General features: G+C 38.3%; 4 protein-coding genes across 9 annotated transcripts; 3 read left to right on the top strand and 1 right to left on the bottom strand.

The window, feature by feature from the left end:
• The first annotated feature begins 13,312 nt into the window (after nucleotides 1-13,312).
• LOC113598041 (olfactory receptor 151) lies at nucleotides 13,313-14,574 on the top strand. Its single transcript, XM_027055197.2, has one exon. The coding sequence runs from the start codon at nucleotides 13,503-13,505 to the stop codon at nucleotides 14,517-14,519; it is 1,017 nt and encodes a 338-aa protein (XP_026910998.2). The 5' UTR covers nucleotides 13,313-13,502; the 3' UTR covers nucleotides 14,520-14,574.
• A 5,734-nt stretch (nucleotides 14,575-20,308) lies between these two features.
• On the bottom strand, nucleotides 20,309-65,062 carry LOC106976583 (olfactory receptor 8B12-like). 6 transcript variants are annotated; one of them, XR_008290589.1, is made up of 4 exons: nucleotides 47,206-47,313; nucleotides 46,055-46,088; nucleotides 40,719-40,775; nucleotides 20,309-21,287 (listed from the first exon to the last, which is right to left on the bottom strand). XR_008290589.1 is itself a non-coding variant. In XM_053203939.1 (4 exons), the coding sequence occupies exon 4, from the start codon at nucleotides 39,988-39,990 to the stop codon at nucleotides 39,058-39,060; it is 933 nt and encodes a 310-aa protein (XP_053059914.1). In that variant the 5' UTR covers nucleotides 39,991-40,023; nucleotides 40,719-40,775; nucleotides 56,371-56,437; nucleotides 64,696-65,062; the 3' UTR covers nucleotides 38,942-39,057. The 6 variants fall into 6 exon arrangements, 5 of the variants coding, with proteins under 5 accessions (XP_053059914.1, XP_053059916.1, XP_053059915.1 ...); XM_053203939.1 differs by lacking the exons at nucleotides 20,309-21,287; nucleotides 46,055-46,088; nucleotides 47,206-47,313 and adding exons at nucleotides 38,942-40,023; nucleotides 56,371-56,437; nucleotides 64,696-65,062; XM_053203941.1 differs by lacking the exon at nucleotides 20,309-21,287 and adding an exon at nucleotides 38,942-40,023.
• LOC128311908 (olfactory receptor 151-like) lies at nucleotides 53,874-55,053 on the top strand. The gene has a single exon (XM_053203938.1). The coding sequence runs from the start codon at nucleotides 53,905-53,907 to the stop codon at nucleotides 55,051-55,053; it is 1,149 nt and encodes a 382-aa protein (XP_053059913.1). The 5' UTR covers nucleotides 53,874-53,904.
• LOC106976610 (acireductone dioxygenase) lies at nucleotides 59,875-65,309 on the top strand. Its single transcript, XM_053202547.1, is given in 5 exon segments — nucleotides 59,875-59,909; nucleotides 63,910-64,271; nucleotides 64,274-64,291; nucleotides 64,294-64,368; nucleotides 64,371-65,309. Coding segments are annotated over 5 exon segments (687 nt in total). The 3' UTR covers nucleotides 64,568-65,309.
• Nucleotides 65,310-72,089: the final 6,780 nt, after the last annotated feature.

Below are 72,089 nucleotides of genomic sequence, written 5' to 3'. Positions count from 1 at the left end.
AGCAGGAGGGGCAGAGAGAGGGGGAGAGAGAATCCCAAGCAGGCTCCACACTGCCAGGACAGAGCCCAACAAGGGGTTCAAACTCACAAATAGTGAGATCATGACCTGAGCCAAAACCAAGAGTCTGACGCTTAACCAACTGAGCCACCCAGGCAACCCCTACTTCCTTAAATTCTTGATGAACTCATTTGTTTCATGGCTTCCACTATCCCACCATATATATGGCTCTCAAATTTGTGTCTTTATTTTTCAATGCTCTGTTAAGGTCCTTTCCTGGGTACCCAATAGGATTTTTTTTTTCTGGATATTTCAAGAGACTGTCCTGTGGTCATCTCTGAGCTCATCGACTACATAAGCATATGTCCCTTCCTCCAAAAGTAGATGTTCTCTCAACCTCTTCATTACTTATCTGAGTATAACCAATGGTGAGAAAGTAGAGAATAGAATTGATAAAGTTATTCTAAGTCCTGGTTGCTCTAAGACAGTCCCAGTTTATGTCTCTTATCCCCCCCCCAAATTATTAGTAATGTTCTCTGTCACTCTGAAATATATACCAGTTAAATGAGAAGTTTTCAGAGCATAAACTTTGGAATCTGGTGGGCTTCAGCATAAATCGTAGTTCTGCATCCAAGTAGCTGTGTGAGCTTGGAAATTCAACCTTCCTTAAGTTTCTAATTTTTAATCTTAAAATGAGGAAAAGAACCACAACTCAAAGTGTTATTTTCATGAGTAAAAGATGTACCTTCTGGCACAAAGAAGATACAAAAAGCTGCTTATTATTATTTAAATGATACATATGTATATTATTTTTAGAGTTTCATTACATAAATAAAATTTGTTATTTACTATGGTAATAGTAATAACTATATCCTTGGATGAAGGTAATTTCAGAATGGGCTAGAACAGAAAGAAACCAGAGGCAGGGAATCAACTTTAAAACTTTTACATAAGCTGTATAAACAGCAAAAGATAAACAGTGCCACATATTATGATATTATGGTGAAGTACCAAACAGGATTTCACATCTCAATGGTTTGAGAAAGAACAACAGAGAAGAGGCACACATCAAATGTGGTTAAATTTCCAATCCCTGCCCATGATAGAAATGGGAAAATAAGGAGGTGGAAGAGTAAAGAGCTGGATTTTAGACAAGATCATCAAATGCTGGCAGGACTTCCAAACAACGACCAGAAAGAAGAAGAAAATTGAAAATCAGAGATTTAACATAAGAGATTAAGATAAAAATTGAATAGAGGAAACATAGGAACACTGCTTCAGGGAGTACTGTTTAAAGACAGAATAGTTAAGGGCAAAGTGTGAACCTGGTGAAAATGCCAATAAATAAGGGGAGAAGGACACTGACCAACAGAAATGTCAAAAAAACAGCAAGCATAGCAATTAAGAGCAAGAACTGGAGAAAACAAACCTAGAATTAAACCCCAAGTGTATTCCTTATTTCCTGGATGAACTTGAGTACTTACCTAACCTAATTAATACTCAGTGTCTTGATCTAAAAATCATAATGATAATACCAAACTTGCAGATATTTGTGAAGATTGAATTATACTCCCATGAATATTCATTTAGTAAACATTAGTTGCCTTTATAAAATGTCACAGAGGTCAAGGTAGAGAAAATTTTAAGAGTAAGGGGTAAATAATGTTACCAAGGGTGCAAGGAAAAAAGAAGTGAAAAACAATCTCGAATTAAGTCATTGTCTTGCAAGTCTCCTCATTATTTTTCCATGTTACTCTGACTGTGCTTAGTCTAATACAGCCTTACACTATTCATTATTTCAAGATTATATTCCCAAAACCCCAACTAGATTAAAAGCTTCTTCAAGGAAAATCCTTAATCCTGTAGCTTTTGGGTACACTAACACACTCATGATCTATCAGAGTGATGAATACATTACAGATGCTTTTCAAAAACTTGCTGGATGTAATGGGCTTGCATGTTAAGATAGTGCAATGAAAATCCAAATAGCAAACCCATAATTTCAGGGATAGTTTTTTACTATCTGAAATAATTGGTCAGAGATTCTGATAAGGAGACATTTTATCCCTACCAAAAAAAAGTCATTTAAACCACACGTAGTTAGGTTTACTAAAAATAAGCTTGAAGCCTTTAATATGTTGATAATGCTGTCTACACAACAATGCCAGAAGATTTCTGCGTGACAAGGCCGTGGTGTTTGTAGAAGAAACTTCCCCCTTTCCTACAGACACTGGGAAAGGAAAGTTTGCTAAGGGGCCGAAGTTGCTGCAAAGACTAGTCTTGAGAGGTACCAAGCAACTTAAAACTCTCCAAAACAGAGTTCTTTTTCTTAAGGGGCTTAAATCCAGGAAATGTTGTGCCACTTAATAAAGTTGTGTTAAATAATACACAAATACTGTAAAATCTATCATTTACAAGGAGTGTAAAGGGTACAAAACAAATCAACGTGCTAGAAAGTACAATATAGGCAGAGTTAATAAGGATAAATCCAAAATAACCTTCAAGTGTAATTTTGTGGAAAGGAGAAATGTAATTTGATGGGTAGAAACAGATTATTCTAAGGTAACAGAGCCTTCCTAATTTACTAATACTTATTAAATTACATTAAATTAAATGTCTTACATGTGCAAAGAAATCAAGCAATGTAAAGTAAGTAATATACCAAAGTTCTTGGGGCACTGGGTTGGCTCAGTCGGTTAAGCATCTGACTTCAGCTCAGGTCATGATCTCATGGTTTTGTCAGTGCAGAGCCTGCTTCAGATCCTCTGTCCTCCTCTCTCTGCACCCCCTTCTCAAAAATAAACATTTAAAATATATATATACCAAAGTTCTCTTGTTGCATGGACTCCTCTGTAATCTTGCAACATTAACAAGACTGTCTGCATTTTTGTTTTTATTTGAGAGAGAGAGAGAGAAAGAGAGAGAGCGAGAGCGCTGGAGTTGGGGAGAGGGGATGAGGGAGAGAGAGGCAGATTCCTAAGCAGGCTCACATGGGGCTCGAGCCCACAACCTGTCATGACCTGAGCCGAAATCAAGAGTCGGATGCTCCACTTACTGAGCCTCCCAGGCACCCCAAGACTGTCTGCAATTTCTAAAGGCCTCTCTGGAAAGGAAAGCCACATACTCATTCAGTGATGTGCCCCAATATTTTACAAACTTTTCTTTCAGGAATTTCATTCTGCTAGCTAGCTGAAATCAAGAGGCAATGTGGTATCCTGGGAGAAAGCCCTAGCTAGGCTTAGAAGTCTAAAGATCTGGCTCTGGTCATACACTCTTGGACAAGTCACTAAATTATCTTTTCCTGGAAATGTCTCCTCTATAAAAGGACTAGATGAAACCAAATGTTGTTAAATTCAGTGAATACTTTTTGAATCTTATTTTACTTAGCACAATGGCAGCTAATGTCTTGAAATATTCATTTTCCTTTCTGTAATGGAAAAACTCAGTGTTTTTCTTCCCATGCAGAGAAAAACCCAGTTCTTCCCTACTGTGTGTTTTTCTCCTATGAGTCTCCTTTACTATTCACACAGAACACTTCACTTCTGACATTTCTGGTCACCAAATGTGTGTGGGGGGTGGTGGTGGTTTCCCCATAAGAACAGGCAAGTCTCCACCACACCAGCTGGGTGCCCCACAATTTTAACTCAATTCTGACACTATCTACCGGGAGATAGTGTCAAATCCCACAGGTTAGCGGCTCTGTCCCACAAGAACTGCTCCAGACCCTGCCCCCACCCCCCCCAACACACATTCTTCAGATGCCAGTCCCAAGCCCAGGTTATCACCTATACTTCTGAGCAACTGAATATAGATCAGAGGATCCAAAGATCCTCTTTGATTAATTTGCCACAGTGGCTCACAGAGCTCAGGGAAACACTGACTTAGTTTACCTGTTTATTAAAGGATACAGATGAACATCCAGATGGAAGAGATTCAGGGCAAGGTGTGTGGGAAGGGCCCCCAAGCTTCCATGCTCTGTTCAGGCACAGCGCTCTTTTACTACCTCGTGTTTACTACCCTAAAAGCTCTCCAAACCCTGTACTTTGGGGGGACTTCCTGGAGGTTCCATCACATGTTTGATCATTATATCCATTTTCAGCCCTTTTCCCTTCTCAAGAGAATGGAGGACAGGGCTGAAGATTCCAAGTTTCTAATCATAGCTTAGTCTTTCCGGTGACCAGCCCACGTCCAGGAACTATTCAGGAGCCCACCCAGAGATACCTCATTGGGACAAAGGACACTCCTATCACAGAGGAAATTACAAGGGTGTCAGGAGTTCTGTGCCAGGAACTGGGGGCAGAGAGCAGTATATATATTTTCTATTATATCACACTTCCCTTTTGAAATACATCACCTGTCTAATTTTCCTTCAACTTCTGGCCACTTCTCAGTTTTCCTTCAAGAGCTAAATACTGATATTCCACACAGTTCTATCCTCAATCTCCTCTTGGCATTCTATTTATGCTCTCCAAAAGACCTTGTCCACTCCCATGACTGAAATCACCCTCTGCTGTTGACTTCCAAATTTGTATTTCTATTCATATCTGAACACCCAACAGACACCAAAAATTCAACACATTCAAAAGTTATATCACTACCTTTCCTCAAAAACTTTCTCTTCCTATATTCCCTATCTTAATAAATGACACTTTTGGGCTTTTGGGCACCCAGTTAAAAAAAAAAATGACTCAACTAACTCATAAAGGAAAAAGAAATCATACTGTCGTCAAACATTGCTTTACAGAAGAAAATAGAGTAATAGATTTCAGATATTCAAAAAATTAAAATGTGAACCATGGATGGTTTAATGTATAGCCAAACTAACTTCAAATATAAAAGCTGTAGACACATTGCCATTAACTGATAAAAACTTAGGGATCTTGTTGCCATGAGCTCTTCCTAAGAAATCTGATAGACAAAAAGGTCTAAATAACCAAAATATTGGACAGACATCAGTAGCATTTAATATTTATTTGCTTGTACATCTAAGAATAGTGGTTTCCAGGAGCTGAGGGGTGAGGGAAATGAGGAGACATTGGTCAAAGAGCCAATTATAAGATAAATAAGTTCTGGGGATCTAATGTACAGCATGGTGGCTATTGTTAATAATAATATATTGCATATGTGAAATCCACTAAGAGAATAAATCTTAACTGTTATCACCACTAAAACAAAAGTGGTAACTATGTGAGGTAATAGATATGTGAATCAGCTTGATTGTAGTGATCTTTTCACAATATGAACATATATCAACTTATATTGTACACCTAAAATATATTGTACAACATAAATATGTATAATTACTTGTCAATCATACTTCAGTAAATTTGGGGAAAAAATAAAATATAATAATCAAAATAAGTTTAATTATTTTTAAAAAATGAAACCTTCTGTTTCAATTTATAAAAAAAAGTTAACTAAAATTAAAGAGGTTTCTTTTTTAGCATATTCAGTGAATTTGGTTTTGGAGAAATGTTCAGTGTAGAAAGATGTGAAATAAAGGCTTTTTATAATAAAAATGTAAATATAGTTCATGGTACACAACGACAAAAAATTAGTGATAAATACTGACCATGTTGGTGGTGACAGGGACAAAAGTGATGATGTTAGTGAAGATGAGGATAATATTGATGGTAATGATCAGTGTGGTCATGGTAATAACGATGATGATGAGGATGAAACTAAAAATGTTCCAGTGCTGACAGTTGGCACCAAGCTTCCCAGGCTGCAGGATAAGTCCCTCAACAGAAGAAAAATTAACACACGTGGGAGATGTCAGTCATAGTACAAAGCGTAAACCCAAAGACTAATTGCCTTCAATGAGGACCAAGTCTCTGGAGCGGCCATATCCCAGGAGAGGTTCTGCCTATATAAAAATATACCCAACACTCCCCAACTCAGTGACCCATTTTTATGAATATGTTGGCCCCTTTGACTGGAAATAGATGTAAATCTGGTGCCTTTCTGTTTTCTGATACTTCTTAATTGCTGAAAACAAAGTGCCACCTAAGATTTCCACCCAACAGTGTTGCCGTTTTCATCAAGCCAGGTATTCAATTATTTTTTTTTAATTTTTTTTTACATGTATTTATTTCTGAGAGACAGAGACAGAACACAAGTGAGGGAGGGCAGAGAGAGAATGAGACACATAATCCAAAGCAGGCTCCACGCTCTGAGCTGTCAGCACCAAGCCCGATGTGGAGCTCATACTCACAAACTGTGAGATCATGACCTGAGCCGAAGTCAGACACTTAACCGACTCAGCCACCCAGGCACCCCAAGGCATTCAATTATAATTTTAAAGCAATTATGTAAGATGTGAACAAAATATCTTCCATTAATTTGCATTTGTAATGCAGAGCTTTTTATATATATATATACTATTTCCAATCATATATCCCCCTTCTCAAAGTGCTTTTTCCCCACTTGTAAAGGAAATAGAGTTGTCTAGGTAATTCTGAGTGTTGTCATTAGCAACAAGTCTGCGCTTCTGATAAAACTGGTCACCTGATAAAACTACTGGTAAGATTTTAACGTCAAGAAATTCGTGGATCATGTATATGTTAGCTAGAAGATAACGGGAATAAAACTTAGATTTCTGTTGCCCACAGTTTTCTATATAATTGGAAGGTGTTCTCATCAAGAGGCAAAAACAAACACTGCCTCATAGCAACATTCTGTTTTATACCCAACTTTGATTCCTGGTATTGATATATTTAAAGTGGATTTTCTGTTTCTTATCATTTTAGGAGAGTCATATTCGATGGATGGGGATATGTTAGATAGCTTAGCTATGTTAGCTATATTGTCATTATCTAAGTGAAATTTATCTCTTTTTAAAAAATTAAAACACAGTTCAAAATTCTTGCTGTTATTAGTGACAAAGAAGTTATCTCACTGCCAGTAATTTAAAATATAAAGTTTATGATAATGCAGACTTCCTTATCTTCAATATCACAACAAGCACAATATTATTACTATTGCTGATCAAGTGGGTTAAAGTCTTTTAATGTTCTATGAGAAAACAGGTTATAAAACAACATATACTCTACTTGCTAGAAGGGATGCTACCTGATTCATGAATCATTTAATAAAGCCAATTAGATCTTTTAAAAAATGTATGGTATGCTAACTTTGAGTTTAAAAATGCATGTATATTTATACCTATGTATATAAATGCATACATGCATAACAAAGATCTGGTAGAATACACATTACAATTTTAGATTCTTGGTAGTTGGAATATAATTATTTTTGCCTGTCTGTATGTTTACTTTCTTATAATGCAAGTATATTTTGTAATTTAAAAAGAGATTCTGGTAATATAGCAATAATATCCCTTCTTGGCCTTAATGTATTAAATTAAGTTTACTTAAATATAAAAGTAAAGTGAAGTGCCACAGAAAGACAGCATGGCATGGTGGAGGACAACAGACGGATGGTCACAAATCCTGGGTTCTAGACCAGTTCTACTTTCTACCATTGTATATAACCTTGGGTAAATTGTGCAACTTCTTGAGTATCAGTTTCCTAGAGCAGGGATTGGCAAACGTTTCCAGAAAGGACCAGATAGTATAGATATTAGGCTGTGCAGTGCATAGGATCTCTGTTGCCACTACTCTGCTGTGCCACTTAAACAGGAAGACAGCATCAACAAGGCATAGAGGAATGGGCGTGGCTTTGTTCCAATGAAACTTTCCAACAAATACAGTCAGTGGGCTGGATCTGGCTGAACTTGCAGACCCCTGTCCTGGCGAACAGATAATATAATGTAGCATCCCTCTTTTCTTTTCCTGTGTTCTCCTCATACTAAGAAATGAAGAGTGAACCCCAATACTGTGAGGCCAAAATATTGCCTAGAGCCATAGCTTCACAGACTTATAAGACGACAAAGCAGAGGAGAAGGAAAAGCACAGATATAGAGACAGCAGAATGCATTTTTAATTTCAAGTCGCCACTAGTAAGTTCTGTGAACTTTGAGGAAGTCTTAAAATCTCAGCCCTTCGGTTCCCTATTACTAAAGTGGGAATAATAATTCCTGTTCTAAATACATTCCCAATCCTCCTAAGGATTTTTAGGAATAGTATGAGACTAATCTCTGAAAGAAATGTGTACACAATAAAAGGTTTACAAAAATGTCAGTAACTATTTGAGGAGGAAATTAAATTAGCAAGGATATAATTTTTTTTCAGCTTAGAAATGCATGTCAGAGATAAAATGTCTATAAATATCATACCCTATATACATTCTGGGTCATGCCTCTTGGATAGCACTTTCATTATTTGTGTATTTCATCTTTATGAAGACAATAGGACCATGGTTTGATATTATAATCTGATGCTTTAATGAATACTAAGAGATATTAACCACCTATTATAGGCAATGCTACAATGCTAGGGACTGTGCACTGTGAGGCACATATTGTTATTATTCCCAGTCTACAGACAAGAATGCTTACAAGTAACACGGTTACATAACTTGCTTAAGATCACATGGTCAAAGTCAGAGTTGGGATTTAACCCAGTCCTGTCTGACTTCTGAGTCTACACCTTTAACTACCACATTAAATGTCAAATATAACATTTTAACATTCAGGGCACCTGGGTGGCTCAGTCTGTTGAGCTTAAGACTCTTGATTTCGGGCTCTGGTCATGATCCCAGGGTCGTGGGATGGAGCCCCACATCAGGCTCTGTGCAGAGCATGGAGCCTGCTTGAGATTCTCTCTCTCTCTCTCTCTCTCTCTCTCTCTCTCTCTCTCTCTCTCTCTCCCTCCCCCATCTCTCTTCCCCCCCCCAACATGCTCTCTCTCTTTCTCTCCCTCTCTACCCCTCTCCACCATTCACGCTTTCTCTTTCTCTCAAAATAATATATATATGAACACAGTTGTGCTTCTTGACATAAAAATATGATCTGTTTTAAGACCACCAATAAAAAATATGTAAGAGAACACAGTACCTTAATCAGTTTTTATCTTTAAAAATAATGCACGCATATAGTTTAAAATTCAAAAGCTACTCAAAGGTCAATAATAAAAACTAACACTTATTGCCCCAAGCATCCCTGAGCCCAGCTCTGCTGTCCAGAGGAAACAGCTTTCAAATCTTGTATCTGTTTCCTTGGGTATTTACCTGTGTGTTTGTTTATTATGCTTGCAGTGCTCTTTGAGGATTTCATGATATTTTAGACATTATTAATAGTCTATAATAGGACCTAACTCAATAGTTATTGATAAGTATTTGTTGAATGCATAACTTCTATTTAGATGCAGATTTGTCTTATGCTCCCCCACCCCAATTCCTTTCCATATTCTCCCAGTTATAATACAATTATTTATTCTCAGTGCTTAATGTCAACAGTATTAGAACTCTGGCAGTGCAGACTTTATTATCATGCAGAATGAACCATCACTGCAGAACCAAATATTGTACTTTTCATTGTTCCTTTATTTGTACTACTTGTAATTTTTCCAGGAATTGTAATCATTGATCAATTCTAGGTATCTCTCCTTTGTATTTTCAGATGCTCCAGGGGCACCTGGGTGGCTCAGTCGGTTAAGTGTCTGACTTCAGCTCAGGTCATGATCTCAAGGTTCATGAGTTCAAGCCCTATATCGGGCTGTGTGCTGACAGCTCAGAGGCTGGAGCCTGCTTCAGCTTCTGTGTCTCCCTCTCTCTCTGCCCCTCCCCCACTCATGCTCTGTCTTGCTCTCTTCAAAAATAAATAAACATTTAAAAAAATGTATATTTTCAGATGCTCCATAGTATCTGTCAAGTACTCCCTAATATAATATTCCAAATGTCCAAATATTTGAGACAGTCTACCAATTTCATTTCTCTCCTGGAGGCCTCTATCCTCTGTCCTTTCTGGACTCACTCCCCAGACCTGACGTATGGCTGTCAACCTAGAGTTTCCTTTGCTTCTCTCCTGTGTCTGGTCCCCTCTATCTTAGAGACAGTACGATCTTATCTTCTAGTATTTTCACTGAGAGTCCAATAATAGTATCCTCATCTCATTTCTGCTCCTTTATAGGCTGTGTGATTCCATCTCTCTGTCTCTTGCCTATTTTCAAAGACCAGCTTTAGTTTCACTGATTTCTTTTTACTGTTTATCTGTTTCCTTATTGCATTGAATTCCATGCTTATCTACATGATTTTCTTCATTCTGAATCATTTTAGTTGTTTATTAAGGTGGGAGCATAGATTACTGATGTTAGAATTCCCTTTTGTTCTAAAATAATCATTTAATGCCAAGTTTCCTTATTAACATTTTTTTTTTGGCAGAATTTAAAAATTTTGATTACTGTGCCTTCATGTTCATTCAGTTCACATGTAACTTAGTGTGTGACTTCTTTTTGGCCTGTGTGTTATTTAGAAGCAGGCTTTTTAATTTTTGAATATTCAAAGATTTTCCAGATATCTTACTGTAGATTATTTATAGTTTGTATTTGTTGTGGTGAAGGGTACATACTCATTACGATTTCAACCTTTTAAAGGTATGATGGTTTGTTTTATTCCCCGGAATAGTTTTTATCTCAAAATATGTTCCATGTGCACCTAAAAGATTAGATATTCTGCTACTTCTTGGTGAAGTGTTCTAAAAATGTCAATTTGTGGATATTTCCTATGTCCTTATTAATTTTTCTACTACTTTTATCAATTAATGAAAGAGGAATATTGCAGTCTCCAACTAATAGTGGACTTGTCTATTTTTCCTTTCAGTTCTGTCAGTTTTGGCTCATGTATTTTGAAACTATTAATACATGAATTTATTTAGGAGTATTATGAATTGATTCCTTTATCATTGTGAAATGTTCCTCCTTATTTTTAGTAACAATCCTTCCTTTGAAGTCTACTTTGCTTAATGCTGATATAGTCACTCCAACTTCCTTTTGATCGATGTTTTCACAGTACATCTTTTCCCATCCTTCTAGTTTTAGCTGTTTTTGTCTTTATATTTTAAGTCGATTTCTTGGGAAAGCATACAATTGAGTAATGCCCTTTATCCAATCTCTGCACTTTAATTGGTATATTTAAACCATTAACATTTATTTCAATTATCAATCACTAGGTTGAGTTTTTTTTTATGTTTTATTTATTTTTGAGACAGAGAGAGACAGAGCATGAGCAGGGGAGGGGCAGAGAGAGAGCAAGACACAGAATCTGAAGCAGGCTTCAGACTCTGAGCTGTCAGCACAGAGCCCAGTGCGGGGCTCGAACTCACGAACCGTGAGATCATGACCTGAGCCGAAGTCGGATGCTCAACCGACTGAGCCACCCAGGCGCCCCTCACTAGGTTGAGTTTAAATCTTTCATCCTTGCTATAGGTTTTCTACTTCTTTCAGTTGTCATTTATTCCATTTGTTTTTCTTCTTGCCTTCTTTTGGATAATTGAAGTTTTGTTGATGATTTGATTTTATCTCCACTATTGGCTTGTTAGCTATAGCTCTTTTTTTATTATTTAGTTTCTGTCCTAGATTTTACAATATTTGGGCACTCTGGTGGCTCAGTTGGTTAAGCGTCCAACTCTTAATTTTGACTCAGGTCATGATCTCACAGTTGTGAGATCAAGCCCCATATCAGACTCTGTGCTGAGCATGGAGCCTGATGGAGATTCTCCCTCTCCCTTTGCCCCCCCCCCCACATTCACTGTCTTACTATCTCACTCTTACTAAATAAATAAATAAATAAATAAATAAATAAATAAATAAATAAATATTTTTAAAAGACAATATTTATCCTTTCTGGATTTTCCCCACCTGGAGTATAGAATGGAAAATTCCTACAGGAGATAAGCTGGTACAATCATTGGCTCATGCTGTTTATTTCCCTCCTTTCAGGAATCAGTTTAGTGCTCCCTATTGTCAGCTATCTGGAAAATATGGTTTCATATCCCTTGTCTGGTTTTCTAATTGTTTATGGTGAAACACAAAGTAGAAGTTCTTCCTTCATGTATGGAAATTCAAGTCCACTTGCTAACTTTTAACTATTCGTTATGACCATGTTGTGAAATTCTTCAGATTTAAAACATAGATAAATAGACAGATATACAAATAGATATCTTCTTCAATCACATAGAACTTTTTTTTTACTCACCCATAAGTTGAAATCATAAAAACTAAGGATTAGAGTTGTTTTAAGATCATTTCATCTATTGATCAATCTTGTTTAGAACTTGGGAAATTTTAGCCAGTGTGAGGCAAGTGATTTTCCAGGGGCTTACACTTACCACTTGATAATTACTCAACAGAGCCAACCAAATTACTTCTGGCAAACAAGTTATCAGAAGAAGAATACTATCTTCTCTTTTAAATTATGTTTTCCTCTGCTTTCTCTTATTGGATATAAAGGAGAAATGAAGAAAACTCATCACAAGATGATGCAACACCCCATGACAGGAGTTGCTTCTCCAGACCAGCTTTAAACTGCCATTTTGACTTGGAAGGAATACCAAGATTCCTTCCAAGAAAACTCCTGGGCATCTACATGTAATTACCATCAGCTAAAAATTTTCTCAGCATTAATCATAGGTTGACTCTAAAAACAAACAATAAGTAGTAATTTGGAAATCAACAACATAGAAATAGAAACATGGTGAAGCAATAAGACACATTATTTTAGAGGATACACGAGGTGGCCAAGGATGGGCTGACCACCAAGGATAAAGGATTTAGGGCTATGCAAAACAGGGGAGAAGGGAAAGTGTCCATCTTACACACAAATTGTTTTGCTCTCTACCGTTAAGAGTCCCAAATTATTATAGTTTCAATAAACACAAAACTTTAAAAAAAACTTTTTTTTTTTACTTTCTTTAGTTGAACTTTGCTGCCTTCCCAAAAAGGTAGAGCTCAATGATAAAAAAATGCATTCTGATCAATAAATCAGAACTAGTATAGGTAGGAACCTGACATCATTATTTTTTAAAGCTCCCAAGGTGATTATTGTGTGTAACCAGAACTAAGTACCCTAAGACCTCAAGTTCAATGACAAATTAGGACAAATTCCAGCTGCTTAACAAAAATCTACACTTATACAGCAACTAAATATTTGGAAAATATTTCCACATGTATTCTATTATTTTTTAAACTACAGGAATTGGTAAAATAACTCCATTTATTTCTCAAATGTGGAGATTGAATTTCATCACTCAGTAATTGGTAGAGCTTTACCATCTCATATTACCTGGATTTGAGATAAATTAGCAATATGTTTTCATTTTATGGGTAATATTTTGTGATCTCATCAATGACAAGCGAAATTCTCTTTCTGGGGCAAAACTCACCTCAAAACCCATAAATAAAACATACTTGTAATTATTACCACGGTACCTGAGGAACATAAAAGTGGTAAAAACTCTAGGGGTACCCCCTTTTTTGCCATTTTCGTGTCTTCTAAACCATGGCAAAATTGTTTGAATCCTAGAAGACATTGAGTAAGGAGACAACCCAGAAAGCATTAAGACCATTACTCAGGATGGATGCTGGTGACTAGCCTCATCAGAAAAACTCATGTATAGCCTTTCATGGGCTCTTCTCTCCCATCCCCACAGGGCTCCCAATCACAGGGGAATGGCTGCCGAAAATCACTCTACAGTGACCGAGTTTATTCTCAGGGGATTGACAAATCGGCCAGAGCTCCAGCTCCCTCTCTTCCTCCTCTTCCTTGGGATCTACTTGGTCACCATCATAGGGAACCTGGGCATGTTCATGCTGATTTGTCTCAATGCTCAGCTTCACACCCCCATGTACTACTTCCTCAGCAATCTGTCCCTTGTGGATCTCTGCTACTCCTCTGTCATTACCCCGAAAATGCTGGTGAACTTTGTGTCAGAGAAGAACATCATCTCCTATGCGGGGTGCATGTCACAGCTCTACTTCTTCCTTGTGTTTGTCATTGGTGAGTGTTACATGTTGACCGTGATGGCCTATGACCGCTATGTCGCCATCTGCAGCCCGTTGCTCTACCATGTCATCATGTCTCCTCAAGTGTGTTCCCTGCTGGTGTCTGTGGTCTATGCCATGGGATTTATTGGTGCAACAATAGAGACTGGCCTGATGTTAAAACTGTCCTACTGTGAGCTCCTCATCAGCCATTACTTCTGTGACATCCTCCCTCTCATAAAGCTCTCCTGCTCTAGCACCTATCATATTGAGATGACAGTGTTCTTTTTGGCTGGATTCAACATCACAGTCACCAGCTTAACAGTCCTTGTTTCCTACATCTTCATCCTCTCCAGCATCCTCCACATCAGCACTACACAGGGAAGGTCCAAAGCCTTCAGCACCTGCAGCTCTCACCTTGCAGCTGTGGGAATGTTCTATGGATCTACAGCGTTCATGTACTTAAAACCCTCCACGGCCAGTTCTGTGGCCAAGGAGAATGTGGCCTCCGTGTTCTACACCACGGTGATCCCCATGCTGAACCCCCTGATCTACAGCTTGAGGAATAAGGAGGTAAAGACTACCGTGCAGAAAACACTGAGAATACTCTTCAGATGCAAATGTCATCATTCTTCCTCGGGTTGAAAATTGGGAGAAATGTAGGGGAGAAAACCTCCAAAAATGTAAACATATGTGAATGGAGAACCACCACTTCTCAACATGATTCATTGGATTTATTCACTGATTTTTTTTCCTCCTTCCTTTCTCCCTCTCACATCTCTCATGTCCTACTCTGCTTGAATATGATTTCAAGTTCATATTTTCTTCCATTTGGGATCATTTAAAAAAATTTTGTTTATCCTTCACCCTCTGGTAAACCTGTTCTTTATCTTGATTACAATATAACATAAATTTAAAACTTTCAGCAATGAATTTAAGAGAGAGCTGTTCATTGATTTATCACCTTCTATAGAAAAAAATATTACCCAAAGTAATAGTAATTTGCACTTGGAAGTGCATAAGACAAATGGAGATGAATTTGAAAGTCATCAAGAAATAGCAAATAACCTCTTTTTGACCAGATTGTTCCCTCTATTCTCTCTCTCATTATGTGGGTTACCACTTACTTATTCCTGCCAAGATTGCTTACGTGGCCCCTTCACTCAGTTACCGCCATCATCATATCGTCATCACATCTAACATTTATGGAATGCTAGCCAATCTACTGTGTTTTACTTAATTATCTCATGTTCTCAGATGAAGAAACTGATGTAAAGACATTAAGTAACTCTCTCCAGATCACAGAACTGATACAATTAACACTGAGATTCAAACCCACAACTCATTATCCCCTCTCTCTTGGCTGACAGTCTCCCTACACAATGTTTTGATATTAGCATAATTAAAACCTTTCCATTTCAAAATTCTGGAAAATAACTTCCCCTCCTTCAAGTATCATCACACAGCTCCCAAGTAGCCAAGGAATATTATACATTCCTGTAGTCCTTTCTCCTCCAGAAATACCTGACATTTCACATCACCTGCCAAATTTCACTCAGTAAATCCTGTTGCCATGGAGCAAAATGTCTTCCCCCATTTTTTAAATAAATTTTTGAGAGAGAGACAGAGCGCAAGCAGGGGAGGGGCAGGGAGAGAGACATAGAATCCAAAGCAGGCTCCAGGCTCCAAGCTGTCAGCACAGAGCCCTATGAATGGTAAGATCATGACCTGAGCCAAAGTTGGACGTTGAATCTACTGAGCCACCGAGGCGCCCCATTTCCCCCCACTTCATTGAAGTTATCAGTGATTCATGTTAAAGAATTAGTAACATTAAGCAATTAGTGTGACATGGCAAAAGATTTATGGACATTCTGTTTTTAAATTTTTTTTATTGAAGTATAAATAACGTTCAATGTTAAATTTCAGGTGCACAACATACTGATTCAACAATTCTATACATTACTCAGTGATCACCATGATTGTCTTTATAATTATTTTAGGCAAAAATTATACCAGTCTTTTGTCATTTTTAATTATTTTTGTGCAAGACCTCATCTATCCTTCAGGCATAGAAAATTGTAAAATTCTAAGTTTCTCAAACAGAAAGGATGTTAATACAAGAAAGTAAATGCTCACAGGTTTTTTTCCCTATTTTTAATAGACTTTATTTTTTAGAGCAGTTTTAGGTGCACAGCAGAGCTGAGCAGATGGTACAGAAATTTTCCATATACTGTCTGCTCCACACACATACATAGCCTCCTTCCTTAACAACATCCCCTATGAAAGTGATACATTTTTTACAACTGATGAACCTACATTGACACATCATTACCACCCAAAGTCCCTAGTTTACATTATGGTTCACTCTAGGTGTTGTCATTTTATGAGTTTGGACAAATGTATAATGACATGTATCCATTATATGTATGACGATTACAGTCTTATACAGAGCAGATTCTCTGCCCTAAAACCCTCTGTGTTCCACTTGTCCATCCCTCCTTCTCCTAGAAGCCCTGAAACCATTAATCTACTGTTTCCATAGTTCTGTCTCTTCCAGATTGTCATAGGGTTGGCTTCTTTCAACTATTAATATGCATTTAAAGCTCTTTCATGCCTTTTTTTTTTTTTAAGTAGGCTTCATGCCCAGTGCAGAGCCCAATGCGGGGTCTGAACCCATGACTCTGAGATAAGAGCTGAGCTGAGTCAAGAGTTGGATGCTTAACTGACTGAGCCACCCAGGTGCCCTTCTTCCATGTCTTTTCATGATTTGATAGCTCATTTCTTTTAGCACAGAATAATAATCCACTGTGCGGATGTACCATAGCTTATTCATCCATTCACAAACTGAAGGACATTTTAGTTGCTTCCATGTGTTGGCAGTTATGAACATAACTCCTTTGGGGAAGTACCAAGGAGCACAGTTGCTGGATTGTATGATAAGAATATGTTTACTTTTGTAAGAAACCACCACACTGTGGCTGAACCATTTTCCATTCTTACCAACAATGAATTAAGATTTCCTATTCTTCACCATCACATGCTGTTTGTTGTCACTGTTTATTATTTTGGTTATAGGTGTGTAGTGGTATCTCATTGTTGTTTTAGTTGCATTTCCCTGATGACATATGATGTATGATATATATTTTATATGCTTATTTGCCATTCGTATATCTTCTTTGGTGAAGTGTCTGGTAAGGTCTTTGGTCCATTTTCTAATCAGATGATTTCTTTCCTTTTTTTGTTGTTTGTTTTTTGTTTTTCCTTTTTTCCCTTTTTTTCCTTTTTTAATAAAAAACATATTTGACATGTAACTTTGAGTAAACTTAAGGTGTATAACATGTTATTTTGATACATCGATGTATTATAATATGTACTATGATTGCCACTGTAGGGATAATTAGCACCACCATCATGTTACATAATCATCATTTCTGTTTAGCTTCTGAAATCATTGAGTTCTAGTCTCTTGGCATTCTGATGGTTGTAATACAATATGGGTGTCAGTATCCACTAGACCTAGTGCACAGGTCTCTAGGGCTTATTTACTTCACATCGCAAGTTTGTACCCTTAACATCTGTCCTATCATCCCACTTCCATCCCTCAGTAATCACAGTTTACTATCTGTAGTTTGGAGTCCTTTTTAGATTCCATCTATAAATTATATCATATGGTGTTTATCTTTCTAATTTATCTTACTATGGATAATGCCCTCAAGGTCCATCCAAAGTTTGTGTATTTTGGATAACAGTCCTTTATGAGATACATCTTTTGCAAATATTTTCTTACAGACTGGGGCTTGTCTTTTCACTCTCTTGACAGTGTCTTTCTACAGAGTAGAAAATTTAAATTTACTTAAATTTACTTATTTAAACAACGAATTCCAGCTTTATCAATTCTTTCTTTCATACATTGTTCTTTTGGTATTATACCTAAAAAGTTATTCCCACATCATATATATTTACATTTGGGTTTCTGATCCATTTTGAGTTATTTTTGCATGCAATGTAAGTTCTACTTCATTTTTTGGCAGGTGATGTCCAGCATCACTTTTTGATAAGACTATCTTTGCTCAGGGATTTGTGTGTGTGTGTGTGTGTGTGTGTGTGTGTGTGTGTGTGTGTGGTTTTTGTTTTTTTTTTTTTTACCACTTTATCAAAGATCAGTTGACTACAATTATGTGGGTTTATTTCTGGGATCTCTATTCTGTTCCATTGATTTGTCTATTTTTCTGCCAGGATCATACTGTATTAATTACCATAGCTTTATCGGCTCTCCAACTTTCAAGTCAGGCCTACTTCCTCTGTTCTGAGTAGGTCTTTTGCCTCTCCATATAAATTTTAGAATTATTTTATCAGTAAAATAATATTGCTTGCACAAAATAACCTGCGGCGATTTTGATTGGGATTGCATTGAATCTGTAGATCAAGTCCAGAAAAACTGAAATCTTAACAATATTGAGTCTTCTTGTCCATGAACATGGATTATCTCTTCATTTATTTAGTTCTTCTTTGACTAATTTAATCAGAGTTTTGTATATTCCTCGTATAGATCTCATTTTTAGAAGTGCAAAAGTAAATATCATTGTGTTTTTCATCTCAAATTCTACTTGGTCTTTGCTCATATAGAGGAAAGCAATTAACTTTTACATGTTAACCTTATATCCTTCCACCTTGCCATAATTACTTAGTTCCAGGAGATTTTTGGTTGATTCTTTCAGATTTTCTGCGTAGGCAATTATGTCATCTATGATTAAAGACAATTTTATTTCTTCCTTCTCAAACTGCATAACTTTTTTTATGTTTTACTGCATGAGCTAGGACTACCATTACTACCCTGAAAAGCACTCATAACGGGGACATCCTTGCCTTGTTTCTTATGTTAGTAGGAGAGATTTGACTTTCTTACCATCAAGTATGATATCACCTGTGGGTTTTGTGTACATGTTCTTTTTCAAGTACAGGAAGTTCTTGTTCTAGAGGAATAGAGAATAAATCTACTCTCAGTTTACTGAGCGGTTTTTTTATTTATTTTTTGGGAATGGGTGTTGGATTTTGTCAAGTGCTTTTTCTGCACCTGTTGATAGGATCAAGTGATTCTTATTCTTCAGTCTGCTTATGGATGAAATACTTTCACTGACTTTTGAACGTTGACATCCTTGCATAACTGGTATAAATCCCACCTAGTCATAGTGTATAATTCTTTACATATATTGTTGGATTCTATTTGTTAATATTTCATTGAGAATTTTTGCATTTATGGTCACGAGAGATATTGGTCTATAGTTTGTTTTTTTCTTGCACAGTCTTTGTCTGGTTTTAGTGTTGGAGTAATGATGGCCTCACAGAATGCCGCTATCTTATAAAATAAACTGTAGAGATTTGGTATAATTTTTCCTTAAATATTTCATTGAATTCATAGGTTGTCCAGAGTGGGCTGGAGTTGGGTATTTCCTTTCCTCCATAAGGAGGCTGGTGCCAGCTAGCACTTTCCCCCATGAGGACTGCCAAGAAAAGCCTAATAATTGCCTATGGTCAGGCTTGAAAGATCACACATAGACTTTGGCCTGGAGCAAGTTTCCTCAGCTTCCAGGACCTGGGTCCGTCCTTCCAACAGCAGACCACACTGTTGGTATGTTCACTTCCAGGGATGGTCAGGCAGGAGCTGTATTCAAGGGATGTGGATGACCATTGGGCATGTGAACTATAGGTGTTTATACCTGCGCATGTGTAGGTGCCTCGCATTGTAAAGTAAGTGAGAATGAGAGGGAGAGGGGGTAAGCTGTGGTCCATGGGCAGGCACCTGGGAAACCAGGGTGGCCCTCCCTGTGCTACCACCTTTTGGCATGGAACCTTATAGATTCTCAGGATTCTAAACTTGAATCTGGCCTTCCAGTGTTATGAAAGGTAAGTTTGTCAAGGTAAGAGGTAGAAACGTGTTTTATTTAACACTTTATTAGGGCTATTCTTTGTTTACTTTTTATTGTGGCAAAAAAGCATGTAACAAAAAATTGGCCATCTTAACTGTTTTTAAGTGTTTAACTATTTCAGGAGTGTTAAGTATATTTGCATTGCGAAACAGATTTCTGGACTTTTTCAACTTGCAGATCTGAAACTCTATATCCATTAAATAACAATTCCACTTTTCTTCTTCTTTGCAACCCCTGGTAACTATGATTTTACTTTATGTTTCTATGAATTTGACTACTTTAGGTATTTTATTTAAGTGGAATCATACATTATTTGTCTTTTTGCAACAGACTTCTTTCACTTAGCATAATATCCTCAAGGTTCATCCATTTTGTAGCATGTGATAGTATTTCTTTGCTTTTTAGGGAGGAATAATATTCCTATGTATGTACATACCACATTTTGTTTCCTCATGCATTGTCAATGGACATTTGGGTTGTGTCCATCTCTTGGCTATAGTAAATTAGTGCTGCAAATATCTCTTTAAGATCCTACTTTCAACTCTTTTAGAATAGAAATCCCAAATGGGATTGCTAGCTCATATGGTAGCTCTATTTTTAATTTTTTGAAGAACCTCCATACTATTTTCCATAGCAGTCTCACCATTTTACTAACTCACCAATAATGCACAAAGGTTGCCATTTTCAATATCCTTACCAACACTTGTTTTCTGTTTTCTTTCATAGTTGCCATCCTAATGGGTATGAGGTGATAGTTCATCATGGTTTTGACTTGCATTTCTGATAATTAGTGATATTGAGCATCTTTTCATTTGCTTGCAGGCCACTTATATATCATCTTTGGAGAAATATCTATACAAGTCTTAGTCCATTTGAGCGCCTATCACACAATACCACAGATTGGGTGTCTTATAAACAACAGAAATTTATTTCTCACAGTACTGGAGGCTGAAAAACCCAAGATGAAAGCACTAGGAGATTCGGTGTCTGGTGGGAGCCTGCTTCCTTGTTTACAGATAGCCAACATCTCACTATAACCTCACATAATGGAAGGGGCAAAGGAGCTCTCTGGGGTCTCTGGAGTCTCTAAGAGCAGTAATCCCATTTATGAGAGTTTCCTCATGACCTAATCACTCCCCCAAAGCTCCACCTCCAAATATGATCACACTGGATTAGGTTTTAACACATGAATTTAGGGAACACACAAACATTCAGTCCACAGCAAAGCCTTTTCCCCATTTTTTAATCAGGTTATTTGTTTTTATTGTTGTTGAGTTATAGGCGTTCTGCATATATTCTGAGACACTACCTGCTTACCAGATATCTAATTTGTAAATATTTTCTCCCATTCTGTAGTTTGTCTTTTGACTCTATTGATTGTGTCCTTTCATTCACAACAATTTGCAAGTTTCACGTAGTCCCATTTGTCTATTTTTTGCTTTCATGGCCTCTTTACTCCCACATCCAGAGATATTGATTGTGTCACCTAGGTGAAATGCATAACAATGCCTGTGTCATAAATGGATGCTGGATAATGGGCATTTCTATTCCCTATCCACCTCCCTTTGTTTCTCTCAAGAAACCCAAGCCACACAAACATAAATAAACATAAATTGATGATAGATGAGGATGATGATAGATAGATAGATAGATAGATAATCAGTATAGATTTTTTTATATTCAAGATAGATATTTTAGATTGTAACTTAGAAATTACACAACCCATATTAAAGAGAACATGGGTCATGTGGAAATTGAGGTTTTTTTATTCTCTTCCCTGTCTGTCCTGTTTGTTACTACACTTCCCAAGGATGGTTCTTAATCTACCCACTGCCTCTTTCTTCAACCACAAATGGGGAGAAGTTTTGCTTCTCTGTCCCTTTCTGGAAGATGACGGTGGAAAATCAGAAGCTCTCCTTCAAGACCCACTTCCTTCCTGCAACATCATTCCTCTGGCCCATCTCTGTTTCAGAAATTCAGGCAGAAAACCGTCTAAAAGTGTCAGCTGTCTTAGAAAGGAGGCCATACACACTCACTGATGCCAAAATGCAAGGGCAGCAGAGACAGCCCACTGTTAGTCTGCCTGAGAGTCCAGGGGAACCTTTGAGAGGAAGGAGTTTTCCCTTAATGTTTAGTTGTTAAATTTGAGAGAGAGCACAAACACGAGTGCAGGAAGGGGGACAGAGAGAGAGAGAGAGAGATAGAATCCCGAGCAGGATCCATGTTATCAGCGAGAGCACAAGTGGGGCGCATTCCCATCAACATGAGATCATGACCTGAGCTGAAATGAAGAATCAGATGCTTAACTGACTGAACCACCCAAATGCCCCAGGAAGGAGCTTTTAGACAAGGAAACAGAGCTGGAACATTTAGCTGACCTAGGGCAAACAGCATAAGTGCTAGCTCCTGTCATGCTCTGTACAATTATGGCCCAGCAGTTTCCAACCATGAAAGCAATTTGTGAGAGAAGGATAGATGAAAAACCCAGGAAAGTAGATAAAGAGATAAAGAAATGGCTTCTAGAGACTTCAAGATAAATGCTCCTCAAGCTTTTCCTACTCCTCTGTTCTAATTCATGACTAGCTGAACACTATATTCCTGTCTCAGCAGCTGTTTCTCCAAATCCCATGCCCAGAAGGCTGTTTCCTGTAGGAACTCCTTGCCCACTGTAATTACCATGAGTATGGCTACAAACATGGCACCTCTTTGGCTTCTCCATTAGAGCTGACATAGGCTACTTCACTGAACAAACTGAGAGGGCAACTGCCACATAACAGCCTGTTTCCCAATGATTTTTTCTCTGTTGTTTTTTTTTTTTTGTATATACAGTCAACCCTCAAATAGTAAGTGATCTTTAGTTGTCCTCATGTATTTAAGAAACAGTAACAAGTGGACTGAACAATCATCAGACCAGACTTGTCAACTAGTGGACTTCACTTTAGAGAAAGGGCAAACTGTGTGGGCCACTTTATTTGGTGCCAGCCATGCAACAGGATTCGTAGTTCATTATTCTTAGGTTCATTTCATGAGACAAGAGCCCAACAGTCCCCTAATCTCAGGGGGTCAAGTTGGACGTCCATAATAAGGCTGCCTGGAAACATTCTTAGACTCCAGCAATTGAAACAGTCTGTAGATCCCACCATTGACTACGTAGTCCTAAACGTCATTCTCCTTTTTTCAGTACAGAGCCATGCCCACCCTATTCTGAAGGTCTTGTTGACCCTACTCCAGATTTCTCTGGTTCAAACTCTCTAAAGTCAACCCCTTTTCTTCTGATGGGTTGATTAGGGAAGAAGAATTGTGAAACCTCAATATCTAAACAGAATGGTGAAAGGAATCAGTTAAGCTTTAAAGAAATTTTTCCACATTTATTATAAATTGAAACCTACATAATATCTTAATATCTAATTGAGTCTCAGTTATCTCAGTTGTTAATAATATTCCTTACTTTGGCCTTGAGGGATTGAGAAATTCATGAAATGTGTTCTTTTCTGTACTTAATATGGGTAAAATCAAAAATCAGTATCATGGCACATGAGATAATTTTCTTATATAATCGAGAGAAAATGAAAAGGAGAAATAACAATAATCTTGTAGCCTAGCTCTATGTTTCAAGATTGCAATATATTATGCAAATTATATTTGTAAAGGTATATGAGGCAGGTATTGTTTGCATTGTACAAATAAATACACAGAAGTTTACAAAGATGAACATACTTTGACCAAACCTGCATGGTTAGTAGCAGGTAGAAAAGTGATGCACACACATATTTAAACTGACTCAAAAAATCATGTTCTCTTTAACGTTAAATTATAACAATGACGAGAAATTTGTGGTCACAAATCTAGATGAGCTGCAGGTTAAAATGAAAACTGACTGTCAGAGAAATACAAATCTTGCAGCAGCATGCATGCAGTGAAAACCATATAGGCTCTGTAATCAGGCTGACTTTCATCCAAACTCTGATGTTTTCATTTACTGCAAAAACAAGGAGATGCTCCACTGGGTTCTTCTGAGAGTGAAAGACTTGCCAGTGCGAATCACCGCAGGGACAAATGGATCCTGAAAAACAGCCTGTAAGAGGAGGGATATACATGGGGAAAAGGAGAGGATCTGGCTTTTCTTTCTCAGTCTAACCTTTGAGAGGTAGACAAGCCCAAATGTGATCTTGGACAGTGAGGGTAAAGGATGGCGTTTTAAATGGAGGTTTTATTAATATTTATTAATATTTATTAATAGTTAGGTTAGCCAACAGGTCAGGGAATGACTGACTTTGAAAAGATAACTTGTGAGAAAATATTTGTAAAAGATAAATCTGATAAAGGACTATTATCCAAACACAAACTCTTAAAGCTACACAATAAGAAAAAGAACTACCTTATTTAAAAATGGGCCAAAGACCTGAACAGACACCTCACCAAAGAAGATATAGAGATGGCAAATAAGCATATGAAAAGATGCCCCACATCATATGTCATCAGGGAAATGCAAGTTAAAACACTGAGATACTCCTACATACCTATTAGAGTGACCTAAATCAAGAACACTGACAATAGCACACGGGTGGGTTAGATGTAGAGTAAAAGGAACTCTTATTCATTGCTAGTGGGAATGGAAAATGGTGTAGACACTTTGGAAGAAGTTTAGCCGTTTCTCACAAAACTAAACATACGTTTACCATACAATCCAGCGATTGTGCTCCTTGGTGCTTAACCAAAGGAGCTGAAAAACCTACAGATGGATGTTCATTGCAGCTGTATTCATAATTGCCAAAACTTAGAGGCAACCAAGATGTCCTTCAGTTTGTGAATGGATGAATAAGCTGTGGTTCATCCAGACACTGGAATATGATTCAGTGCTAAAAAGTAATGAGCTATCAAATCATGAAAAGACCTGGAAGATGGGGCACCTGGGTGGCTCAGTCAGTTAAGCGTCTGACTAGCTCAGGTCATGATCTCACCGTTCGTGAGTTCAAGCCCTGCATCAGGCTCTCTTGCCAGCGTGGATCCTCTCACTATCTTCCCCTCACCCGCTCATTCTCTGTCTCTCTGTCTCTCTGTCTCTCTCTCTCCTCTCAAAATTAAATAAACTTTAGGGGTTCCTGGGTGGCTCAGTCGGTTAAGCATCAGACTTCAGCTCAGGTCATGATCTCATGGCTCATTAGTTCAAGCCGCATTTGGACTCTGTGCACACAACCCAGAGCCTGGAGCCTGCTTCAGATTCTGTGTCTCTCTCTCTCTCTGCCCTCCCCTGATTGCTCTCTCTCTCTCAAAAATAAGTAAACATTTAAAAAATTTTTCAAATAAATAAACTTTAAAAAAAGACTTGGAAGAAACTTAACTGCATAATACTAAGTAAAAGAAGCCAACTCTATGACAACCTGGAAAAGGCAAAACTATACATACAGTAGAGAGATTAATGGTTGTCAGAGCCTCTGGTGGAGAGAGGGATTGACAAGTGAAACACAGGATTTTTAGGGCAGATAAACTATTCTGTGTGACACTATAATGGTTATACATATAACAGATACATTTCATTATACATTTGTCCAAACCCATCAAATAACAACTCTCTTGTAACCTATGGACTTCAGGTGATGATGATGTATAACTGTATGTTCATCAATTATATCAAATGTACAACTCTAATGGAGAATGCTGTTAATGGGAGAGGCTGTACATGTGGGAAGGTAAGAGACATGTGGGAAATCTCTGTACTTCTGCTCAATTTGCTGTGAGCCTAAAACTGCTCTAAAGAAAACTGTCATTAAAAAAAAAAAGGCAGTGTTTTATATTCATCATTCCCAAGAGAAGGGAGCATGCCACATACCATTGGGGCCACACAGAAAAGCACCAGGATTGGTCATGAAGCAGAAAGACTGGGGGAAATTAGACAAAGATTTTCTATTTTCTACAAGAAGGAATGGGCAAGGCAGAGAAAGCAGGTTTAGGGTTGGCTAGTTTAAATAATTTCAGCTGATTCTGGGGCATAGGAGCTCTGGGATGGATACAGTAGATGGGTAGTATCCCAGAGTTTTGTAGCTTGATAAAGGCAGTTACAGAAGTATGGGTCCTGAATTGGGCCACACTTATGAGCTGAGGGAGTTAATCACCACCCAATGTACCTTCACGAAATATTAAAAGTTTTTCAAGCTTATGAAAAGACACAAATTGATAACATGAAAATATACGAGGTATTTGTAAAGGTAAGCTGTAATCAAATTCAGAGTACTATAATCTGGTGGTATCTTAACCACTTAATTACAGTATAAAGTACAAAAGGATTAAAATAGCTATACCTACAATAATTTGTTAATGGATACACAATATATAAAAAGGTAAATTATGACATCAGAATATAAAAGGGGAAGAATAAAATGGTAGAGTTTCTGTATGCAATTAACGTTATATTGCTATCAGTGTAAAATAGACTGCTATCTCTATAAGTTGTTTTATGTACCAACTTCAGTAAGTTTTTAACCGCCTAAGCTCTTAAATAAACGTAATATTAAAGACAAGAAAGTATCAGAGAAAATGTTCAGAGACAACCATAAAACAATGAATAATATGGCAACAAATACGTATCTATCAATAATTACTTTGAATGTAAGTGGAGTAAATGCTCCAATCAAAAAACATAGGGTAACAGAATGGATAAAAAAAAAAAAAAAGACTCACTATATACTGTCTACAAAAGACCCATTTTAAACCTAAAGACACCTGCAGATTGAAAGTCAGAGGATGGAGAAACATTTATCATGCAAATGGATGTCAAAAGAAAGCTAGAGTAGCAATATATTGGGCAAAACAGACTTGAAAACAAAGACTGTAGCAAGAAACAAAGAAGGACACTAAATAATAATAATAATAATAATAATACGGGGAACAATCTAACAAAATATATAACAATTGTAAATATTCATGTACCCGACACAGGAGTACCTAAATACATAAAATGGTTAGTAACAATCATAAAGGAACTAACTGATAATAATACAATAACAATAGGGGACTTTAACACCATACTTGCATCAGTGGACAGATCAACTAAACAGACATCAAACAAGGAAACAATGCCTTTGCATGACACACTGGACCAGATGGATTTAACACATATATTCAAAACATTCCATCCTAAAACAGCAGAATACACATTCTGTTCAAGTGAACATGGGACATTCTCCAGAGTAGATCACATATTAGTCCACAAAACAAGCTTCAACAATTCAAGAAGATTGAAATTGTATCATGCACCTTTTCTGACCACAACACTATGAAACTAGAAGTTCGCCAGAAGAAGAAACCCAGAAAGACCACAAATACATGAAGGTTAAATAACATGCTACTAAACAATGAATGGTTCAACCAGGACATCTAAGAAGAAATTAAAAAGTACATAGAAACAAGTAAAAATGAGAACACGATGGTTCAAAACTTCTGGGAAGCAAGAAAAAGCTCAAATAAACAACCTAACCTTACACCTAAAGGAACTAAAAAAAAAAAAAAAAAGGAAACAAAACCTAAAACCAGCAGAAAGAAGGAAATAATAAAGAATAGAGCAGAAATAAATGACATAGATACTAAAAAATATAATAGAACAGATCAATGAAACCAGGAGCTGTTTCCTTGAAAAGATCAACAAAATTGATAAACCATTGATAAACCTCTAGCCAGGCTTATCAAGAAAAAAAGAGAAAGGATTCAAGTAAGTAAAACCACAAACTAGAGGGGAGAGGTAACACGAGAAATGCAAACCATCATAAGAGAATGTAATGAAAAACTGCATGCTAACAGATTGGACAAGCTAGAAAACATGGATAAATTCCTAGAAACGTATCTACCAAAGCTCAAACAATAGGAAATAGAAAATTTGAACTGACCCATAACCAGCAAAGAAATTGAATCAATAATCAAAAACCTCCCAAAAAACAAGTCCAGGACCAGATGGCTTCACAGGAGAATTCTACCAAACATTTAAAGAAGAGTTAAGGCGGCGTAGGAGGACGCTGGGCTCACCACGTCCTGCTGATCGCTTAGATATCACCCACATCTGCCTAAATAACCCAGAAAACTGCCAGAAGACTAGCAGAATAGACTCTCTGGAACCAAGCGTAAACAAGAGGCCCACGGAAGAGGGTAGGAAGGGGAGAGAGGCAGTGCACACTACACGGACTGGTGGGAGGGAGCCAGGGCAGTGGAGGGACAGTCAACCTGGCGAGGCAGAGCCCCTGAGTCTGGCTTGCAAAAGCAGAGGGGCTGTACTGCCTGAGTTCTGACAGCCAGTGGGACTTAACATCTGGAATGTTATAAGTCAACAGCTCTCCTCTCGGAGAGTGGGGAGGGCAAGAGGACACTGGGAGGGAGAGTTGTTGAACTCCAGAAGACAGAGCTCAGCTCAGTGGGGAACAAAGCCACTGGCAAGCACCATTTCTTCTCCCATCCCCCAGCCAAAATTCCAAAGGGAGCCAGTTCCCGTCACCGAACTTGCTTGCACCGTGCAAACACCCAATGCTGTGCTTCTGTGGATCTATCCCTCCAATGGGTCTGCCTCCCTCCCAGTGCTGCAGAGCCCCTCCCGCAGGGGACCACCTATGGCAAAGTGAGCTAAGACCACCCCTCCTGCCCTGTGCACCTTGCAGATCCACCCCGGCTAATATGCCAGATCCCATCAAAGCAGCACCACAAGCCTGGCAGTGTGCAAGTAGCCCAGACAGGGGCAACACCACTCCACAGTGAGTTCTGCCCCTGGGAGAGGGGAAGATAAGGTACACACCAGTCTGACTGTGGCCCTAGCGGTGGGCTAGGGGCAGACATAGGGTCTGACTGCAGCCCTGCCCACCAACACAGGTTACTCAGGACAGTACAGGGGAAGTGCCCTGCAGTTGGGAGCTACCGCAGGGACTACCCAAAATGATGAAAAGGAAGAATTGTCCTCAAGGGAAACTCCAGGAAATAGCAACAGCTAACAAATTAATCAAAACGATTTAAGCAATATAACTGAACAAGAATTTAGAATAATAGTCATAAAATTAATCACTGAGCTTGAAAAAAGTATAGAGGACAGCAGAGAATCTATTGCTACACAGATCAAGGGACTAAGAAATAGTCATGAGGACCTTTAAAAAATGCTATAAATGAGGTGCGAAATAAAATGGAGGCGACCACAGCTCGAATTGAAGAGGCAGGAGAGAATAGGTGAATTAGAAGATAAAATTATGGAAAAAGAGGAAGCTGAGAAAAAGGGAGATAAAAAAAAAATCCAGGAGTATGAGAGGAGAATTAGAAAACTAAGTGATGCAATCAAACAGAACAATATCCGTATAATAGGAATTCCAGAAGAGGAAAAGAGAGAGAAAGGGGCTGAAGGTGTACTTGAACAAATCATAGCTGAGAACTTCCCTGATCTGGGGGAGGAAAAAGGCATTGAAATCCAAGAGGCACAGAGAACTCCCTTCAGACGTAACTTGAATCGATCTTCTGCATGACATATCATAGTGAAACTGGCAAAATACAAGGATAAAGAGAAAGTTCTGAAAGCAGCTGGGGATAAACACTCTCTAACATATAAAGGAAGACCAATAAGACTTGTGACGGATCTATCTACTGAAATTTGGCAGGCCAGAAAGGAATGGCAGGAAATCTTCAATGTGATGAACAGAAAAAATATGCAGCCAAGAATCCTTTATCCAGCAAGACTGTCAGTCAGAATAGAAGGAGAGATAAAGGTCTTTCCAAACAAACAAAAACTGAAGGAATTCATCACCACTAAACCAGCCCTACAAGAGATCCTAAGGGGGACTCTGTAAGTGAAATGTTGCAAGAACCACAAAATACCAGAGACATCACTACAAGCATGAAACCTACAGACATCACAATGACTCTAACCCCATATCTTTCTATAACACTGAATGTAAATGGACTAAATGCTCCAAACAAAAGACATAGGGTATCAGAATGGATTAAAAAAAAAAAAAACAAGACCCATCTATTTGCAGTCTACAAGAGATTCATTTTAGACCTGAGGACACCTTCAGATTCAAAGTGAGGGGATGGAGAACTATCTATCATGCTACTGGAAGTCAAAAGAAAGCTGGACTTGCCCTACTTATATCAGACAAACTGGACTTTAACTCAAAGGCTGTAACAAGAGATGAAGAAGGGCATTATATAATAATTACAGGGTCTATCCATCAGGAAGAGCTAACAATTATAAATATCTATGCACTGAATATCAGACCCCAAATATATAAAACAATTAATAACAAACATAAGCAACCTTATTGATAAGAATGTGGTAATTGCAGGGGACTTTAATACTCCACTTACAACAATGGATAGATCATCTAGACACAGGATCAATAAAGAAACAAGGGCCCTGAATGATACATTGGATCTAATAGACTTGACAGAGATATTTAGAACTCTGCATCACAAAGCAACAGAATATACTTTCTTCTCAAGTGCACATGGAACATTCTCCAAGATAGATCACATACTGGGTCACAAAACACTATACAAGAATTGTATACAATTTCATAAGTATACAAGAATTGAGATCATACCATGCACACTTTCAGACCACAATGCTATGAAACTTGAAATCAACCACAGGAAAAAGTCTGGAAAATCTCCAAAAACATGGAGGTTAAAAACATCCTACTAAAGAATGAATGGGTCAACCAGGTATTAGAGAAGAAATTGAAAAATATATGGAAACAAATGAAAATGAAAATACAACACTCCAAACGCTTTGGGATGCAGCGAAGGCAGTCCTGAGAGGAAAATACATTGCAATCCAGGCCTATCTCAAGAAACAAGAAAAATCTCAAATACAAAATCTAACAGCACACCTAAAAGAAATAGAAGCAGAACAGCAAAGACACCCCAAACCCAGCAGAAGAAGAGAAATAATAAAGATCAGAGCAGAAATAAACAATATAGAATCTAAAAAAAAAAAAAACTGTAGGGCAGATCAATGAAACCAAGAGTTGGTTTTTTGAAAAAATAAACAACATTGATAAACCTCTAGCCAGGCTTCTCAAAAAGAAAAGGGGGATGACACAAATACATAAAATCATGAATGAAAATGGAATTATTATCACCTCACTGGAATACAATGGTCTTAACTCCAAAGCGAGATGAATGTGGACAAGACAACTCCTAAAGCCCACAGAGGAAAAGTTCTCTTATCTCACCTCCACCTAGCAGACCACCTGGAATGCTGATATCTCACATTCCCGATGGCTGATCCCTGGGGCATGCTGTTTCCTTACCAGGCTGGATGCTGTGAGGTGATGGATGACAACTTCCTTTCTGAGAGTCAGTAGAGTTTAATCAAGCTCATTGTGCTTATTACAGAAACAATGTATTTTATTTCATTTTATATAAATATTCAAAGAGGGTGATGAAAAGAAAGAAAATGGTTGTTTCTAGGAGAATGACCTATATAAATGTGATTTCACAAAAGAGAGTCACTATAAATTTTGATGTTGAGGACTATAAAACATTAAGGCGAAAAAGTAAAATTCTAGATGGATTCTGCCCTCAAATTATATCAGAGACCTCTTGAAATATGTACCTCTCTTGAAATAAACTAAAATTTGGACAATGAAAAAAAATGGAATTATTACAACCAATCCCTCAGAAATACAAACAATTATAGGGAATACTACCTAAAATTATATGCCAACAAACTGGACAACCTGGAAGAAATGGACAAATTCCTAAGCACCCACACACTTCCAAAACTCAAACAGGAAGAAATAGAAAACTTGAACAGACCCATAACCAGAAAAGAAATTGAATCAGTTATCAAAAATTTCCCAACAAATAAGAGTCCAGGCTCAGATGGCTTCCCTGAGGAATTCTACCAGATATTTAGAGCAGAGATAATACCTATCCTTCTCAAGCTGTTCCAAAAAATAGAAAGGGAAGGAAAACTTCCAGACTCATTCTATGAAGCCAGCATTACTTTGATTCCTACACCAGACAGAGACACAGCAAAAAACGAGAACTGCAGGCCAATATCCCTGATGAATATGGATGCAAAAAATTCTCAATAAGATACTAGCAAATCAGATTCAACAGCATATAAAAAGAATTATTCATTATGATCAAGTGGGATTCACTCCTGGGCTGCAGGGCTGGTTCAACATTTGCAAATCAATCAATGTGATACATCACATTAATAAAAGAAAAGAAAGAACCATATGATCCTGTCAATCGATGCAGAAAAAGCATTGACAAAATTCAGCATCCATTCTTAATAAAAACCCTCAAGAAAGTCGGGATAGAAGGAACATACTTAAACATCATAAAAGCCATTTATGAAAAGCCCACAGCTAATATCATCCTCAATGGGGAAAAACTGAGAGCTTTCTCCCTGAGATCAGGAACACGAAAGGGATGTCCATTCTCACCACTGTTGTTTAACAGCGTGTTGGAAGTGCTAGCATCAGCAATCAGACAACAAAAGGAAATCAAAGGCATCAGAATTGGCAAAGATGAAGTCAAACTTTCACTTTCTGCAGATGACATGATATTATACATGGAAAACCTGAAAGACTCCACCAAAAGTCTGCTAGAACTGATACATGAATTCAGCAAAGTTGCAGGATACAAATCAATGTACAGAAATCAGTTGCATTCTTATACACTAATAATGAAGCAACAGAAAGACAAATAAAGAAACTGATCCCATTGACAACTGCACCAAGAAGCATAAAATACCTAGGAATAAACCTAACCAAAGATGTAAAAGATCTGTGTGCTGAAAACTATAGAAAGCTTATGAAGGAAATTGATGAAGATATAAAGAAATGGAAAAACATTCCATGCTCATGGATTGGAAGAATAAATATTGTTAAAATGTCAATACTACCCAAAGCTATCTACACATTCAATGCAATCCCAATCAAAATTGCACCAGGATTCTTCTCAAAGCTAGAACAAGCAATCCTAAAATTTGTATGCAACCACAAAAGGCCCCAAATAGCCAAAGTAATATTGAAGAAGACGACCAAAGCGGGAGGCATCACCATCCCAGACTTTAGCCTCTACTACAAATCTGTAATCATCCAGACAGCATAGTATTGGCACAAAAACAGACACATGGACCAATGGAATAGAATAGAGACTCCAGAATTAGACCCACAAAAGTATGGCCAACTAATCTTTGATAAAGCAGGAAAGAATATCCAATGGAAAAAAAGACAGTCTCTTTAACAACTGGTGCTGGGAGAACTGGACAGCAACATGCAGAAGAATGAAACTAGACCACTTTCTTACACCATTCACAAAAATAAACTCAAAATGGATAAAGGACCTGAATATGAGACAGGAAACCATCAAAACCCTAGAGGAGAAAGCAGGGAAAAACCTCTCTGACCTCAGCCTCAGTTTCCTACTTGACACATCTCCAAAGGCAAGGGAATTAAAAGAAAAAAAGAACTATTGGGACCTCATGAAGACAAAAAGCTTCTGCACAGCAAAGGAAACAATCAACAAAACTAAAAGGCAACCAACGGAATGGGAAAAGATATTTGGCATATCGGACAAAGCGCTAGTATCCAAAATCTATAAAGAAGTCACCAAACTCCACACCCAAAAAACAAGTAATCCAGTGAAGAAATGGGCAGAAAACATGAATAGACACTTCTCTAAAGAAGACATCCAGATGGCCAACAGGCACATGAAGAGTTGCTCAACGTTGCTCCTCCTCAAGTAAATACAAATCAAAACCACACTCAGATACCACCTCACGCCAGTCAGAGTGGCTCAAATGAACAAATCAGGAGACTATAGATGCTGGCGAGGATGTGGAGAAACAGGAACCCTCTTGCACTGCTGGTGGGAATGCAAACTGGTGCAGCCGCTCTGGAAAACAGTGTGGAGGTTCCTCAAAAAATTAAAACTAGATCTACTCTATGGCCCAGCAATAGCACTGCTAGGAATTTACCCAAGGATACAGGAGTGCTGGTGCATAGGGGCACTTGTACCCCACTGTTTATAGCAGCACTCTCGACAATAGCCAAATTATGGAAAGAGCCTACATGTCCATCAACTGATGAATGGATAAAGAAATTGTGGTTTATATACACAATGGAATACTATGTGGCAATGAGAAAGAATGAAATATGGCCTTTTGTAGCAATGTGGATGGAACTGGAGAGTGTGATGCTAAGTGAAATAAGTCATACAGAGAAAGAGAGATACCATATGTTTTCACTCTTATGTGGATCCTGAGAAACTTAACAGAAGACCATGGGTGAGGGCAAGGAAAAAAAAAAGTTAGAGAGGGAAAGAGCCAAAGCATAAGAAACTCTTAAAAACTAAGAACAATCTTAGGGTTGGTGGGGGTATGAGGGTGGGGAGGGTGGGTCATGGGTATTGAGGGCACCTGTTGGGATGACCACTGGGTGATGTATGGAAACCAATTTGACAATAAATTTCATATTAAAAAAATAAAATAAAATAAAAAATAATAAAAAAATAAAAAATAAAGAAGAGTTAATACCTATTTTGTTAAACTATTCCAAAAAATAGGAGAGTAAGGGAAACTTCCAAATTCCTGATTCTATGAGGCCAACATACTGTCATACCAACAACAGATAAAGATACCACTAAAAAAGAGAGTTACAGGCCAATATCCCTGATAAACATAGATGCAAAAACTCTCAATAAAATAATAGCAAACCAAATTCAATGATACATTTTAAAAAATTCACCATGATCAAGTGGGATTTATCCCTATGCTGCAAAGGTGGTTTACTATTCACAAATCAATCAGTGTGATATATCACATCAATGAGAGAAAGGGTAAGAACCATAAGATCATTATAGTAGATGCAAAAAAAAAAAAATTTGACAAAGTTCAACATCCATTCCTGACAAAACCTTCAACCAAATGGGTTTATGGTGTATGAACATACCTCAACATAATAAAGGCCATCTATGTAAAACCCACAGCTAATATCATCTTTAATGGAGGAAAACTGAAATCTTTACTCCTAAAGTCAGAAACACAACAGAGATGTCCACTGACACCATTTTTATTCAACTTAGTACTGAAAGTCCTAGCCACAGCAATCAGACAACAAAAAGAAATAAAAGGACTCCAAATTGTTAAGGAAAAAGTAAAACTTCCACTATTTGCAGATGACATAATACAATATGTAGAAAACACCTAAGCCTCCTCCAAAGAAGACTGCTAGCACTGATAAATTCAGTACAGTCACATGATACAAAATCAAAGTAATGAAATCTGTTGCATTTCTATACACCAATAACCAAGCAGCAGAAAGAGAAATCAAGGAATTGACCCCATTTATAAGTGCACCAAAAAACACAAGATACCTAGGAATAAGTCTAACCAAAGAGGTAAAAGATCTGTACTCTGAAAACTATAGAACACTTGTGAAAGAAATCCAAGACAACACAAAGAAATGGAAAGACATTCCATACTCATGGATTGAGGAAAAATATTGTTAAAATGTCTATATTACCCACAGCAATCTATACCTTTAATGCAATCTCCATCAAAATTGAAACAGCATTTTTCACAGAACTAAAAGAAACAATCTTAAAATATGTATGGAACCACAAAAGATCCTGAATAGCCAAAGCAATATTGAAAAAGAAAAGTGAACCTGGAGGCATCACAATTCTGGACTTCAAGTTATATTACAAAACTATAGTAAACAAAAGAGTATGGTACTGGCACAAAAGTAGACATATATGTCAATGGAACAGGATAGAAAATCCAGAAATAAACCCACAATTATAAGGTCAATTCATCATTGGCAAAGTAGTAACGAATATCCAATGAGAATAAGACAGTCTTTTCAACCAATGATATGGGGAAAACTGGATGGCAACATTCACTGAAATAGACTAAAATAAAATGATGGAAGTAAAATAGAATTTGAAAAAATTTACACAAAAGTAAAAAATATAATAAAAAAATTAAAAATATTTTAATAAAAATTGAAAATAAAAATGATTTTTTTCTCTTTCTGCTGAATTCTGTGGTTCAGGTTGTGCAGATTGTTGTGCTAATCTTCAGATGAGTTTTCTAGGTGTGCAAGATGGTTTAGTGTTGGTCTGGCTGTATTTCATGGATGCGAGACACACAAAAAACTTCCATGCTGTTCCGCCATCTTGGCTCCCTCTTCACAACATGCCATTGTTTTTAAAATTGCTGTTCTTGCACTCTCAACAATAGCCAAATTGTGGAAAAAGCCTAAATGTCCATCAACTGATGAATGGGTAAAGAAATTGTGGTTTATATACACAATGGAGTACTACGCGGCAATGAGAAAGAATGAAATATGGCCCTTTGTAGCAATGTGGATGGAACTGGAGAGTGTTATGCTAAGTGAAATAAGCCATACAGAGAAAGACAGATACCATATATTTTCATTCTTATGTGGATCCTGAGAAACTTAACATAAACCCATGGGGGAGGGGAAGGAAAAAAAAAATGAAGTTAGAGTGGGAGAGAGCCAAAGCATAAGAGACTCTTAAAAACTGAGAACAAACTGAGGGTTGATGGGGGGGGGAGGGAGGGAAGGGTAGGTAATGGGCATTGAAGAGGGCATCTTTTGCGATGAGCATTGGGTGTTGTATGGAAACCAATTTGACAATAAATTTCATAAATTCAAAATAATAAAATAAAATAATAAAATAAAATAAAATAAAATAAAATAAAATAAAATAAAATAAAATAAAATAAAAAATAGCTGTTCTTGGGGCGCCTGGGTGGCTCAGTTGGTCAAGCCTCCGACTTCGGCTCAGGTCATGATCTCGCAGTTTTTGAGTTCAAGCCCTGCATTGGGCTCTGTGCTGATAGCTCAGAGCCTGGAGCCTGCTTCAGATTCTGTATCTCCCTCTCCCTCTGCCCCTCCCCTTCTCATGTTCTGGTTCTCTCTGTCTTTCCATAATGAATAAAACGTTTAAAAAAATTGCTGTTCTTGATGTGATGGTGTCTTTGTCTTCTAGAGGCTGAAAATAAAATTAACCTTTCTGGAGGAGGGGAAATGCTCGCAGTGAGATCTGGATGGCAATATTCAAAAGAATGAAACTAGACCACTTTCTTACACCATAAAAAAAGAGAGAGAGAGAATTCAAAATGCATGAAAGAACTAAATGTGAGATCTAAAACCACCAAAATCCTAGAAGAGAACACAGACAGTAACTTCTTTGACATTGACAGTAGCAACTTCTTTTTAGATATGTCTCCTGAGGCAAGGGAAACAAAAGCAAAAATAAACTATTGGGACTACATCAAAATAAAAAGCTTCTGCACAGGAAAGGAAACAACCAGCAAAACTGAAAGGCAACCTATGAAATGGGAGAAGACACTTGCAAATGACATCTAATAATGGAGTCATATCCAAAATATATAAAGAGAGGCATCTGGGTGGCTCAGTTGGTTAAGTCTGTCTCTTGATTTCAGCTCGGGTCATGATCTCACGGTTCATGAGATCGATCCCCACTTCTGGCTGTGTTGACAGCACAGAGCCTGCTTGGGATTCTCTCTCACTGGCCTTCCCCTGCTCACACTGTATCTCTCTCTCTCTCTACACAAATAATTTATCGAATTCAACACCGAAAAAACAAATAATTCAACTACAAAATTGACAGAAGACATGAACAGACAGTTCTCCAAAGAGGACATACAGATGGCCAGCAGAAACAAAAATGCTCATCATCACTTCTCATTAGGGAAATGCAATGAGAGGGGTGCCTGAGTGGCTCAGTCGCTTGAGTGTCTGACTCTTGATTTTGGCTCAGGTCATGATCTTGTGAGATTGAACACCACATCGGACACTGCACTGAGAGTGCAGAACCTGCTTGGGATTTTCTCTCTGCCCCTCCCCCTCTGCCCCTCTGTATCCTCTCTCTTTCTCTTTCAAAATAAACTTTAAAAAATACAGTGAGATATCACCTCACACCTTTCAGAATGGTTAAAATCAACAACACAACAAACAACAGGTGTTGGCAAGGATGCAGAGAAAGGGGAACACTCTTAGACTATTGGTGGAAATGCAAACTGGTGCAGCCACTCTGGGAAACAGTATGGCTGTTTGAGGTTCCTCAAAAAGTCAAAAATAGAACTACCTTATAATACAGCAATTGCACTACTAGGTATTTATCCAAAGAATACAAGAACACTAATTCAAAGGGATACATGTATCCTAAGTGTTTATAGCAGCATTGTTTGCATTAGGCCAAGTGTCCATCAATTGATGAATGGATAAAGAAGATGTGGTATACACACACACACACACACACACACACACACACACAAGTAAATACTATTTAGCCATAAAAAGAATGAAATGTTGCCATTTGCCATGACAATGATGGAGCTAGAGAGTATAATGCTAAGTGAAATAAGTCAGTCAGAAAAAGACAAATACCATATGATTTCACTCATATGTGGAATTTAAGAAACAAAACAAACAAGCAAAGGGGAAAAATAAGAGAAAGAGTGACAAGGCAAGAGACAGACTCTTAACTGTAGAGAACAAAGTGATGGTTACCTGGGGGGAGGGGGGGGGGTATGAGTTAAATAGGTGATGGGGATTAAGGAGTACACTTGCCATAATGAACACAGGGTGGTGTATGAACTGTTGAATGACTATATTGTACACTGGAAACTAATATAACACTGTGTGTTAATTAAGTGGAATTAAAATAATAACTTTTAAAAAGGGAAAATATGGAATATCAACAAGTTATTTCTAAAACATTATTTATTGAGAAGTTACATTAAATTACTATATAGAATCAGTTTATACTATGCTAAAATATCATACTTTCAAAATGAAATCTGTAAGACAGGCAATAAAGAAAAAAAACATGGCAGAAAGGAAAGGAAAACAAAGTAGATTAGAATTCAAGAGCCTGGATTCCAGTCCCACTTATGGGAACCACTTAGTTGTATGGCCTTGGAAAACATATATAAAATGTCTAAGTCTCCAATGCCTATTAAATAAGCTCAGAAAAAATGGTTTATAAGCCCCATTTCAGATTAAATGATTTATGATTGTAGAAAAAAATGCATAAAAGAGTCATGGAATAGTCGAGGTGGGTCACGGGATACAGAAAATAGATATGTAGTAAACATCCATGAAACATAAAGACTTAAAATTCTCTTTTTTACAGAAGATAAAAAACTAGAACTTGGATCTGTCTTGGAAAACACACACACCAATAAACAAAGCATTGTATCTTCTTCAAATGCTACTTTTTCAAGAAGATATTTTTCTTTCCAAGGTTTTCCTCAGGGAAACTTTGACATCCTTGTTCCTCAAACTGTAGATCAGTGGGTTTAACATGGGCACCACAATGGTATAGAACAGAGAGGACACTTTCCCTTGGTCCAGGGGCAAAATAGAAGGTGGTTTGAGATACATGAAAGCCCCAGAACCAAAGAAAAGAGAAACCACAATTATATGAGAGCTACATGTACTGAAAGCTTTGGACCTGCCCTCAGTGGAGTGAATGTGCAGAATGCTGGACAGAATCAGAGCATAAGAGATGAAGATGGTGATAATGGGCATTCCAATGTCAATGGCCACAAGGATGAAGACCACCAGTTCATTTACATAAGTGCTGTTGCAGGACAGCTCGAGGAGAGGAAGGATGTCACACATGAAATGATTGAGAAGGTTGTCAGCACAGAAGGTCAGACTTGCTATGCTTCCCGTATGGACCATAGCCCCTGAAAGCCCCATCACGTAGACACCCAACAAAAGGAATAGACAGACCTGAGGAGACATGGTGACCATGTACACCAATGGTTTACAGATGGCTACATAGCGGTCATATGCCATCACTGACAGGAGGAAGGACTCAGAAATGACAAAGAAGCAGAAGAAAAAGAGTTGAGTCATACACTCTGCATGCAAGATGATGTTCTTCTTTGAGACAAAACTCTTCAGCATTTTGGGGGTGATGGTAGTGGAGTAGCAGAAATCTATTAAGGAGAGGTTGAAGAGTAAAAAGTACATGGGAGTGTGTAGGCAAGAATTCAACCGAATCAGGGCTATCAAGGCCAGGTTTCCCAGCACAGTGACCATGTAGAAACCTAGAAACAGGAAGAAGAGAGGGATCTGGAGTTCCAGCTGGTCTGTTAAACCTGTAAGGATAAACTCTGTCACAGAAGAGTTCTTAGCTGCCATTCTCCTCTTGGGGATGAGTGGAGCAAGGGCAGTCTGGAGAAAAGAAAAGAGAACCAGTTAGACAGAAAGAAATACCACCACTCACCCAGGATCCATCCCCCATTCTGAAGAACGGAATCCACAGAGAGATTTGAACGTTAAGACAGATGGTAGGAAGGCTTTTACTGTTTGTTATGGATCTGTCCTACAGCCCAAGTGACTTTATCTTCCAGAGAGAACAGTTAGAGTCTAAACTTTGCCTCCAGAGAGAAAACAGTAATTTATTCATATCCCAATTCATTAAAAAATAAGACAGATATCTTTTAGATCTTTAAGTTAGTCCATGTTCTATGTCCTTCTATCTCCTGCCTGTGCTTCCATTGCTAAACCCTGGGCCTCTTCCCTGAAGAGAGTCCTGTCAAAAGACACTGCGACCCCTCGAACCCCCACCACTGGGTCACTGCTGTCAAATCAAGAAGGTGAGGCCACATTTTTACAGTCTCTCCTAGCTCAAGTGGGTTTAGGTTTCATGATAATTTTTTAAAGCTAGCACCTACTTAAGTGGTTCCTATGAGATGCTAGACACTAAGAGCTGTATGACAATATTATTATCCCTATTTTGCAGATAAGACAACAAAGTCCTCAAAATACTGGGGTGCGGCCAGAAGGTGGACTTTAGCAGTCTGACTCTCAGGTGTACCCTCATAACCGCTATGTTACATGACTGACAGGGTTAGGAAGTCACTCACCTTCCTTCAGTTTAGAGCTGTAATGCTATACTCTACTGTTTCTTGTCCACAATTGTCCTGCGATAGAAAATTACCATAATGAATAGAAAATGGTAGTTTGAGCTAAGAACCCTCCCCTTCCAATCTGATCTAAAGGATCAGAAACCCTAATTTATCTTGTAGCCATTTCTACACTGAAGAACATGATTTCCAATTGTTAATTTGGAAGCTATAACTATAAGGAAGGAGATGCGCCATTTCCAGACCAGAGAATAACAGGAAATAAGAAGTTTTATTCGGATTACAGATCTCAGTGGCCTAATTATTAAGACAAAGACTCCCTCAAAACCATTTCCTCAGAGATTATTTTCCCAAAGGAATAAGAAGTGTTTATTTATACCCTTAGTATTGGTTGATTTGGCTTTTAGAGACAATTATTTCCACAGACATTTATCCAGTACTATTAAAAGAAAATTCATTGTGGAAAAAAAATTATCATCATTACTATTTTTGAATGCCCAGTAATATACCTGACACTGAACCCTTCTACTGACTTCTGGCTGCCAATATCCAATACAAATACGGAATCCAGGCACCTATTTTGTAACCACTAGCCTAAACTTCCTCCTGACGAGAGCTACTGAAATCCATGAAGCTAAGGTCTTCATTTTCTTGGATCTGGCAAACTCTTGGGAAGAAACAAGTAAATATGCTGCGACTTTAATAAAAAGAAGTGCTTAGAATTTGGAAAGATCAACACAAAAGGCTATTATAAATTAGGGTAGAACATTCAGTCATTTCTTCATATTCTGATTCATTCTAGGAATGAATTGCAGTATGTCTAGCTCAAACAAGAAGCTAGATTTCTCTGATCCCCTTACTCTGTCTTCCCATGGACTATAAGATTAATTGCAACAAAATAATTTCTATCAAGTAAATGCTCCTAACCTCTGCCAAGAACAGCCTTTTCCTAAGTTACTAACTGGTCAAAAGTGCCTTTGACTATCCCTGCCTTCCACCCACTTTTCTTGAAGCGCTATTGGCTTTCTAGCTTCTTGGTGCTCTCAAATTGAATCCTGCAGGCTAAGATTCTCAACGTAGGCAAACGTGCAAAGTTGTTCTTCCTCTTTAGTTTGCTTTTGTCTTTTTCTGTCTTCTACTCTCCACACAAGCTTCTACCTTGACAAAAGTTGTCTATCATTTGACTTGATCTCTCAGAGCTCTAGGTACCATTCTTTAATAGCAAGCATACACACTAACAGGATTTTAGACCTGAAGACACTTGGGAAATTATCAATTCAGTATTTCCCGAATGTGGATGAACACCACAATTACCTGGGGTGTTTATTAGAAAGAAATTCTGGGCTCGCCACCCAGACCTTCTGAATCAGAATCTGTATGGGTATGAGTATAGTAATTATATTTTTTAATCTTTCCAGGTTATTACAAATCAGCAATTTATGGATGGACAAAGCCAATATTTACCCCCATCTTATATACAGTGACACTAAGGAGATCCCGAGAAGTAAAGCCATTTGCCCAAGGTCACAGATCTAATTTAAGTCTCCAGGTTTCCAGTCTCTCCTGGTCCTTGGGGTCTATATGACCTCCTGATGGGCTGGAATGCAGAAAACAAGTCCTTTAAAAGTAAGCTATCAGACTTCAGATTTTAGATGTAAAGTAGTAGCTAATATCACACTACCACCCTCTAACCATAAACAAGTATATGACTGGAAAAAATATATAAAGCATCTATTTGAAAGCTTTGAGAAGCAGACAGCTCAGGGAGGAAATTCTTAAGAAAAGGCAAGAAAATGAACTACCATTTTCACCCTTTCTCTCTAAGGGCAGTTTCCAAATCAAACCTAGTGAAATGGAGCCCAAGCGAACAGCAGCAGCCTCTACTAGTGGAATAAAGATCAGTGTTCAGGGATGCTAGGACAGCTGGAATCTGTGGGGCAAGACATGAAAAGGAAAAAGCCAAAGAAAAGGACCCTCAGGCATATGCATAGAGGACACCCTTGAGTTCTTAGCTGAATTCTAAATTTTGTATGTTCATGGCAAGACTCTATATGTCTAGGACACAGCAGCTCTTGGAAGACTAGGACCTGAAGAGATGTCACAGAGGATCCACAGCACTGGGGAGCTGTTAGGATTCTGGCCTAGTGAGAGTGGAGACTCTTTGATGAACAAAGCAGACGTTAAGATGACAGCTCTGAAATCCATACCCTAAGAATAAGGACTAGGCCATCAGGTTAAGGGCAAAGCTGAACTAGACCTATCATAACAAAGGCTAAATCCAAGTCTTAGCAGGATCAGGGTGATCTACTAGGAACTGCATCCCAGAACAAAAGGCAACAATCTATAGAGAAGAGTAACATAATCCACTGTCTCTATAATATATTCATAATTCCAGCATCATAAAACAAAAAAAAAAATCACTAGAAATACAAAGAAGCAAGAAAATATGACCCAACACCATTTGTTGAAAAGACTTGTCTTTTTTTTCCATTGGATATTCTCTCCTGGTTTGTTGAAGATGAGTTGACCATATAGTTGTGGGTCCATTTCTGGGTTTTCTACTCTGTTCTATTGATCTATGTGTGTGTTTTTGTGCCCGTACCATACTGTCTTAATGACTACAGCTTTGTAACATAGCTTGAAGTCTGGAATCTTGATGCCTCCAACTTTGCTTGTCTTTTTCAGGATTGCTTTGGCTATTTAAGGTATTTTGTGATTGCACACAAATTTTAGAATTATTTGTTCTAGCTCTGTGAAAAATGCTGATGTTGTTTTGATAGTGATTGCATTGAATGTGTAGATTGCTTTGGGTAGTATACACGTTTTAACAATGTTTATTCTTCCAATCCATGAGCATAGGAATGTTTTCTTTTTCTCCATTTCTTTGTGTCCTCTTCAATTTCTTTCATAAGTGTTCTATAGTTTTCAGAATACAGATATTTTACCTCTTTGGTTAGGCTTATTCCTAGGAATCTTATGGGTTTGGGTGCAATATTAAATGGGATTGATTCCTTGATTTCTCTTCCTGCTGCTTCATTATCAGTGTATAGAAATGCAACAGATTACTGTACATTAATTTTACATCCTGAGACTTTGCTGGATTCATGTATTAGTTTTAGCACGGTGAAGTCTTTCAGGTTTTTTGCATAGCGTTTCATGTCGTCTGCAAATAGTGAAAGCTTAACTTCCTCATTGCTGATTTGGATGCCTTTTATTTCTTTTTGTTCTCTGATTGCTGAGGCTAAGACTTCCAGTTCTATGTCAAATAGTAATGGTGAGAATGGACATCCCTGTCTTCTTCCTGAACATAGAGGAAAACCTCTTAGTTTTTCTCCATTGAGGATGGTATTAGGTATGGGTCTTTAGTATATGGCCTTTATGATGTTGAGGTACGTTCCATCTATCCCTACCTTGTTGAGCTCTTTTATGGAGAATGGATGCTGTATTTTGTCAAATGCCTTTTCTGATCTATTGAGTGTATCATATGGTTCTTATCCTTTCTTTTATTAATGTGGCGTATCATGTTGATTGGTGAATATTGTAGCACTGCTGCAGCCCAGGAATAAATAAATCCCACTTGATCGTGGTAAATAATTCTTTTAATGTACTGTTGGATTCAATTTGCTAGTATTTTGTGGAGAATTGACTTTTTAAAATAATAGATGAAATAATCATATTGTTTTTATCCTTTCTTTTGTTGATGTGATGTACCACATTGTTTGATTTACAAATATTGGACCACCCCTTGCATCCCTGAAATAAATCCCATTTGATTGTGGTGAGTGGTTTTTTAATGTACTGTTGGATTTGGTTTGCTAATATTTTGTTTAGGATTTTTGGATCCATGTTCATCAGAGATACTTGCCTGTAGTTTTCTTCTCCTTCTCCTTCCCCTTCCCTTTCCCCTTCTCTCCTCCTCCTCCCCCTCCTCCTCCTCCTCCCCCTCCTCCTCCTCCTCCCCCCCCACCTCCTCCTCCTCCTCCTCCTCCTCCTCCTCCTCCTCCTTCTTCTTCTTCTTCTTCTTCTTCTTCTTCTTCTTCTTCTTCTTCTTCTTCTTCTTTCTGTAGTATCTCTGTCTGGGTTTGGTATCAGGGTAATGTTGACCTCATAGACTCAATTTGGAAGTCTCTTTAGTCTTCTACTTTTTTGGCATAGTTTAAGAAGAATAGGTATTAATTCTTAATTGAATGTTTGGTAGAATTCACCTGTGGAGCCATCTGGCCCTGCACTTTTATTTGTTGGAAGGTTTTGATTACTGATTCAATTTTATTGCTACTAATCAGCCTGTTCAAATTTTCTGTTTCCTCCTGATTCAGTTTTGGAAGGTTGTATGTTTCTAGAAATTTTCTTCTAAGTTGTCCCACTTGTTGGCATATACCTTTTCATAATTACCTCTTATAGTCTTTTGTATGTCTGTGGCATCAGTTGTTTTTTCCTTTCCCTCATTTCTGATTTTATTTGTGTCCTCTTTCTCTTTCTTGATTAATCTGGTTAAAGAGTTATCAATTTTTTGTTGATCTTTTCAAAGAACCTGCTCCTGGTTTCATTTATCTTTTCTGGTTTTGTTGTTGTTGTTGTTGTTTTTGGTCTGTAGTGGTAATTTATTTCTACTCTAATGTTTATTATTTCATTCCTTCTCCTAGCTTTGGGCTTTGTTCCTCTTTTCCTAACTCCTTTAGGTCTAAGTTGGGTTGTGTATTTGAGATTTTTCTTGTGCCTTGGGTAGGCCTATATTACTATAGATGCCCCTCTTAGAACCACTTTTGCTACATCCCAAAGATTTTGGAATGTTGTGTTTTCATTTTCCTTTTTCTTCATGTGTTTTTTTATTTCCTTTTCAGTTTCTTGGTTGACCCATTCATTGGTTGGTAGCATGGTGTTCAGCCTTCATGTATTTGTGTTCTTTCTAGATTTTTTTCTTGTGATCAATTTCTAGTTTCACATTGTTTTGGTTGGAAAAGGTGCATGATATGATTTCAATCTTTTTTAATTTACTGAAACTTGTTTTCTGCCCTAACATGTGATATATCCTGAAAGATGTTCCAGGTGTCCTTGAAAAGAATGTGTATTCTGCTGTTTAGGGATGGAATGTCCTGTATAGTTCTATTAGGTCCATCTAGTCTAATGTGTCATTCAAAGCCAATATTCCTTTGTTGATTTTCTGTGGATGATCTATCCACTGGTGGAAGTGAGGTGCTAAAGTTACCTACTGTAATTATATTACTTTAAAAAATTATTTAATATATTTTGTCTAGTTTTTTAATTGCTTTTGGTAATATGGCCAATCCAATATAAGTTATCTGTCATAGCCAAAACCAGAATTCGTAATTGTTTACCTTCACTTGACTGGCTTTTCATGATTTCCAAAGCCTAAAAGGAAGAGAGAGGGAAAGACCAAGAGAAACAAAAGAAGAATATATTCATAAGAATATATGCCTGGGATATAATAAGCACTCAGTAAATACTATGTACTAATATTTTTAATGCTCTGTGTTCAAGAATACTTTAAGCATATTGAGGTTCCTCAAAAAATTAAAAATAGATCTACCCTATGACCCAGCAATAGCACTGCTAGGAATTTACCCAAGGCATACAGGAGTGCTGATGCATAGGGGCACTTGTACCCCAATGTTTATAGCAGCACTTTCAACAATAGCCAAATTATGAAAAGGGCCTAAATGTCCATCAACTGACAAATGGATAAAGAAGATGTGGTTTATATATACGATGGAATACTACTTGGCAATGAGAAAGATTGAAATCTGGCCATTTGTAGCAACGTGGATGGAACTGGAGAGTGTTTTGCCAAGTGAAATAAGTCAGGCAGAGAAAGACAGATACCATATGTTTTCACTCATATGTGGATCCTGAGAAACTTAACGAAAGACCAGGGGGGAGGGGAAGGGAGGGAACGTTACAGAGAGGAAAGGAGGCAAACTATAAGAAACACTTAAATACTGAGAACAAACTGAGGGTGTGGGGGAGACGGGAAAGTGGGTGATGGGCATTGAGGAGGGCACCTGTTGGGATGAGCACTGGGTGTTGTATGGAAACCAATTTGACAATAAATTACATATGTGTGTGTGTGTGTGTATGTATGTATGTATATATATATATATATATATATATATATATATATATATATATAAAGAATACTTGCAGAATATTCAGAACATTAAAGAATGTACTTTTATGAATGTTCCTATTGAGTATGTCATCTTTGACATATACCAAGAATATATTTTTCTCATAGATATATGCAATGAATATACCCTATTTATGTAGTAAATATTCTTCAAGTGATTAGTCTTCTTAATATAAATAATGAAAAAACATGTGAAGAGTCTTAGAAAATTTGAGGAAGACTGTGTCATGTTTTTTTTAGTATTCCTGGATACCCCATAAAAAAACAGCACAACTAAACAGCAAAGCTTAGTTCCATTAACAACATCTATGACAAAAATAAATGATATGTTATCCCCTTTACCTCCAAACACAAGCAGATGGGCACAAACCACCAAGAGGTTAAAATCTGCTTAGTATCAGCATCTGTGCAGGAAGAAACAGAAGGAAGCAACAGGACATCTGACAAACCTGAAACTCCAAAACAACTAATCAGTGTTCCAAATAACTCTCAAAAGGCCAGTTTGAAAATAACATGTAAAACTGGAAGGGATTTTTATTCTCCAGTAGTGGATGAATTTTAATTACTCTATAGTAAGATCTGAAGGGGCTTCCACAGTCTGTGCACTATGAACTCTCAAAATAAAGCAACCAAAGCTCCCTACAGGAATAGGAGTAAAACCCAAATTAAACAGAACAAGGTAAATAAAGACAAAAGATCCAGATAAAGGTGGAAAGGGGACAGAGCCAGGAGATTTCAGACAGTAAGTCATCATATTTTTTAACACTTCACAAAAGCAACAGAATAAGGAGTTCTATAGGCATTAAGTTAGAAAAAAACTAATTTAATATAAAGATGAACAGTAGAAAAGAATCAAGATGAAACTCCATATAAAATTATAAGTAAAAAGAATAATTTTTTGACAGAAAATGTGGAGCAAACCAGAAAGACTTACTGTATTAGTCTGCTTGGGAAACCATAACAAAATACCACAGAATGGGTCATTTAAGCAATGGAAGTATTTTTTTCCCACAGTCTGGAATTCAGGGAGCCTACAAACATGATCTCTGATGAGGACTCTCTTCCTGTATTAGACTGCCCCCTTTCAGTGGGTCCTCACACGGAAGAAAGAATGGGCTCTAGTGCCTCTTCCTTATCTTATGAATGGCACCAGCCCTATCAGATTAGGACCTTTTGGCCTCATGTAACCTTTATCCCCTACTTTTAGGGCCTTTCTCAGAATACAGTCACATTCAGGGTTAAGGCTTCAACGTATGAATGGGCGGGGGGGGGGGGTGGTAAGGGAACACAGTCCATTGCCCATTACTATAAGTAAATGAACACTATTACATTATTTCAAAATGAACTAAAACACATACAGGTATGAAAGAACAACAAAAGGCAGAATTAGAAAAGCTTATAAATTAGGCAATTGAACTTGGGAAATTATTAGAAATAAAGGAAAAATAATTTAAGAAATATGACTGATTAGAAGTAACTGAAGAGCAAATGAACACAACAGATAATACCTTAGGAGAAATAGAAGGTGAAAAAGTTGGTGGCAAAAAAAGAGACAGAGAGAAAAGAAATTAAGAGGATTTATGGGAAAGCAACAAATACAGACACCAGCCAAAGAAGATCAAATCTACATAGAGTAGGAGCTCCAAAGGAGAAAACCAAACTGTGGGACAGAACAGAAAATAAAGACTACAATTCATAGGCCTTTTCCTAGTGTCAGGAAAAAGAAGAAGGAGAAGAAAAGGAAGGAGAGGAAGGAGAGGAAGAAGAAGAGGAAGGAGGAGGAGGAGGAGGAGAAGGGGAAGAAGGAGAAGGGGAAGAAGGAGAAGGAGGAGGAGGAGGAGAAAAGATTTGAAGTGACCTATTGAAAAGAATCATCGCACTTAAGGAAATTCCCAAAAATATTAATATCAAAACATATCCCACTGAAATTATTGGCCATTTTTAGAAATGTCCTACTTCTTTCTGAAAAGACCTCGAAACAATTATCAAGCCAGAAGCAATGAGCCTCTCTAGCATCTAATTACTCATCTTGAAATACATTTTCACCACTAAAAGAAAGCACATTTCCTGGAGAGAGGGTTGATTCCTGGACTGAAGAATGAAATGTATGAGATGAGTTCAGAACATCTTGTCATATCAGATAATTCTTTCGTTGTATTCAATTTCTTTCATCAGTGTTCTACAGTTTTCAGAGTACAGAACTTTCACCTGTTTGGTTAGGCTTATTCCTAGGTATCTTATTGTTTGTAAATGGGATCAATTCCTTGATTTCTCTTTCTGCTGCTTCATTATTGGCATATAGAAATGCAACAGATTTCTGTACCTTGATTTTGTATCATGAAGACTTTGTTGAATTCATGCATCAGTTCTATCAGTTTTTTTGGTGGAGTCTTTTGGGTTTTCCACATAGAGTATCATATCATCAGGAATGAGCAAACGTTTGACTGCTTCCTTGACGATTTGCATGCCTTTTATTTCTTTTTGTTGTCCGTTTGCTGAGGCTATAACTTCCAGTACAATGTTGAACAACAGTGGTAAGAGTGGACATCACTGTCCTCTTCCTGATCTTAGAGGAAAAGCTCTCAGTTTTTTTTTTCCCATTGAGGATGATATTAGCTATGATTCTTTCGTATATGGACTATATGGTGTTGAGGTATGTTCTTTCTATCCCTACTGTCTTGAGGGCTTTTATCAAGAATTTTTTTCTTGGGATTTTTGTCTGGTTTTGGAATCAAGCTAATGCTGGACTCATAGAATGAGTGTTGAAGTCTTCCATCCCTTTCTATTTTTTGGAACAGTTTAATCCTTCTTTAATGTTTGATAGAATTCCCCTGGGAAGCCATCCAGCCCTGGACTCTTGTTTGTTCAGAGATTTTTGATTACTGAGTCAATTTCTATAGGTTATGGGTCTGCTCAAATTTTCTTTTTCTTCAGGTCATCATCTCATGGTTGTGGAATGGAGCCCAACATTGGGCTCCACCCTGAGCATGGAACCTGCTTGGGATTCTCTCTCTCCCTCTCTTTCTGCCCCTCCCCTAATCATTCTCTCTCTCTCTCTCCAAAAATAAATAAATAAAATAAACATTTTAAGCCACGTTGAGTATGCCTAATGAAGAATAATGATGAGTAGTAGCCATAATGGTAGTAACTGAGGATGTTGATGGTAATGACTGACATGGTGGTGGTGGTGGTGGTGGTAGTGATTATGGGGTGTTTAGCTATACAAATTTGAATGCTTAGACTCCAAGTTTCCCAAGCTGAAGATGACTCCAAATAAAAGGAAAATTAACACACCTGGGAGACAAACCATGATTCCCAGCACAGGCATAAGCCGGACTCTAATTGCTCCTTCAGCAAAGACTCCAGGGCCTGAAATGACTGCATCCCAGGAGGTTCTGCGCATGTGTTGTATAAACAGACCCCCAGTGACCCATTTTTCATAACCCTACTGGCCTCTTGGAATATATTTAGGAATAGATACAAATCTGGACAGCTCCCTCATTTCTTGATGTTTAGTTCCTAACTATTGGAACGAAGGCATCCCCTAAAATTTCCAGGAGACTGTGTTGTTTTTTTTCTCAACACAGGTATTTAATTACAAATTTAAAGCAATTATATGAAAAAAATATTTCTTCCATGAACTCCTGTTTCTAATTCAGGCTTTATTTCTAAGCATTTGTTTACCTTCATCTCTAAGCGTTTTCTTCTTTATGTGCTGAGTTCTCATAGGCTGCAAGCCGAAGCCTCTTATGGTCCAGTAGAACTAGAGGTAATCATTGTAGTAACTGATATCAAATATATGGATCATGTTTGCTCATTTCATATCATTAGATGATTATGGGAGTAAAAAATTAAATTTAAATCAGTTCTATCTAGGATTTTTCAGTCCACACCACACTGAGTGGTATTTACTCTACACTGCTTTGTAGAACACATTGATTTCTGGTAATGGTATATTCAAGGTGGATTTTCTATGTTTCTTATTGTTTTAAGAGGTGAAAATTGTGTACAAGGGGAAAAGATAAGATTTTTTAAATCTATTGTTGTTATCTAGAAGAAATTTGTTTTCTCCTTAGTAATAAATGGAAAAAACTTAGCTACTTCTGAGACTAGTTATTATGAAGTTAAATGCCATACCACCAATAACATAACATGTGAAGTTTACAATGCAAGTCTGATTTTTGTGTCTTCACATCCTAAGGATTTAAAGACTCTTATATCTAAGAAAAGGAAATACGGTTAGTGCCAGAGTTATTATTATTATAGGAATCAAATGACACAATGCATTATAAAGTACATTTAATAAGGCAGGTTACAAAATGGTTTTTTAATACATTTAAGGGTGCCTGGGTGGCTCAGTCCATTAAGCATCCAACTCTTGATTTCAGTTCAGATCATGATCTCAAGGATCATGAGTTCAAGCCCTGCATCGGGCTCCACACCATCAGCAAGGAGCCTGCTTGGGATTCTCTCTCTCTCCACTCCTCCCACCCTCTCTCTCTCTTTGCCCCTTCTCTGTATCTCTGTATGCACAGGTGTACTCTCTTTCACAGTCTCTCAAAATAAATAAACTTAAATATATGTCTGTGTGTGTTTGTGTGTGTGTGTGTGTGTGTGTATACCCAATGTAAATATATATATGCATAGAAAAATCTAGAAAGATAGTCACTGCCAGTATTAGTCTCTAAATAGTGGGGGAATATGATGTTTATACTTTCCTTATTTGTATTTCTGATTTTCTACAATGCATATGTATTGCCTTTGTAATTTTTTAAGTGCACCTGAAATTACCAATGAAATCCATCCTGCACCTCCAAAGATTCAATAAATTAAGTTTACTAAATAATAATAAAGTGCTACCTAAAGATGAGCTACAGAAATCAGAAGACGGTTTAGTGGAAACAAAACAGATGGTAGTCAGAAGTCCTGGGTTTTAGGCCCAGTTCTGTATCTACTAACTGTATGATTTGGGGTAACATTTACAGTTTGAATTTAAGAGAGAATGAAAAAATAATATAACATTCCTCTTTTTTCATAGGCTATGCACAAACTAAGCCATCAAGTGTAAAGCACTTTCAACCACGACACTGCTTAGAACTGTAGGTGTGTGGATGTAAAAGCCTGCACATCTGGGCTAAAGGAAATGAGCTCATGATCAGGAGAGAAGAGTTTGAGTTCTAAGTCACTGATAATTTTTAGTAAGCTTCAAGAAACTCACTGAGTGTCTGGCACTTCTGTTTTCTCAGTAGGAAAATAGAAACAAAAATCCTACTCAGAACACATTTCTCCTCATACCCCAAATTTGAGGAGTTAATGAGATTGACCTTCAAAGAGCATTATACAAAAGTTAGTAATTATATGAGGAAGTAATAAAAAGAATGAAAATGTAAGGTTTTTAACCTAAGAGAAGTATCTTAGAGATGGGATGGCTATAAGTATCATATCCAGCAATGATGATCCATGCTTCTTAGGGAAATGTTGACAATTTGAGTACCTTGCCACTAGGGAAATAATGGGGCCTGGTTTGATATTACAATCTGAACATCATCATCATAATAGCTACTGAGCACTTACTCTGTCCTATATTATGTGCCAATGCCCACCCTGCACCGCAGATCAATTAAATCTGAACATCTGTGGGTGGAGGAATCAATACTTTGTAAATGCTCCAAGGGATTACAGAACACAGTCAATATTGAGAACCACTGTCTTATAGCCTCACGTCCAGTGAAAACCTAAGAACAAATTCCAGACACCGAATGACAACTCACTTTTATGGGAACCGAGTGGTTGAAAACATTTTCTAAATATGCATTATCCCATGTTATTTTTACAACCGACTTGGAAATTGGTTTCTTTTTTTTTTTTTTTTTTGGTTTTTTTAATGTGTATTTATTTTTTAGAGACAGAATGTGAGTGGGGGAGGGGCAGAAAGAGAGGGAAACACAGAATCCAAAGCAGGCTCCAGGCTCCAGGCTCCAAGCTGTCAGCACAGAGCCCAAGGCAGGGCTCAAACCCATGAATGGGAGATCATGACCTGAGCTGAAGTCCGACACTTAACCTACTGAACCACCCAAGCACCCTGGAAATTGATTTCTTTGTCAACAAAAAGCATCCTGCAAGGATTTCATCAGAAGACAAGCTTCATTGCTGTGCAGTTTGCAAACCGAGGAGACACAGCATTCGGCTACAAACCAAAGTAGCTCCGTCAGGGAAGGATCAGGCTTGGGGTTAAATAGGCAAAAAACGGCAAGTTCTGTGTCCTCCACAGAGATTGGTCAGACTGAGGTCCCAAATTGCAAGTTTCAGGAGCAAAGTGACAAGCAGGATACAGCTCAGTATTTCTGATAGTTTCACAATATGACAGCTGCTGGAGAGCATGGCAGGATATGTTGTGAGGATTTCTTGGGGGAGTTTGGGGGGTGTGGGGTTTTTTTTGCAAATTTTGCAGAATTTTCTGCAAGCTTGTCATCCCAGGCTGAGACATGGTCATTCTGCCTGATTAAAATTTTAGTTTTTCTCCCTTGACATGAGGGAACTCATCTTGCCTGGCAGCAGTTGCTAATTATTGGGGTCTTTTGTTCTCATTTTCATCTTTCAGATACGGAAATTGACTTGTCACTCAATGATATGGCTGTAACTACCATACTACCCTGACACTGTGTCAATTTGAGAAGGATATCATGCATTCATATTCAGAAACTATCTGGGAATTGCACAGATGACAAGGAAATTTTATTTCTGAAGCATGTCCAAGCACAAAATATGAAGTATGCTGCTTGTTACCTATAGGACAGAGGTTCTCAGACCTACGCAGGCATCAGCATCATCTGGAGAGAGTGTTCAACCCAGACTGCTAGCCCCAATCCCAGAGTTTCTGATTTGGTAGGTCCCGGGTGGAGGCTGAGAGTTTGCATCTCTAACATGGTGCTGATGCTGCTGGTCCAACAAATGTACCCTAAGAACCATTGCTGTAGGATATTTAAGAAACATAAAAGTGGTAAAAGCCCCAGATCTTGTCCCCTTTTTCCTCCCAACCTCATGGTCTTTGAAATACCCAGAGCCTGGTCTTCCTCCCAGCCAACTGCCAAAGGGAGGATTCATCAGGAAAGAGCCCAGGATCACCCAACTGAACCCAAGTGCTCAAAACCAGCTTTGCCAAGAAGTCTAAGATGTAGGCTCTCATGGGCTGTTCTTTCCCATCCCCACAGGGCTCCCAATCACAGGGGAATGGCTGCCGAAAATCACTCTACAGTGACCGAGTTTATTCTCAGGGGATTGACAAATCGGCCAGAGCTCCAGCTCCCTCTCTTCCTCCTCTTCCTTGGGATCTACTTGGTCACCATCATAGGGAACCTGGGCATGTTCACGCTGATTTGTCTCAATGCTCAGCTTCACACCCCCATGTACTACTTCCTCAGCAATCTGTCCCTTGTGGATCTCTGCTACTCCTCTGTCATTACCCCGAAAATGCTGGTGAACTTTGTGTCAGAGAAGAACATCATCTCCCATGCGGGGTGCATGTCACAGCTCTACTTCTTCGTTGTGTTTGTCGTTGCAGAGTGTTACATGCTGACAGTGATGGCCTATGACCGCTATGTCGCCATCTATACCCCTTTGCTCTACAATGTCATCATGTCTCCTCAAGTGTGTTCCCTGCTGATGGCCGCGGCCTATGCCATGGCTTTCATTGGCGCAACAATAGACACTGGTCTGATGTTAAAACTGTCCTACTGTGAGTTCCTCGTCAGTCATTACTTCTGTGACATCGTGCCCCTCATGAAGCTCTCCTGCTCTAGCACCTATCATATTGAGATGACAGTGTTCTTTTTGGCTGGATTCAACATCATAGCCACCAGCTTAACAGTCCTTGTTTCCTACGTCTTCATCCTCTCCAGCATCCTCCACATCAGCACCACACAGGGAAGGTCCAAAGCCTTCAGCACCTGCAGCTCTCACCTTGCAGCTGTGGGAATGTTCTATGGATCTACAGCATTCATGTACTTAAAACCCTCCACGGCCAGTTCTGTGGCCAAGGAGAATGTGGCCTCCGTGTTCTACACCACGGTGATCCCTATGCTGAACCCCCTGATCTACAGCTTGAGGAATAAGGAGGTAAAGGCTGCCGTGCAGAAAACACTGAGGAGAAACTTCTTCAGATGCAAATGTCATCATTCTTCCTCAGGTTGAAAATTGGGAGAAGTGTAGGGGAGAAGCCCTCCAAAAATGTAAACACACGTGAAGGGAGAACCACCACTTCTCAGCATGACTCATTGTATATATTCACTGATTTTTTCGTCCTTCCTTTCTCCATCTCACATCTCTCACGTCCTACTCTGCTTGAATATGATTTCAAGTTTATATTGAACTTAGCGGTACATAAGACAAATGGAGACAAATTTGAAAGTCATCAAGAAATAACAAATACCCTTTTTCCACCCAGATTTCTCCCTCTGTTCACTCTCTCATTATGTGGTTACCACTTCCTTATTCCTGCCAGGATTGCTTACGTGGTCCCTTCACTCAGTTACTGACATCATCATATCATCATCACACCTAACATTTATGGAATGCTAGCCAATCTACTAAGTGTTTTACTTAATTATCTCATTTTCTCAGATGAAGAAACTGATGTAAAGAGGTTAAGTAACTTCCCCCAGATCACAGACCTGCTAAACAATTAACACCAAGATTCAAACCCACAACTCATTATCCCCTCTCTCGGCTGACAGTCTCCCTACACAATGTTTTGATATTAGCATAATTAAAACCTTTCCATTTCAAAATTCTGGAAAATAACTTCCCCTCCTTCAAGTATCATCACACAGCTCCCAAACAGGCAAGGAATATTATACATTCCTGTAGTCCTTTAACCTCCAGAAAGACTTGACATTTCACATCACCAGCCAATTTCACTCAGTAAATCCTATTGCCATGGAGCAAAATGTCTTCCCCTATTTTTAAAAAATATTTATTTATTTTTGAGAGAGAGACAGAGCACAAGTTGGGGGAAGGGCAGGGAGAGAAGGAGACTCAGAATCCAAAGCAGGCTCCAGGCTCCAAACTGTCAGCACAGAGCAAGCAGGCAACAGACTCCGAGCTGTCAGCACAAAGCCCTACGCAGGCTTTGTATTTTCCTTGTATAGATCTCATTTTTAGGAGTGCTAATGTAAATGTCATTGTGTTCTTAATTTCAAATTCTACTTGGTCTTTGCTCCCATAGAGGAAAGCAATTGACTTTTTATATGTTAACCTTGTATCCTTCCACCTCGCCATGATTACTTAGTTCCAGGAGTTTTTTGGTTGATTCTTTCAGATTTTCTGCATAAGCAATTATGTCATCTGTGAATAAAGACAGATTTATTTCTTCCTTCTCAATCTGTACAACTTTTTTTTTCATGTTTTACTGTGTTAGCTAGGACTACCATTACTACACCGAAAAACAGTCATTAGGGGGACATCCTTACCTTGTTTCTGATTTTAGTAAGAAAGATTTGATGTTCTTACCATTAAGTATGATGTTAGGTGTAGGTTTTGTGTAGGTTTTCTTTCTCAAGTAGAGGAAGTTCTTGTTCTAGAGGAATAGAGAATAAATCTACTCTCAGTTTACTGAGTTGTTTCTCTCTCTCTTTTTTTTTTTTTTTTTTCGGGAATGGGTGTTGGATTTTATCAAATGCTTTTTCTGCACCTATTGATAGGATGTTGTGATTTTTATTCTTCAGTCTGCTTATGGATGAAATACTTTAACTGACTTTTGAATGTTGAATCATCCTTACATAACTGGGATAAATCCCACCTAGTCATAGTGTATAATTCTTTACATATATTGTTGGATTCTATTTGTTAATATTTCATTGAGAATTTTTGCATTTATGGTCACGAGAGATATTGGTCTATAGTTTGTTTTTTTCTTGCACAGTCTTTGTCTGGTTTTAGTGTTGGAGTAATGATGGCCTCACAGAATGCCGCTATCTTATAAAATAAACTGTAGAGATTTGGTATAATTTTTCCTTAAATATTTCATTGAATTCATAGGTTGTCCAGAGTGGGCTGGAGTTGGGTATTTCCTTTCCTCCATAAGGAGGCTGGTGCCAGCTAGCACTTTCCCCCATGAGGACTGCCAAGAAAAGCCTAATAATTGCCTATGGTCAGGCTTGAAAGATCACACATAGACTTTGGCCTGGAGCAAGTTTCCTCAGCTTCCAGGACCTGGGTCCGTCCTTCCAACAGCAGACCACACTGTTGGTATGTTCACTTCCAGGGATGGTCAGGCAGGAGCTGTATTCAAGGGATGTGGATGACCATTGGGCATGTGAACTATAGGTGTTTATACCTGCGCATGTGTAGGTGCCTCGCATTGTAAAGTAAGTGAGAATGAGAGGGAGAGGGGGTAAGCTGTGGTCCATGGGCAGGCACCTGGGAAACCAGGGTGGCCCTCCCTGTGCTACCACCTTTTGGCATGGAACCTTATAGATTCTCAGGATTCTAAACTTGAATCTGGCCTTCCAGTGTTATGAAAGGTAAGTTTGTCAAGGTAAGAGGTAGAAACGTGTTTTATTTAACACTTTATTAGGGCTATTCTTTGTTTACTTTTTATTGTGGCAAAAAGCATGTAACAAAAAATTGGCCATCTTAACTGTTTTTAAGTGTTTAACTATTTCAGAAGTGTTAAGTATATTTGCATTGCGAAACAGATTTCTGGACTTTTTCAACTTGCAGATCTGAAACTCTATATCCATTAAATAACAATTCCACTTTTCTTCTTCCTTGCAACCTCTGGTAACTATGATTTTACTTTATGTTTCTATGAATTTGACTACTTTAGATTTTTATTTAAGTGGAATCATACATTATTTGTCTTTTTGCAACAGACTTCTTTCACTTAGCATAATATCCTCAAGGTTCATCCATTTTGTAGCATGTGATAGTATTTCTTTGCTTTTTAGGGAGGAATAATATTCCTATGTATGTACATACCACATTTTGTTTCCTCATGCATTGTCAATGGACATTTGGGTTGCGTCCATCTCTTGGCTATAGTAAATTAGTGCTGCAAATATCTCTTTAAGATCCTACTTTCAACTCTTTTAGAATAGAAATCCCAAATGGGATTGCTAGCTCATATGGTAGCTCTATTTTTAATTTTTTGAAGAACCTCCATACTATTTTCCATAGCAGTCTCACCATTTTACTAACTCACCAATAATGCACAAAGGTTGCCATTTTCAATATCCTTACCAACACTTGTTTTCTGTTTTCTTTCATAGTTGCCATCCTAATGGGTATGAGGTGATAGTTCATCATGGTTTTGACTTGCATTTCTGATAATTAGTGATATTGAGCATCTTTTCATTTGCTTGCAGGCCACTTATATATCATCTTTGGAGAAATATCTATACAAGTCTTAGTCCATTTGAGCGCCTATCACACAATACCACAGATTGGGTGTCTTATAAACAACAGAAGTTTATTTCTTACAATACTGGAAGCTGAAAAACCCAAGATGAAATCACTAGGAGATTTGGTGTCTGGTGGGAGCCTGCTTCCTTGTTTACAGATAGCCAACATCTCACTATAACCTCACATAATGGAAGGGGCAAAGGAGCTCTCTGGGGTCTCTGGAGTCTCTAAGAGCAGTAATCCCATTTATGAGAGTTTCTTCATGACCTAATCACTCCCCCAAAGCTCCACCTCCAAATATGATCACACTGAATTAGGGTTTAACACATGAATTTGGGGGACACACAAACATTCAGTCCACAGCAAAGCCTTTTCCCCATTTTTTAATCAGGTTATTTGTTTTTATTGTTGTTAAGTTGTAGGCGTTCTGCATATATTCTGAGACACTAGCTGCTTATCAGGTATCTAATTTGCAAATATTTTCTCCCATTCTATAGTTTGTTTTTTGGCTCTATTGATTGTGTCCTTTGATTCAAACAATTTGCAAGTTTGACATAGTCCCATTTGTCTATTTTTTGCTTTCATGGCCTCTTTACTCCCACAACCAGAGATATTGACTGTGTCACCTAGGTGAAATGCATAATCAATGCCTGTGTCATAAATGGATGCTGGGTAATGGGCATTTCTATTCCCTATCCACCTCCCTTTGTTTCTCTCAAGAAACCCAAGCCACACAAACATAAATAAACATAAATTGATGATAGACAGATGATGATGATGATGATGATAGATAGATAGATAGATAGATAGATATCATTTATCTATATTTTTTATATTTAAGATAGATATTTTAGATTGTAACTTAGAAATTACACAACCCATATTAAAGAGAACATGGGTCATGTGGAAATTGAGATTTTTTTATTCTCTTCCCTGTCTGTCCTGTTTGTTACTACACTTCCCAAGGATGATTCTTAATCTACCCACTGCCTCTTTCTTCAACCACAAATAGGGAGAAGTTTTACTTCTCTGTCCGTTTCTGGAAGATGACAGTGGAAAGTCAGAAGCTCTCCTTCACGACCCACTCCCTTCCTCCCACATCATTCCTTTGGCCCATCTCTGTTTCAGAAATTCAGGCAGAAAACCATCTAAAAGTGTCAGCTGTCCTAGAAAGGAGGCCATACACACTCACTGATGCCAAAATGCAAGGGCAGCAGAGACAGCCTACTGTCAATCCGCCTGGGAGTCCAGGGGAACCTTTGAGAGGAAGGAGTTTTTCCCTTAATGTTTACTTATTTATTATGAGAGAGAGAGCACACGCACGAGTGGAGTGGGGAATGGGGGGAAGGAGGTGAGAGAGAGAGAGAGAGAGAGAGAGAGAGAGAGAGAGAATCCCATGCAGGCTCCAGGTTATCAGCACAGAGCCCAAAGTGGAGCTCATTCCCATGAACATGAGATCATGACCTGAGCCGAAACTAAGAGTCAGATGCTTACCTGACTGAACCACCCAAATGCCCCAGGAAGGAGGTTTTAGACCAGGAAACAGCTGGAATATTTAGCTGACCTAGGGCAAACAGCAAAGTGCTAGCTCCTGTCATGTTCTGTACGATTATGGCCCAGCAGTTTCCAACTATGAAAGCAGATTCGTGAGAGAGGGACAGATGAAAAACTCAGGAACGTAGATAAAGAGATAAAGAAATGGCTTCTAGAGGCTTCTGGCTTCTCCATTGGAGCTGACATAGGCTACTTCACTAGGCAAACTGAGAGGGCAACTGCCACATAATATCCTGTTTCCCAATGATTTTCTCTCCCTCTCTTTTTCTTATAGACAATCACCCTCAAATAGCAAGTGATCCTTAGCTGTCCTCATGTATTTAGGAAACAGTAACAAGTGGACTGAACAATCATTGGACCAGACTTGTCAACTAGTGGACTTCACTTTAGAGAAAGGGCAAACTGTGTGGGCCACTTTATTTGGTGCCAGCCATGCAATAGGATTCGTAGTTCATTATTCTTAGACAGGTTCATTTCATGAGACAAGAGCCCAACAGTCCCCTAATCTCAGGGGGTCAAGTTCGACGTCCATAATAAGGCTGGCTGGAAACATTCTTAGACTCCAGCAATAGAAACAGTCTGTAGATCCCACCATTGAGTACATAGTCCTAAACGTCATTCTCGTTTTTTCAGTACAGAGCCATGCCCACCCTATTCTGAAGGTCTTGTTGACCCCACTCCAGATTTCTCTGGTTCAAACTCTCTAAAGTCAACCTCTTTTCGTCTGATGGGTTGATTAGGGGAAGAAGAATTGCAAAACTTCAATATCTAAACAGAATGGTGGGGGCGCCTGGGTGGCTCAGTTGGTTAAGCGTCCGACTTCAGCTCAGGTCATGATCTCACGGTTGCTGAGTTCAAGCCGCAGGTCAGGCTCTGTGCTGACAGCTCAGAGCCTGGAACCAGCTTTGGCTTCTGTGTCTCCCTCTCTCTCTGCCCTCCCCCACTCGTGCGCTGTCTCTCAAAAATAAATAAATGCTAAAAAATTTTTTAACAGAATGGTGAACGGAATCAGTTAAGATTTAAATAAAATTTTCCACATTACCATAAGTTGAAACCTACTTAATATCTCTGAGCCTCAGTTACCTTAATTGTTAATAATATTCCCTACTTCAGCCTTGAGGGATTGAGAAACTCATGAAATGGGTTATTTTCTGTACTTATTATGGGTAAACTCGAAAATTAGTGTCATGGCACATGAAATATTTTTCTTAAATAATCAGAGGGAAACATGAAAAAGAAATAACAATAATCTTATAGCCTAGCTCTGTGTTTCAAGATTGCAATGTATTATGCAAATTATATTTGTAAAGGCATATGAGGCAGGTATTGTTTGCATTGTACAAATAAATACACAGAAGTTTACAAAGATGAACATACTTTGACCAAACCTGCATGGTTAGTAGCAGGTAGAAAAGTGATGCACACACATATTTAAACTGACTCAAAAAATCATGTTCTCTTTAACGTTAAATTATAACAATGACGAGAAATTTGTGGTCACAAATCTAGATGAGCTGCAGGTTAAAATGAAAACTGACTGTCAGAGAAATACAAATCTTGCAGCAGCATGCATGCAGTGAGAACCATATAGGCTTTGTAATCACGCTGACTTTCATCTGAACTCTGATGTTTTCATTTACTGCAAAAACAAGGAGATGCTCCACTGGGTTCTTCTGAGAGTGAAAGACTTGCCAGTGCGAATCACCGCAGGGACAAATGGATCCTGAAAAACAGCCTGTAAGAGGAGGGATATACATGGGGAAAAGGAGAGGATCTGGCTTTTCTTTCTCAGTCTAACCTTTGAGAGGTAGACAAGCCCAAATGTGATCTTGGACAGTGAGGGTAAAGGATGGCGTTTTAAATGGAGGTTTTATTAATATTTATTAATATTTATTAATAGTTAGGTTAGCCAACAGGTCAGGGAATGACTGACTTTGAAAAGATAACTTGTGAGAAAATATTTGTAAAAGATAAATCTGATAAAGGACTATTATCCAAACACAAACTCTTAAAGCTACACAATAAGAAAAAGAACTACCTTATTTAAAAATGGGCCAAAGACCTGAACAGACACCTCACCAAAGAAGATATAGAGATGGCAAATAAGCATATGAAAAGATGCCCCACATCATATGTCATCAGGGAAACACAAATCAAAACAATGAGATACTACTACATACCTATTAGAGTGACCTAAATCAAGAACACTGACAATAGCACACGGTGGGTTAGATGTAGAATAAAAGGAACTCTTATTCATTGCTAGTGGGAACGGAAAATGGTGTAGACACTTTGGAAGAAGTTTAGCCGTTTCTCACAAAACTAAACATACGTTTACCATACAATCCAGCGATTGTGCTCCTTGGTGCTTAACCAAAGGAGCTGAAAAACCTACAGATGGATGTTCATTGCAGCTGTATTCATAATTGCCAAAACTTAGAGGCAACCAAGATGTCCTTCAGTTTGTGAATGGGTGAATAAGCTGTGGTTCATCCAGACACTGGAATATGATTCAGTGCTAAAAAGTAATGAGCTATCAAATCATGAAAAGACCTGGAAGATGGGGCACCTGGGTGGCTCAGTCAGTTAAGCATCCGACTTCCTCTCAGGTCATGATCTCACAGCTCATGAGTTCGAGCCCCACGTCAGGCTCCATGCAGACACTCCAAGCCTGGAGCCTACTTCAGATTCTGTGTCTCCCTCTCTCTGCCCTCCCCTGCTTGTACTCTGTCTCTCTCTCTCTCACACACACACACACAAATAAATGAACATTTAAAAATATTTTTTTAAAGATAAATAACTTTAAAAAAAGGCATGGAAGAAACTTAAATACATATTACTAAGTAAAGGAAGCCAACTCTATGACAACCTGGAAAAGGCAAAACTATGCAGACAGTAGAGAAGTTAATGGTTGTCAGAGCCTCTGGGGGAGAGAGGGATTGACAAGTGAAACACAGGGCTTTTAGGGCAGAGAAACTACTCTGTGTGACACTGTAATGGTTATACATATAACAGATACATGTCATCATACATTTGTCCAAACCCATCAAATGACAACACCAAGAGAGGTGTAATGTAATTACACTAATGTAACCTATGGACATCGGGTCATGATGATGTATAACTGTATGTTCGTCAATTATATCAAATGTACAACTCTAATGCAGAATGTTGATAATGGAAGAGGCTGTGCATGTGGGAAGGCAAGAGACATGTGGGAAATCTCTGTACTTCTGCTCAATTTGCTGTGAGCCTGAAACTGCTCTAAAGAAAATATAAAACTCATACATGATACGCACTAAACATATTAATGAAAAACTAAAGGATGTGAAGAGTGTAATACGTAAAATACAAAGATCCTCTTCCCCACTCATGCTCTCTCTCTCTCTCTCTCAAAAAAAAAATATATATAATAATAATAGTGCCAAACTTTCTTACACTTTTTTTAAATTTTTTTGTAATGTTTATTGTTGAAAGAGACAGAGTGTGAGTGGGGAAGAGTCAGAGAGAGAGAGGGAGACACAGAATCCGAAGTAGGCTCCAGGCTCTGAGCTGTCAGCACAGAGCCCTATGTGGGGGCTCGAACCCACGAGCTGTGAGATCATGACCTGAGCTGAAGTCAGATGCTTAACCAACAGAGCCACCTAGGTGCACCTCTCACACTCTAAAAAACTGAAGAGGAGGGAACACTCTCAAACTCGCTTACGAGGCCAGGATTCATCTGATGCAAAATCTGATGAGGACACTACTAAAAAGGACAACTACAAGCCAATATCCCTTATGTAAATAAATGCAAGATTACCAACTTCAGCAACCTGAATTCAACAGCACATTTAAAGAATTATATGCCATGATTACGTAGGTTTTATCACTGGGGTAGAAGGATGGTTTCACAGACACAAATCAATAAATGTGACACAGCACATCAATAGAATGAAAGATTAAAACTATATGATCATCTCAATTAGATGTAGAAAAGCAGGCAACAAAATACTACATCCTTTCATGATAAAAACAAAACTGTCAAACACAGTTCTAAACATGTTTATGTGTTTTAACAAATGAGGCACATGGTTTTTCTGATTCTTGAAGAAGCAACTCATCCTGGCATTTTAAGCTATCAAGGATTTGGCTCTTCCTTCGCTGCGTCCTCCGCCCGGCCACGGTGCAGGCCTCGTACGTGGACATGTCGGCCGACGACCCGAGGCTGCCCCACCGCAGCGAGCCCTGCGGCCTGGTTCGCCTGGAGCACCTGCGCCTGCTCGGGGTTCTTTACTGGAAGCTTGATGCTGACAAATACGAGAATGATCGGGAGTTAGAAAAGATCCGAAAACAGGGAAACTATTCCTGGGTGGACACAATAACCATATGCAAGGATAAACTAACAAATTATGAAGAAAAGATCAAGATGTTTTAGGAGAAGCACCGGCACCTGGACGACGAGATCCGCTACAACTTGGCACCGGCTACTTTGATGTGACAGAGAGGACAAGTGGACCCTCATCTTCATGGAAAAAGGAGACATGATCACCCTTCCCGCGGGGATCTATCACGGTTCACTCTGGATGAAAACAGCTACATGAAAGCCTTGCGGCTGTTTGTGAGAGAACCGGTGTGGCCGGCCATTTCTAGGCTCCGGGGCAGCACATGGAATTTTTGGCACAGACAGGGTAGCGGCGCCCTGGGGCCTCGCTCACCCTTCGCCCTTGGGAATGTCCTGAACGTGATCCCGGCAGAGAACTTGTCGTAGACCGGGGGCCACGAGAGCTTTCCTCTGCCAGGTTATTTGATCCAAGGGTGTTCTGATGAAAGGAGCTTTTTAAACAAGTGATTTTTACATGTTAGCAGCTCTGGGAATGTGGACAGATCACATTTTACCTAATTCGAGATCCGCGGCCAGCAGCCATGCGTCAGCGCGCACGTTCGATTTTAACGCAAACGAGAGCATCTGCCAAACGTGCTTGCGGAGCTGCTCAGCCCAGACCTGGTGCTTGGACGGTGAGCAGATGTCGGTCGATGCCACGCCTGCCTTGTAAGCAGGTGTCACAGTGGATGACAGACTGGCCAGCTAGAGGACGTTTTTCTCCCAGAACTGGGTGGAGACCGGTCGGGGGTCAAGCTCTCACATTAGTGGGGGACACTCGGGGTTCCTTGTGTACTTTCTTGTTGGAAACAAAGTAGTTGCCTTAACTGTGTACTCTGGGCTTGGAGTCCTTATTCAGGAACATATTGGTCAGTAAAACCACCGTTCAGATACAAAAAGAAAAAAAAAAAGCTATCAAGGGTTCTAACCTCATCACAGCATCAACCAGAGACAGCGGTGATGCAATAATGGAGTGAGGACAGGATCAGGGGACAAAGTGTTACTCTAGATGCAGGGCTTTGACCCATAGTGTCTCATCCAGGGCCAGAGATGCCTCTGCCCTCACTCTCCGCAGCCATACCTTTTCTCATCCCTCTTTGCGATTGGCTCCCTTCTTTTAACCCTTGGAATGTTCTCTGCCCCATCCTATTCTAAGCTGTTTCCATTGAACAAATAATAATTCTTAAAAACCCTTTATACTACTTTAAAAGGAGCACTACATATATTTATAGATATAAAGATGTATGTGTTTGAATATGTGAGGATTCATAAGGAATTAGTGACAATTGTTACTTCCAACATGGAGAATTCAGGGACGGAATGGAAGGGAGGAAGACATATTTTCACTGCATAACCTCCACTTACATTGTTCAATTTTTTACCATGTGCAAGTATTATTTAGTCATAATATATTTTAATAATACTTAATTACTGCTTTTTAATTTTTTTAACTTTTATTTATTATTGAGAGACAGAGAGAGACAGAGCATGGGCAAGAGAGGGGAAGAGAGAGAGGGAGACACAGAATCCGAAACAGGCTCCAGGCTCTGAGCTGTCAGCACAGAGCCCCACACGGGGCTCAAACTCACAGACCACAAGATCATGACCTGAGCCAAAGTCGGACACGCAACCGACTGAGTCACCCAGGCGCCCCAGGAACTAAGATTTATTAAGTGCCTGGCCTTCGATTCTCTCAAAATCCCCACAAAGTCAAGGTCATTGTCGCACTTTTAAATTAAAATAGAGAAACTAATATTTAGAGACACTAAGTAATTTGCTCATTGTCACACAACTAGTAAGCACTGAGCCAAAATACAAAACCAGCCCCACTACACGCCTCACAAATTGCTATTTCCTCCATTAACCACAGAATGTGGCCTCTTCACCTCAGCTGCCTGACACACATCCCTCAGGTGTCCTGAACTCGATTTTCTTTCCCTATTCCATATTGACTAAAGCACAATCTTTCCAACACTCTCGATTTCATAACTTCATCCCCTTCGATCTGGGACACACTAAACAAAACTAAACTCACAAACAAACGAAGCAAACAGAACTACTCACCCTTGGGGCGCCTGGGTGGCTCAGTCGGTTAAGCATCCGACTTCGGCTCAGGTCATGAGCTCAAGGCTGGTGGGTTCCAGCCCAGCATTGGACTCTGTGCTGATAGCTCAGAGCCTGGAACCTGCTTCGGATTCTGTATCTCCCTCTCTCTCTCTGTCCCTTCCTCACTCACACTCTGTGTCTCCATCTCTTAAGAAATAAATAAACATTAGGAAAAAAAAGAAAGACAAGAACTACTTATCCAAACTTACCTTTTTCCCAAAAGAACCCTCCTGAATGAAGGTCATAAGACAAAGTGTCTTCCCAACATTTAACATGTTAGTACTTTTCCAATGAACCTTCCTTTATTACTAATAGGTCATTGAGATCAAAGGTTCTTATGTATTCTATACCTCTTTTTACTCAATGTTGTGGATTTATACCCCAGTCTTGAGGTGAATTATCACTTTCTCTCATAAACCTATATGAAAAAATTGATGCAATCTGTAATGCCTTAAAAATTCTATGAAAATTGCCTCTTCTGATAAGCTGCTTATGCTGTCTTGATAACTAACTAGATGCCCCAAATTATCTATTCTTCCTTTAGAACTTACAGACCCTTAGTTGATTATCCTAAGCCACAGATTTCTCCACCATAGTTAAAACACCCAAGCTAATCCTTTTTTTTTTAAACATTTATTTATTGTTGACAGACAGAGTGTGAGCAGGGGAGAGGCAGAGAGAAAGGGAGACAAAGAATCTGAAGCAGGCTCCAGGCTCTGAGCTGTCGGCACAGAGCCTGACATGGGGCTTTAACCCTATGAGCTTTGAGATCATTACCTGAGCCAAAGTTGGACACTCAACCGACCGAGCCACCCAGCACCCCTCCTTTTTTTAAAAAGTTCTAAATTCTGACTCTTAGTCTTGTATAAAACTTTCCACCAGCGTTTTTATAACCCTTATAACTACAGAAGTCCCAGTCACTAGACTGGGCCCCTAGGTTTCCACTAATAATCTCAGGAATCACCATGCTTTACATGCTTTCTGGGACCTACATACTTACCACCCACACACCACAGTCTTAACATGCTTCTCTTGTCATTTGGCCAATAACAACTTCAGTAAGTTTTTCACCTCCTAAGCTTTAATATTAAAGATAAGAAAGTATCAGAGAAAATCTTCAGAGACAACCACAAAACAAGGAATAATATGGCAATAAATACATATCTATCAATAATTACTTTGAATGTAAGTGGAGTAAATGCTCCAATCAAAAAACATAGGGTAACAGAATGGATAAAAAAAAAAAAAAAGACTCACTATATACTGTCTACAAAAGACCCATTTTAAACCTAAAGACACCTGCAGATTGAAAGTCAGAGGATGGAGAAACATTTGTCATGCAAATGAATGTCAAAAGAAAGCTAGAGTAGCAACAATTACATTGGACAAAATAGACTTTAAAATAAAGACTGTAGCAAGAGACAAAGAAAAACACTATATAATAATAATAAAGGGAGCAACCCAACAAAACATATACAATTGTAAATATTTGTGCACCCAACACAGGAGTACCTAAATACATAAACTGGTTAATAACAATCATAAAGGAACTAATTGATAATAATACAATAATAGTAGGGGACACTTACATCAAAGGTCAGATTAACTAAACAGAACACCAACAAGGAAGCAATGCCTTTGCATGACACACTGGACCAGATAGGTTTAACACACATATTCAAAACATTCCATCCTAAAACAGCAGAATACACATTCTGTTCAAGTGTACATGGGACATTCTCCAGAATAGATCACATATTAGCCCACAAAACAAACTTGAACAAATCAAGAAGATTTGAAATCATATCATTCAGCTTTTGGGACCACAACACTATGAAACTAGAAGTTCACCACAAGAAAAAACCTAGAAAGACCACAAATACATGAAAGTTAAATAACATGCTACTAAACAGTGAATGGTTCAAACAGGAAATCTAAGAAGAAATTAAAAAGTATATAGAAACAAGTGAAAATGAGAACACTATGGTTAAAAATTCTGGGAAGCAAGTAAAAGCTCAAATAAACAACATAACCTTGCATCTAAAGCAGCTAGAAAAAGAAAAAAACCCTGAAACCATCAGAAAGAAGGAAATAATAAAGAATAGAGCAGAAATAAATGACAGAGACACTAAAAAATATAATAGAACAGATCAATGAAGCCAGGAGCTGATTCTTTGAAAAGAACCAAAAAATTGATAAACCTCTAGCCAGCCTTATCAAGAAAAAAAGAGAAAGGATTCATATAAATAAAACCACAAAGGAGAGAAGAGAAATAACAAACACCACAGAAATACAAGCAATCATAAGAGAATGTTATGAACAACTGCATGCAAAAAAATTGGGCAACCTAGAAAACATGGATAAATTCCTAGAAACATATCTACCAAAGCTCAAACAAGAGGAAATAGAAAACTTAAACTGACCCATAACCAGCAAAGAAATTGAATCAGTAATCAGAAAACTCCCAACAAACAAGTCCAGGACCAGTTGGCTTCACAGGAGAATTCTACCAAACATGTAAAGAAGAATTAATACCTATTCTTCTTAAACTGTTCCAAAAAATAGGAAAGTAAGGGAAACTTCCAAATTCCTGATTCTATGAGGCCAACATTACCCTGACACCAACACCAGATAAAGACACCACTAAAAAAGAGAACTACAGGCCAATGTCCCTGATAAACATAGATGCAAAAACTCTCAATAAAATAGTAGCAAACCAAATTCAATGATACATTTTTTTTAAAAATTCACCACGATCAAATAGGATTTATTCCTGTGTTGCAAAGGTGGTTCAATATTTGCAAATCAATCAGTGTGATACATCACATCAGTAAGAGAATAGGTAAGGACCATACAATCATCTCATCAAATGCAGAAAAAGCATTTGACAAAGTTCAACATCCATTCCTGATAAAAACCTTCAACAAAATGGAGTTAGGGGGAACATACCTCAACATAATAAAAGCCATCTGTGTAAAACCCAGAGCTAACATCATTTTTAATGGGGGAAAACTGAGATTTTTACTCCTAAAGTCAGAAACACGACATGGATGTCCACTCTCACCATTTTTATTCAACTTAGTACTGAAGGTCCTAGCCACAGCAATCAGACAACAGAAAGAAATAAAAGGACTCCAAATTGTGAAGGAAAAAGTAAAACTTTCACTATTTGCAGATGACATAATACTGTATGTAGAAAACGCTAAAGACTCCACCAAAGAAGACTGCTAGCACTGATAAATTCAGTACAGTTGCATGATACAAAATTAATGTAGAGAAATCTGTTGCATTTCTATACACCAATAATCAAGCAGCAGAAAGAGAAATCAAGGAATTGATCCCATTTACACTTGCACCAAAAACCATAAGATACCTAGGAATAAGCCTAACCAAATAGGTAAAAGATCTGTACTCTGAAAACTATAGAACACTTATGAAAGAAATTCAAGACAACACAAAGAAATGAAAAGACATTCCCTGCTCATGGATTGAAGAACAAATATCGTTAAAATGTCTGTATTACCCACAGCAATTTATACCTTTAATGCAATCTCCATCAAAATTCAAACAGCATTTTTCACAGAAGTAGAGCAAACAATCTTAAAATTTGTATGAAACTACAAAAGACCCCTAATATCCAAAGCAATCTTGAAATGAAAAGCAAAGCTGGAGGCATCACAATTCTGGACTTTGAATTATATTACAAAGCTATAGTAATCAAAACAGTATGGTACTGGCACAAAAAATAGACACATAGATCAATGGAACAGGATGGAATTTCCAGAAATAAACTGACAATTATATGGTCAATTAATCTTTGACAAAACAGTAAAGGATATCCAATGGGAAAAAGACAATGTTTTCAACAAATGGTATTGGGAAAACTGGATGGCAACATTCAAAAGAATGAAATGGCCTACTTTCCTACACCATAAACAAAAAGAAATTCAAAATGGGTGAAAGACCTAAATGTGAGACCTGAAACCATCAAAATCCTAGAAGAGAACACAGAAAGTAACTTCTTTGACATTGACAGTAGCAATTTCTTTTTACATATATCTCCTGAGACAAGGGAGACAAAAGGAAAAATAAACTATTGGGACTACGTCAAAATAAAAAGATTCTGTACAGCAAAGGAAACTAGCAAAACTAAAAGGCATCCTATGAAATGGGAGAAGACACTTGCAAATGACATATCTGGTAAAGGATTAGTATCCAAAATATATAAAGAGGTGCGTCTGGGTGGCTCAGTTGGTTAAGTGTCTGACTCTTGATTTTGGCTCAGGTCATGATCTCATGGTTCATGAGATTGAGCCCTGCATCAGGCTGTGTGTTGATAGCATGGAGCTTGCTTGGGATTCTTTCTTTATGTCCCTCTCCTGCTTTTGCTTTCTCTTTCTGTCTCCCCCTCAAAATAAATAAATAAACTTAAAAATGTGTATGTAAAGAATTTATCAAGCTCAATACCCAAAAAAACAAAAATTCAATTAAAAAATGGACAGAATGGGGCGCCTGGGTGGCGCAGTCGGTTAAGCGTCCGACTTCAGCCAGGTCACGATCTCGCGGTCCGTGAGTTTGAGCCCCGCGTCGGGCTCTGGGCTGATGGCTCGGAGCCTGGAGCCTGTTTCCGATTCTGTGTCTCCCTCTCTCTCTGCCCCTCCCCCGTTCATGCTCTGTCTCTCTCTGTCCCAAAAATAAATAAAAAAAACGTTGAAAAAAAATTTAAAAAAAAAATGGACAGAAGACATGAGCAGATATTTCTCCAAAGAAAACATACAGATGGCCAAGGACACAAAGATGCTCATCATCACTTCTCATCAGGGAAATGCAAATCAAAACTACAACAAGAGGGGCTCCTGGGTGGCTCAGTTGGTTAAGTGTCTCACTCTTGATTTTGGCTCAGGTCATGTGAGATCAAGTCCCACATCAGCCCTGCACTGAGAGTGCAGAGCCTGCTTGGGATTCTCTCTGTCCCTCTCTCTCTCTTTCTCTCTTTTTCAAAATAAATAAACTTTTAAAAATACAATGACCTCACACCTTTCAGAATGGTTAAAATCAACAACACAACAAACAACAGGTGTTGGCAAGAATGCAGAGAAAGGGGAACACTCTTAGACTATTGGTGGAAATGCAAACTGGTGCCAACATTATGGGAAACAGTATGGAGGTTCCTCAAAATGTTAAAAATAGAACTACCTTATGATACAGCAATTGCACTACTAGGTATTTATCCAAAGAGTACAAGAACACTAATTCAAAGGGATACATGTATCCAACACTAATTCAAAGGGGTACACTAATTCAAAGGGATGCAGCATTGTTTGCATTAGGCCAAGTGTCCATCAATTGATGAGTGTATAAAGAAGATGTGGTAGATAGATAGATAGATAGATAGATAGATAGATAGATAGATAGACAGACAGACACAAGGGAATACTATTCAACCATAAAAAGAATGAATCTTGCCATTTGCCATGACAATGATGGAGCTAGAGAGTATAATGCTAAGTGAAATAAGTCAGAAAAAGACAAATGCCATATGATTTCATTCATGTGGAATTTATGAAACAAAATGAACAAGCAAAGGAGAAAAAATGAGAGACAAAGCAAGAAATAGACTCTTAACTATAGAGAACAAACTAATGGTTACCAGAGGGGAGCCGGTGGGGGATGGGTTAAATAGATGATGGGGATTAAGGAGTACACTTGCCATAATGAACACAGGGTGATGTATGAACTGCTGAATGACTGTATTGTACACTGGAAACTAATATAACACTGTATGTTAATTAAGTGGAATTAA

The sequence above is a fragment of the Acinonyx jubatus genome, chromosome D1, assembly GCF_027475565.1.
Source record: "Acinonyx jubatus isolate Ajub_Pintada_27869175 chromosome D1, VMU_Ajub_asm_v1.0, whole genome shotgun sequence".
NCBI lineage: Eukaryota > Metazoa > Chordata > Mammalia > Carnivora > Felidae > Acinonyx > Acinonyx jubatus.
The sequence above is the reverse complement of the archived record's forward strand: the minus strand, read 5'-3'. Positions and strand labels throughout refer to the sequence as shown.

Excerpts from the sequence above, each read along its gene's own strand:
- LOC128311908 (XM_053203938.1), top strand. The coding sequence starts at position 53,905 with ATGGTCTTTGAAATACCCAGAGCCTGGTCTTCCTCCCAGCCAACTGCC.
- LOC113598041 (XM_027055197.2), top strand. The coding sequence starts at position 13,503 with ATGTATAGCCTTTCATGGGCTCTTCTCTCCCATCCCCACAGGGCTCCC.
- LOC106976583 (XM_053203940.1), bottom strand. The coding sequence starts at position 39,990 with ATGGCAGCTAAGAACTCTTCTGTGACAGAGTTTATCCTTACAGGTTTA.